The sequence below is a fragment of the Gossypium hirsutum genome, chromosome D13 (assembly GCF_007990345.1).
Source record: "Gossypium hirsutum isolate 1008001.06 chromosome D13, Gossypium_hirsutum_v2.1, whole genome shotgun sequence".
NCBI classification, from domain to species: Eukaryota; Viridiplantae; Streptophyta; class Magnoliopsida; order Malvales; family Malvaceae; genus Gossypium; species Gossypium hirsutum.
In genome coordinates this window covers 15987735-16051382 of record NC_053449.1, presented here as the reverse complement: position 1 = coordinate 16051382, position 63648 = coordinate 15987735, and the positions used below count along the sequence as shown (strand labels likewise).

Sequence of the window (63648 nt, the reverse complement as noted above, 5' to 3'; positions counted from 1 at the left end):
ATTGTGTCCAGAAGCCACCTTATGAAGATCGACAGCCTCCGTCTGATTAATGCATAGTGTGCACACACCGCTATCATGAAGATCTCCGGAAGATAATGATTTGCTTTCTTCTAAGAGGGCTTCTAAATGAGTGGCATGCTAAACAATTGGAAGGAACCAATAAGGGCAGTATCAGTTAAAAGAGAGGATAGCATGATCTAAGAATATGTATAGTATGACGATTGAGTTTAGTAGGACTAACTGTAGCATCATATGCTTGCCGGTTAAGTATCTGAGACAAGTCTACTTCACATCGAATAGAACGAATGATATTGGCAAGGGAGTTTATGCTATGTATTTCATTTTCCAGCTCCTCTAGAGCACCTTCAGATTGCTCTTGAGAAACCAAATCAACCTTATTAAGAATTACAACATCCTACAAGAGAGGACAAAACTTTTAGCGGATAAACACCGAGCACCTATGCAAGTAGCCAGTGAATATCAGATAATAAATGAAATAATGGTCTAGCCATTTGTAAAAAAAGGCTGAAAAGGTTGTTCCCTTAGGATGTAATATGTAAGTTGAGTGATCAGAAGTACCGCAAATGCTATTTGAAGAAATGCTTCAGGAAATGAGGAAGAGTCATGATGCCTGTTTAGCTGAAACCGCAGGTTTTTGGCATCTACAACCTATTCAAGCAGCAAAAAAGAAAGATGATGAAGAAATAGTGTTGGTTGTTTCGAGTCATCTTTCTCCAGCACAGAAAAATGTATATCAATAACTTAAGCTTCACAATGTCTAACTATACATAAGCAAAACATTGATGCGTATATAGGCAACATGAATGAAAAATACATACAGACAAATACCTCAAAGTAAAACACAACAAATACTACTCAGTTTCTATTAAATTACTTTCATAATGTACTAAAACACGCCTGCTATTCAGTTCAATATGCTAAGCTAAGACAACTATAGGAACATGAAAACCCGTTATTCAGTTCAATACACTAAATTACCGAAAACTATAGGAGCATGAAAACCGGTTGTTCAGTTTGATATCATGTCATTCTCAAGAAGTAATCCACATTCAGCAAATTATACAAATACTTTCCATATAACCACATAAGCATATTGATTAAAGAGAACGATGACAGCAAATTGAACACAAAAACCCCATAAAGAAAAAGGACAACAAGGAGTCTAAATGCCACACACACAATCTATCCGAAGTCGTTGAATTCATATTCGAGACCGTAAATGTACTTAGTCGCTTACAGTAACTATAGAATCAAGCTTGACTGAAGATTCCAGTTGATCATCCAGCCAAAGAACGGATGCCAGAGGAGCAGGGTTTGCTAACCCTGTGGTCTCTAACAGTATATGATCAAGTCTATCAACAAAAAGAACAACATATTCACTGGTCATCACATCAAAAATAACCCAAACACTGTTGATAATCAAGTTTAGTGTTGAAAAAGTTGAACAAAAAAGAAGGGTGAAATGGGGTAGTCTCACTTTTTCTTCATTTGAACAAGTTGTTCCAGTGCTTGAACCAAACTATGTTTAACAGTGCAACAAACACACCCATTAGCTAGCTCAACCCATTCTTCAACAAGGGCACCACTTTCTCCTTCGTTTATCATAGCCCTTTCAACTCCAATCTCTTCACCAAACTCATTCAAAATCACAGCAATCCTTTTCCCATGTTGGGCATTCAATATATAATTAACAAGCTAAAAAAATTAAAAAAAAAACACTTTCATCAGCTATAAGAAAGATAATCAAAACAAAAAAGTGTTTTGATGAGTTGATTTGATTACAGTGGATTTGCCAGCACCGAGGTAGCCAGTGATGACTGTTACCCCAACTGAAACGTAGTCGTTTTGAGGTTTCTCTTGATCAGATTGGGAAGGTTCCTCCACCGTTTGGTCAATTCGAATAGCAAGAGGTGGCTCTTCTTGGTCGTCAGCCATTATTTTTCCTCCTTCCTTTTTGCGTCTCAAAGACAAACTTGGGGGTTTATGGGATTTTGGAGAAATATGGGTCCTCAATCCTTCTCTTATACTCATAGGCCTACATGCTTGATTTTGATTTGGAGTCCGCTTTCAATGCTTTGGAACTTGGGTGAGTCAACCCAGTGCTGGTTTTGGGCTTTTACCTAATTTTTGTCCAACCCTAAAAAAATAGTTTTCGATGTTATATCTGTTGATGCAAAGATTGTCAGAATGTATCGATAACATCATGAGGTATTGTTCCTTTTACAAGTAAAGATCGTTTCCATAGCTTTGTTCACTGAGAAAGGACATAGATCGTGGGTATGTGATACTTGTTATATATAATTATGATGTGAGATTATATTTTTTTCTTATAAAACACTAGACCTCTCCTTAAATAAGGATGTGGATTGTGTTTCTATTAAGCTTTCATAAATATCATCAATTGTTGATATCTTTTTGGTGATGGGACGAGCTTGAATGTAACTTTTTAAGATAAATATTTTAAAATTTAAAAATTTAGAGTTCATTCAAGATTAATATGAATCAAAAAGTGTCGAACATTATGCTTCTTGATGCTGTCTCATACTTAAATGAGGAATGCAAGCTAAGCGTGTATGGAGAGGAAATAGTCTATACCTTATTTTTGGGTTGCCCAAGAGAATGCTTTGAGATTGTTTATTGGTGGACAATCTGGCCATGTTGGCGTGCTAGTTTGCCCAGCAACCAAATTATTGAGTTGCAACCTTTAGTGTCCTTTCTGACAAGATTATTGATCCTAACAAGCTACTTGTCGTCTCAAGTAATTAGCTTTCATATCTTTAATTTCTGTGTGTATAGTCTTTTGTGTTCACATGTTTTTAAAGAAATAAAATTCAAATATCACATCAATAAGCCGAAGTGATTTTTGCTCAAAATTAGGAGTGGAGGCCTGGCTGAAAGGACAAAATCACAAAGCCCTATCCAATCGCACTTTGTGGCTGGTACTTTGGGCAGGTAAAACAAGAAAACACCAACAGGGTCGGGGATTCCCATTGCCATTGGTAATACAAACAAAACATACCAGAGAGGAAAAGCATCCTTAGAACAAGAAAAAAGCAATATACTTGCATATATATAGATAAAAAAACTAATATTATATAAAAGCAAATAGAAAATCAATACAAAAATATCCTCTAGTTGAAGAGAAATTTATGTTAGAAGAAAAAAAAAAACCATGCATACGAGGAAAGACATTGCTTTAGCAATAACAATAGTTGTTGTTGGAATTCAAGCAGGCTTGTCTGAGATCAATAGAGCCGGTTTTCCAAAGGGCTTTGTTTTTGGAACTGCTTCTGCTGCATTCCAGGTTTTGGTCTTTTAATTTCTTTTCTTAAATTATTCTTTTCAAGCAAACTCTGTATGTGATTTGGGTATTGTTTGTTTTATCTAATTTTGAATTTTACATAGCAATAAATAAATAAATAATACCCACAGCTCCTAGTTTTCCTGGAAAATAAATAGTATCAACTGTTCCTTTAGTGGTTCATACAAAAAAGGGATAAGAACTTGGGATTCAATTGTCAAGACTTTGGAGAGCAGGGTTTTGTTGAGGTGGGATAAAGTTAAAAACTTTGGAGGGCCAGTGCTAAAAAGAGTATTACAATAACTTAAATTGTTCATTTAATAAATGAGCTAAAAAGGTTAAACTGAATTAGTTATATCTAAAAGGGGCTAAAAGAGAAATTAGACCATTTAACCGAATAGCCTTGAAATTTTGACAATGAAATAAGAAACCTTGGAAATAACCAAGTCAATGATTTCTTCTTTGGAAGGATTAAAGATACTAAAATGGCCTCTATGTACCCTTTTTCTTAATGGAAAGAATTTATGATACTACTAGCGTAAACTCAATTTGTTTGCTGTTGAAATGAATGCTTGAATCACATGCCATATTAATTAAAACAAGTTAAACAATTCTGATAATTACAACTCAACTTTTTTAAATACTATATTTTTTTCCAGTATGAGGGAGCAGTGAAGGAAGATGGAAGGGGACCAACTATTTGGGATACATTTTCAGGTATATGTACCTTAGCCATATTCATATGCAGATATAATGTATGATCCTGCAAATATATGAAAAAGTTAAAACATAGAATATATCCGTGCTGAATTATATTCCTGTACGTATTCAAGATTCACTTGAGCTCTGATTTTTAGTGAAATGGAACGTTTATTCCATGATCGCAGGGATAATAATTGATGGAAGTAATGCTGATGTTGCTGTAGATCAGTACCACCGCTATGTTGTAAGCCTACAACAAAACCAGCATCGGCAATTTGCTCATATCAAATGATTTGATTCATTTTCCTACAATATATGAACAGCATGTGATTTTGTTTCCATGAAAACAGGAAGATATACAACTGATGAAAGACATGGGGATGGATGCTTACAGGTTTTCAATAGCTTGGTCTAGGATATTCCCTTGTGAGCTTCCCAATTTCACTTGCTCTTAAAGCTTTTATCTTGTAAGAGAATAAAAAAAAATGGTGAAAAAAATGTGTAACAATTTGTCTTTTTCTTAAAATTGGAACAGATGGTACAGGAGAAATCAATCAAGCTGGTGTTGATCATTACAATAATCTCATCAATGCTCTACTTGCTAAAGGTATTGTTTACCTATGCCTTCAAAAAAAGAATTTGATATATGCGTTTATATGTATAGAAGCATTTTTTATTGTGTTGTGATGCAGGAATTGAACCATACGTGACCCTTTACCATTGGGATCTCCCTCAAGCATTGGAGGACAAGTACATTGGATGGCTCGATCGCCGAATTATGTAAAGAATGATCATTGAAAATCGTCTGTATATTCGTGTTCTTAATCTTTAGGCGTAATAGACATGGGTTTATACATTTGCAGAAAGGATTTTGCTTTGTATGCCGAGACATGCTTTGAGAAATTTGGTGACAGGGTGAAAAACTGGATCATATTTAACGAACCTCATACGTTCACTGTGCAAGGCTATTATTCAGGATACGAAGCACCAGGGCGATGCTCGTCGCTGCTGTGCAAGGTTGGAAACTCTACAACTGAGCCTTACATAGTTGCCCACAATGTTCTCCTCTCTTATGCAACAGTTGCAGATAGTTACAGGAGAAACTACAAGGTAAGAAATTTGGGTTACTTTCAGATTGGTTTTTGTCTAATCTGAACATGAAACAGCTGGTCGGTTCACTTTGAACCGTGTCTATGCAGACAACATCGGTAGTTTCACATTACCTACAGGATAAGGTACCATTTTAAGATCAATTGTCTGTATGCAGGAGAAACAAAATGGATCAATTGGGATATCATTGGATGTTAAGTGGTATGAACCGGTGACAAATGCAACAGAGAACATTGAAGCAACTCAAAGGGCCCAAGATTTTCAGCTTGGCTGGTTTCTTGACCCATTGATCTTCGGAGATTATCCAAGCTCAATGAGAAGCCGAGTAGGAAACCGTCTGCCAACTTTTACGGAATCCGAGTCTGCTCTTCTTAAGGGATCATTGGATTTTGTTGGCATCAATCATTACACTACATATTATGCAAGCGAAAATGCAACTAATTCGATTTTCGATTTGCTTAATGATTGTGTCTCAGATGCCAATGCCTTTGCTATACGTAAGTAAACTGCACCCCTTATATACAAATTCTCGTTTCCGAACTGGAATTGTATTGCATAGCTAATTACAAGAGTGAAGATATCATAAGCCATTTAACTGAAGATGCTGCTCTGTTCTTAATGCATGCAGCTTTCCAGGATGGGAAGCCTATAGGAGATAAGGTATACAAGTCGAATTTTGGTCTATCATTTCGGGAACAACTGATTATGACACATATTCTTCATACTTGTTAATCTATCTGGTTCATTCAATCAAGCAGAAAATCCGATATCGTTTCCGCATTGCAGGCAAATTCTATATGGTTATACATTGTACCTTATGGCATGAGAAGTGTAATGAAATACATCAAGGAGAAGTATGGAAACCCTTTAGTCATTATCACAGAAAATGGTAAATATCTATAGTAATTAGTTCAGTTCTTCAATGACTCCTTTTTATTCAGCCATTACCATGAAGAGCTAAATTGTCATTTTGTGATTTTATTACAGGAATGGATGATCCAAATAACTTACTAACCCCAATTAAAGATGCTCTCAAGGATGAGAAAAGAATCAAGTATCACACTGATTACTTAACTAACTTGCTTGCTGCTATCGAGTACGTTCACTACGCCCCTTCGTTAACCATATGTTACTCGAAATTTTCATTTTTTTTAAGTATCGGAATACCGACACCTATGTTTGATGTAGTAAACTAATATAATGGTGCAGGGAAGATGGTTGCAATGTTAAAGGGTATTTTGTATGGTCTCTTCTGGATAATTGGGAATGGGTCGCTGGATTCACTTCGAGATTTGGTCTATATTTTGTGGACTATAATGATAATCTCAAGAGATACCCCAAGAACTCTGTTAAATGGTTCAAGAACTTCCTTTCATCTGCTCGATCATAAAAAATAATATATGATTCACACGATTTGGACATGGATGCATAATATTATCCTTTTAAATATACGGGTTTTTTAATTGTGCAAAACAAATGCTCATGTATTCAATACTCGGCTCAAATCTAGTATTCTATCACATACCTGCAATTGGTCTACAATCACACAGTTGCAACCGGTTGACATGATGTTAATGCATCAACTACAACCTGGACATAAGAGCGTCGTACTCAACGACATTGTTGGAGGTGGGGAATTCAAAAGTTAAGCCATATTGCCTACTCCTTCCATGTGGATCAACCAAAATTATGCTTGCCCCTGAAATGCTCTTTAAGGATGAGCGGCCCACAAGTGGAATGCTCAGGATCAACGGTATGAGATGGACTATTAGGAAGTTGATTGAGCAGTAAAAGAGCATTCTGCAACAAAATCTGCTAACTTTGCATTTTTATTCTCTTTCTTGGCAAATAATCTAAACCAAACTCATTGGGCTTAATGCTCCATCTAAACATTCCGCCTAAGGAATCAACCTAACTTAATACTTCTTTCAAAGGCTAATCAGACAATACTGATAGGGTTACACCATTACAGCTACACTCGTTAAAGAAAAACTTACAAAAATTGTTCAAAGACCATACCTTGCCAAACTTAATTTCCTTGGTTCTTAGGTCACAACATTGATCCCGAGCAAAGGATCCATCAAAGAAAGGTGCAGAAAGCCTTGCAGTCGAGGGAATGATCCACCTCAAAGGGAAACGAAAATCTCTTAACTTATCCTCAATCAGGATATATTTATAGGAGAAAAATAAAGTTTTTTTTTTTGAAAAATTGGTACACTTTAAGGTCATCGCTATCACACGATTAAAATTGACTCACCTTAAAACAATCCTTAAAAGTAAAGGTAAATAAATTCCTAACATTATTGGAAGAGGTTCCTCTTAACGTTTCTTACAGTGCAAGAAATACAAAATAGATGCCAAGATACCTTAGACAACTATCCGGGGCAACATGGTACAATTAGAGTCTTTGTAAACCAAGGATGAAGGGGTAGATAAAAATCTGCTTCAAACATGTGCAACGAGAGAGAAAAAAAAAACTCATTCCATCGACAATCACTTCACTTATGCACTACACTTCCAATCGAACCAAGAAGTCATACCTATAATGACATGGTCGCAAACATCGGAAGGCTAACATAGTTGTAATCTCCAAGGATCCCTAGTGAGCCTTGTCAACAAATTGACTCAAGCTAAGTAACTTAAAGCTGCCTTTTGTCTAGTGACAATTATTATACCGTTACCTTAGCACCCCTTACCAAACGACCCAAAGACTATATGAGCTTGCAGGCTTGTGACCTCGTTAGGAGAATGCCTCTCCTACACATCTGACACAATAGATGGGTCTATACAATTCAAAGAATATATATGAGGAAGAGTTCTTGATATTACTCATCAATCATTAATTCATCACCTCCCAATTTGACAAGTGTCTCTTCCAATACCTTCAAATCAATTCAAACAATGCTTTCAACAAACATCTGTCACTCTACTCCTTGCATTTATGGAGTAGGAGACTCAATGGCTGGGACTCATGCCCAGCCAACCTTTTTCTAGAAATACACCTTATCAACACCAAGGCACGAGAGAAGAACAAACTACCCACGTAGTGCCTACACTTTGTTAAAATATAACCTCTACACCTCTAAAATCTTGTTCCAGTAGCTCTACACATCATCAACAATGTGAACTACTCTCACTCTAACAGCTTTTTATACTTTTCATGATGTGAACTACCGTCATTGTATCATCTAGTGTCACGGGGCTAGATCTTTCGTCTCGCAATCCGTGCGGCCTTAAGCGATCCGTTCGTCTAAACTTGCCTAAGTCATCCTTAACTCAAGTGAGGATTCCTTAAGAACTCCTCCAAGGCACCAATTAAAGAGTGGAAGCGATTTAAGCCAAAAGAAGCTAAGCCAAAGAATAACAGAAAGCCACAGAAAAGAATGCACACAAGGTGTTTGAGTAAATGCTCTCAGAACTCTATTACTCTTAAGAATTCAAAATACAATGGAATGAGTACAAATGAGGGGAGGCTCTCTATTTATAGTTGAGCTCCCCCAAAACCGACGGTCAAGATACATTTACATCGACGGATGAGATTTAACCATATCCCTTAATTTTAGGGATTTACAAGATAAGCCTTATCAAATCTAATCTAATCTTTACAAGATATGATCCCCTCTATCTTCTAGATTGGTTACCATATTAGCCCATTTCTCCCTTATCGGGCCAACCAGGCTTCAATCTGACAGGCTTCTCCAATAGCTCTTTGAATCGGGCCAATTCTCCTGAGCCAAATGATCCCCATCTGAGCAATAGACCTCCATTGGATGCATTTGGTGCGATGGTCACGGGCTTTAAACTGCGGCCCGTGACACTAGCACCAGTTACAACAATTTCCTTTTTTTTTAATTTTGCTTTTTTCCTTGACAACCCAACCCATATTTTTTTTCATGTTTCCATTTTCTCATCTTTCCTTATAAGTAATACTAAACCCAATTCGTCCCATTATTACATTATTATTAGCCTTGGGATTCCAGGCTGGGTTCTCCCAGAATATTAGCAGAGCCAGTACCTTAGAGGGCTTCATTTTGGGGGCATCCTCTTCTGCTTTCCAGGCTATTTTTTTTGTTTCTCTGAGTTAATCACATTGGTTTATTATTTTATTATTATTATTGAAAATTAATCACAGCCTCTAACTATCAAAATAGTTACTTTTATTTCTCTCATGATATATTTTAGTCACTTATATTATTGTGTTGTAACATTTTAGTTACTAAGCCGTTAATTTTCGTTAAGGATGTAACGGTAAGTTGACGTGATAACACGTTCAATCATTATTTCAAGCGAAATTTTTTGGTTAAATTCTATAATTGGTCTCTATATATTTTTTTATTTTGAGCAATTTAATTTTTTTATATTCTTTTAACTTTTTTTTTCATTCTCTTCTATTTCTCCCTCTACTTTCCTCCTTTCTTCATTTATTTTAACGTAATTTTTCTATATTTTTTATTTGTTAAAGTTAGTCCCCAAGCTCGCTTTACTCAAAAAAGATAAATTGTTCAAAAAAGATAAAAGTATAATGACTAATTTTAATAAATAAAAAACATAGAAAAACTACGTTAAAAGAAATAGGAAAGGGAGGAAAATGATGGAGAAGCAGAAAAAAATGAAAAAAAAGTTAAAAGAATTTTCTCAAAACAAAAAAAATATGGGGACCGATTGTATAAATTAATCTAAAATTTTTGTTTGAAATAATGATTTAATGTGTTACATCAGCTTACTGTTGCACCGTTGATGGTAATTAACGGCTTAGTGATTAAAATGTTACAATGCAATAACATAAATGACTAAAATATAAACTAAAATAAATAAAAGTGACTATTTTAATAGTTTATGAGAGGAAAATAATACTCTTCAACCGTCTTCCCTTGACTTTGCTTTAAAATCTTCTTAAAGAAAAAAAAAAGACATTGAAAAAATTTATAATATTATTATATTAAAATAAATTTGTTTCAACTGTTTAATTTGCTAAAAAATCGGTTTTTCAATATTTATATCCAATATATATTTGAAATAGATATAACATTTTTAAAATAATTAAAACATGTATTGTTTTGTAAATTTAGAATTAAGTTTTTGTATTTTTATTTTTAGGAATTTAGTCTTTTTACTTTTTATATTTTAAAATTCAAGTCTATTTCATAACGGTTAATATACCACACTAACAATTTTTTAAAAAAAAATAATAGTATTAACAACTAGACATAAATTTTGAAATTTAAAAAGTAAGAAAATTAAATTCATGGAAATAAAAGTACAAGATTAAATTCTAAATTTGCGGAGGGCACAAAAAATTGCAACATACTTTAATCTTTTAAAATAAATTAAAAAATTGTGTACACATATTTGACAAGAAAAATAATTGTATGAAATAATGACGCTATCATTGTATCTCTTTTTTAAATAGTTTAATGACACGTCATAAAAATAAAAATCCTAAAGTTGAATATGAATATTAAACTATTGAGAAAATAATATCCTATTATACCAATTTAAATGATATAATTAAAATTTCACCTTTTTTCCCCAAAGTCAATCTTCAATAAGGAGGAGCTGGAAAAAGAAATTAAATATGTGCAGGTGGGCCAATTCATGTATGACCTTAAAAGTCATTATTATGATTTTGAGTAAATTCTTTTCTTATATAAAAAGGAATAAAATAGCAGCAAATTATGATTCTTCTTTGCAATTATAAACTTTGATGGACATTAGAAAATGTTTGCTGTTTTAATAATTTATGTCTCAACATGACAGATGGTCATCCAAATCAAAGTACTGTGCATATGAAAAGTCTTAACTTAGTGTTGAAAATATGATTTTTTTTTGTTTATTAATTTTGTTTTATTTTTCCAGTATGAAGGAGCAGTGAGAGAGGATGGAAGGGGACCGACTATTTGGGATGCATTCCTACATACTTCTGGTATTGGTTTTTTTAGTGTAATTTGTCATACCATGATTCTTGAATAATGCAGTATATGTATGTATGTATGCATCCATGCATGTATATAGGATCATTAAGCATTTAACCTTATGTTATGTTACAGGGAATATAGCATATGATAGCAATGCTGATGTTGCTGTGGATCAGTACCACCGCTATACTGGAAGTGATGATCATCACAACTGTTCATATTCCGATATTCGATTTCTTCATCGGATACTTCTTTTTTCGATGGTTTTTCACATCCCTAAAACACGAATGACACGAGATTGATTTCGTTGCCCTGAAAACAGGAAGATATGCAACTGTTGAAAGAAATGGGGTGGATGCTTATAGGATTTCAATAGCTTGGTCTAGGATATTCCCTAGTGAGCTTGCCAATTTCACTTGCACTCATAGCTTTTATCATGTAAGAGATAAAAAAAAAGTGGTGAAAATTTTGCAACAATTTGTGTTTTCTTTTCTTGGAACAGTTGGTGCAGGAGAAATCAATCAGGCAGGTGTTGATCATTACAATAATCTCATCAATGCTATAATTATATAGAAGCATTTTTTATTGTGTGTTATGACGCAGGAATTAAACCATACGTGACCCTTTTCCATTAGGATCTCCCTCAAGCATTGGAGGACAAGTACGGTGGATGGCTCGACGGCCACATTAGGTAAAGTACCTTCTTACACATGAATTGATCGTTGCAGATCATCTATATATTCATGTTCTGAATCTTTAGGAGTAATGAACATGACTGTATACATTTTCAGGAAGGACTTTGCTTTGTTCACTGAGACATGTTTTGAGAAATTTGGTGATAGGGTGAAGCACTGGATCACATTTAGCGAACCTCATACGTTCGCCATACAAGGCTATTATAAAGGAAACCATGCACCGGGGCACCGCTCGTCGGTATTGAGCAAGGTTGGAGACCCAACAACTAAGCCCTACATAGTTGCCCAATATGCCATCCTGTCTCACGCAACAGCCGCAGATATTTATAGGAGAAACTACAAGGTAAGAAATTCGGGTTACTTTCAGGTTAGTTTTTGTCTAATGCAAACATGAAACAGCTGTTCGGTTTGCTTCAGACCGTGTCTATGCAGACAACATTGGTAACTTCACATATCATCTACAAAATAAACTAACATCAAAGGAAATTGTCTGTATGCAGGATAAACAAAATGGATTAATTGGGATACCACTGGATGCTAAGTGGTATGAACCACAGACAATGCAACAGAAAACACTGAAGCAGCTCAAAGAGCCTAAGATTTTTGTTGAGATTAGTTCCCATGCAAAGGTGGCCATGCAGGAAGAAATGGCAACAGGCAATCGAGCCATGGTGTGCAGCAGCTGAAGCTTGAAGTTGCTAATTTACTTGCTGCATTTAGTTCTTTTTTAATCCTTTTGTAATTTAGTTCATATTGAACTAAGTAGGTAAATGTTTTGATGTAATTTTGATGTTGATTGATTGAAAAATCAGCATAGCAATATGTGGAAGATAATTTTGTAAGTTTCAAGGCAGATTAGTTGAGTTAGGTAGTTGATTAGGTGATTACTTGTTTGTTTTACATGTTAGCTGATATATGTAATGGCTTAATGTCTTATTCTCAAGGTTAATGAAAATTTTCAATTGTTTTTCCATTCAAATTCTCTCTTTTCTTTTCTGTTTTCCATTCGCAAGCTTTATTTTCTGTTTCTTTCTTCAATTGTTTCTTCTGCAAGCCTCGAGGCTTGCTATCCAAGCAAAGCAAATCAACTTGCTGCTGCCTTTAAACACCAACAATTGGTATCTAGAGCCCTTGTCTTAGTGGACCTGCTGTATCAAACCAAGGAACCTGAATGGCTTATTCAGGATTTTCACCAGCAGCTCCACCAGTCTTCAATGGAGAAGGCTTCCACATATGACTGGTCAAGATGAAGACTTACTTGCAGGCCTTTGATCTGTGGGAAGTTGTCAACACAAATGCTGAGCCAGCACCACTGAGGGCCAATCCCACAGTAGCTCAGATCAGACGACATGCGGATGAGAGGACCAAAAGGCACAAAGCTATGTCCTGCATTCAGAACTGTGTATCAGATGTCATCTTCACCAGGATTATGGCCTGTGAGACTCCAAAATAGGCCTGGGATAAGCTGAAGGAGGAGTTTCAAGGCACAAAAAGAACATGACAACAACAGCTGTTGAATTTGAGAAGGGATTTCGAGAATCTGAAGATGAGGGAAGAAGAAACAGTGAAACAGTATGCATATAGAATCATGGCAGTGGTTAACAGCATAGGGCTCCTAGGTGAGCACTTTGATGAGGCAAGAATTGCGGAGAAAGTCCTCTCCACTCTGCCTGAGAGATATGAGGCCAAGATATCCTCTCTAGAGGACTCAAGAGATCTAGCTAGCATCTCTTTAACTGAGCTAATCAACACTTTCTATGCTTAAGAACAAAGGAGAGCTAGCAGGGCTGAGGACCACCAGGAAGGTGCATTTCAAGCCAGAGCCAGAGAAGCCTCGAGCACCAATGCTCATAGAGGCAAAAAGCCCTGAAAAATAGGCCTAAGCCTGATGCTGCAAGAAGCAGTGACCAGCCCTGCAGACATTGCAAGAGGCCAGGTCATCCAGAAGACAAATGCTGGTTCAGACCAAATGCTATATGCCAGCATTGCAAAAAGAAGGGTCATGTTGAAAAGGTTTGTAAAAACAAAACCAAACCAAGGCAGAGCTAATTTCAACAACTAAAGGCTGAAGCTCGAGTGGCTGAAGATAGTAGTGACCAAGAGGAGCAGGTCTTTGCTGTGTCCTGCTCAGCTGTTGAGAAGAAATGTTCAAAAGGCTGGCTATTGGACAGTGGCTGCACTAACCACATGTCACCAGATGCATCCTTGATCAAAACCTTGGACAGAAGCTGCAAAACCAAGGTCAAGGTTGGAAATGGTCAGTTTATAAAGGCTGAAGGAAAAGGAGCTGTGCTGATATGCACTCCTACAGGCAACAAAGTCATCTCGAATGTGCTATTGGTGCCTAAGATTGACAGAAACCTTCCCAACATAGCTCAACTACTCGAGAAAGGCTATTCAGTTGTGTTCAAAGACAAACAGTGCCAGATTGCTGATCCAAGTGGATCAAGCCTTATGACAGTCACAATGACTGACAAATGCTTTGAGGTTCATTGGTCAAATGACTCAAAGTCAGCATACACAGCCTCTACAGATGATTCTAAGCTCTAGCATCAAAGGCTTGGACATGCCAACTTCAGGTCGATAGCTCGAATGGCCAGAGAGGGCTTGGCTGAGAACTTCACCAACTTAGTGGAGCATGATGATGTGTGTGAAGTGTGCGAGATGGAAAAACAGGCAAGAATGCCATTTCCCACAAACTCAGCATGGAGAGCCACTGAAAGACTGCAGCTGGTGTACTCTGATGTATGTGGACCTATGAGAACTGAATCACTTAGCAAAAACAGGTATTTTATCCTCTTCATTGATGATTTTACAAGGTTTTGCTGGATTTTCTTCTTGAAACACAAGTCTGAGGTAGCTCAAGTGTTTGTGAAGTTTAAAATTGCTGTTGAGACAGAAACAGGTTGCAAGCTGAAATCGATAAGGACAGACAATGGGATTGAGTACACTTCAGCTCAGTTCCAAGCCATTTGCAATGATGCTGGCATCAAACACCAGCTAACAAATGTGTACACACCTCAGCAAAATGGGGTATCTGAAAGGAAGAACAGAAGCCTGATGGATATGGCCAGATGCTTACTGTTTAAGAAGAAACTGCCCAAAACCATGTGGGCTGGGGCAGTAAACACTTCTGTCTACCTTCAAAATAGGCTTCCTACCAAAGCTCTTGCTTCCAAGACACCTTTCGAGGCTTGGTTTGGATTCAAGCCTTCCTTGGCACATCTGAAGGCGTTTGGTTGTTTGTGCTATGCACAAATACCAGCAGTAAAGAGGGACAAGCTTTCAAAGAGAGCTCAGCCTGGCATTCTAGTCAGCTATAGCTCAGTCAAGAAGGGCTACAGGGTTCTGGATCCTTTGACACGCAAAATTCAAGTAAGCAGAGATGTTATCTTTGATGAAAAGGCATGCTGGAATTGGGAGAAGAATGAACCAGAAGCTATTTCAGAAGACCTGGTGCCTAATCAAGCTGAACTCGAGCAGCTTAGTCTTGAAATAGACATCGATAATGTGCCTGTGAGAGGCACAAGGTCCCTAGATGAAATTTATGAAAGAGCACAGGTTGCTATAGCAGAACCTACCAGTTTTGAAGAGACTGAGGCAGATGAAGGCTGGAAACAGGCTATGGTTGATGAAATCAACATGATTCAGAAGAATCAGACATGGGAATTAGTTGATAAGTCTGCTGGAAAGAAGACCATTGGAGTGAAATAGGTCTATCGAGCAAAAAAAAATTGATGGCAGTCTTAACAAGCTAAAAGTCAGGCTTGTTGTCAAAGGATTTAGTCAGAAATATGGCCTGGACTACCTGGAGACTTTTGCACCAGTAGCCAGGCTTGACACAGTCAGAATGATAGTTGCCTTGGGTGCTCAAAATTAGTGGACCATTTATCAGTTGGATGTGAAGTCTGCATTTCTCAATGGCTTCCTAGAAGAAGAAATCTACATTGAGTAGCCTCCAGGTTTTATAATGCCAGGCAAAGAACACATGGTGTACAGGCTGAAAAAGGCCTTGTATGGCTTGAAGCAGTCCCCTCAAGCCTGGTATGCTCGAATTGACTCTTACCTGATCAGTTTGGAATTCGAGAGAAGTGTCAGTGAACCAACACTGTATATGAAGAAAAATCAAGCTGAAACTCAGCTTATCCTCTCACTTTATGTTGATGATCTATTGGTTACTGGAGGAGACAAGAATATGCTGCATGACGTCAAGAGAAAAATGATGAAAATGTTTGAGATGTTTGATCTAGGCAGAATGAATTACTTCCTAGGAATGGAAGTGAAACAAACTGCAAATAGAATCTTTCTCAGCCAGAGTTCCTTTGCTATGAAGGTCTTAAACAAGTTCTCTATGAAGAACTGCAAGCCAACAAGCACACCAATGGCTGTTGGAATAAAGCTATTGAGGCAGGAAAGTGGTGAACCAGTTTGTGAGACTATGTACAAAAGTCTCATTGGTATTCTACTGTATTTGACTGCAACAAGGCCCGATATCATGTTTGCAGTTAGTGTGCTATCCAGATACATGAATTGTTGCAATAATCAGCACTTTTAAGCAGCTAAAAGAGTGTTGAGATACATCAAAGGCACCATTGATCATGGTGTGTTGTTCAAAAGGGCTGAAAACATGAAGTTAACAGGATATGTCGATAGTGACTAGGCTGGATCATGTGATGACATGATGAGCACATCTGGATATGCATTTAGCCTTGGCTCAGGCATGTTTTGCTGGAGTTCTAAGAAGCAGAGCCTAGTTGCACAATCAACAGCAGAAGCTGAATATGTTGCTGCTACATCTGCTGTAAATCAAGCCATATGGCTTAGAAAAATCCTGGCTGATTTAAACCAAAATCAAGAAAGAGCAACAGAGATTTACTATGACAACAAATCTGCTGTTGCAATTGCAAAGAATCCCATCTTCCATGGCAGAACGAAGCATTTTAATATCAAGTTACATGTTATAAGAGAGATGGAGCAAGCTCATGAAATCGAGCTGGTTCATTGCAATTTAGAAGAGCAAATTGCTGATATCTTCACAAAGGCACTTAATATGTCAAAGTTAATTAAATTGAAAAGAGAATTAGGTGTTACTAGCATGGAAACTAAGGAGGAGTGTTGAGATTAGTTCCCATGCAAAGGTGGCCATGCAGGAAGAAATGGCAGCAGGCAATCGAGCCATGGTGTGCAGCAGCTGAAGCTTGAAGTTGCTGATTTACTTGCTGCATTTAGTTCTTTTTTAATCCTTTTGTAATTTAGTTCATATTGAACTACGTAGGTAAATGTTTTGATGTAATTTTGATGTTGATTGATTGAAAAATCAGCATAGCAATATGTGGAAGATAATTTTGTAAGTTTCAAGGCAGATTAGTTGAGTTAGGTAGTTGATTAGGTGATTACTTGTTTGTTTTACATGTTAGCTGATATATGTAATGGCTTAATGCCTTATTCTCAAGGTTAATGAAAAATTTCAATTGTTTTTAATTCAAATTCTCTCTTTTCTTTTCTGTTTTCCATTCGCAAGCTTTATTTTCTGTTTCTTTCTTCAATTGTTTCTTCTGCATCTAAGCAAAGCAAATCAACTTGCTGCTGCCCTTAAACACCAACAATTTTCAGCTTGGCTGGTTTCTTGACCCATTGTTCTTTGGAGATTATCCGAGCTCAATGAGAACCAATGTAGGAGATTTTGTTGGTATCAATCATTTTACTACATCTTATGCAAGGGGATATGCAACTAATTCGGATTTCGATTACCTTAATGACTGTATATCAGATGCCAATGCCTTTGCTATACGTAAGTAAACTGCGTCCCTTAAGAACACATTAACATTTCCGAACTGTAGTTGTATTGCATAGTTAATTACAAGAATGAAGATATCATAAGCCATTTAACTGAATGCATGCAGCTTTCAAAGATGGGAAGCAAATAGGAGGAAGGGTATACAAGTCGAACTTTCGTCTATCATTTCGGGAGCAACCGATTACGATATTATTCTTCATACTTGTTAATCTATTTGGTTCATTCGATCCGATATGGTTTCTGCATTGCAGGCAAATTCTGAATGGTTATACATCATACCTTATGGCATAAGAAGTGTAATGAAATACATCAAGGAGAAGTATGAAAACCCTCTAATCATTCTCACAGCAAATGGCATATACACAGGGTGTTATTAGTTCTTCAATAATCCATTTTTATTCAGCCATTACCATACCATGAAGAGCTAAATTGCTATTCTTTTGTGATTTTATTATAGGAGTGGATGATACAAATAACATAACCCCAATTGAAGATGCTCTCAAGGATTGGTTAAGAACCAAGTATCACACTGAGTACTTAACTAACCTCCTTGCCGCTATCTAGTACGTTAACTATGCCCTTTACGTGTACCATATGTTACCCGGAGTTTTCATTTTTTTTGAAGTACCTGTATCCTGACACCTATATTTGATGTGGGTTACTAACATTATGATGCAGTGAAGATGGTTGCAATGTTAAAAGGGTATTTTGTATGGTCTATGCTGGATAACTGGGAATGAACTGCTGGATTCTCTTCGAGATTTGGTCAATATTTTGTGGACCGTACTGAAAAACTCACCAGATACCTTAACAACTCAGTTACATATTTCAACAGCTTCCTAGAATCTCCTTAATCATAAAAAATAATATATGTCCACTAGCTCTCCCTTGTCCTTAGCGGTCAGGTGTGCTTTTCCCATAAGCCACAATGAGGTTCAAGAGATGAGCTGTGGTAAACAGAAAAAATAATACATGTCCGACACGATTCCAAACTCGAATATATAATATGATCCTTTAAATATATTTCATGTGAATGATGTTTACTTTTTCGTGTAATGATATGGATTATGAGAAAGTGATGACAAAAATAAATTACATGCCAAGTTGATAATTACAAGAATAATATTATATCTTTGGATGTTTTCGGCTTAAAAAAACAATGAAAATGCCATTAAAAAATTGTTTAGATTTGCATATAGCATAATGACCAGGCTTTATATGAGGTTGATAAACTTGTTCTTTTGCATGTTTTACGTTACTTTAAAGTTTAAGCAAGCTTTGCTTATAAGATGATTAGAAGCAAAACAATAACGATAAGAGAAAAAACAGAAAGGTACGTTTTACGTTAATAATTTCGAAATAATATATAATATATATAGATAGATAAATACACCTATATTTATTTATGTAGTATATACTAAAAGCTTTCGTTTTCATGCTGACATAGCAATTTGTATGAACTGTGGAATCGACAAATAAACAACGTGGAAGGAACACGATGGCTTCTTGACCTTACTTTGATTGATTGTGATTTCGAAGATGATTTTGTTATTCTTCTCCTCAACTCGTACCTGTGAGTAGAATAGATGATTTTGACGTCTGTTGACTCCTTCCACACTTCCTGCCTTGGCTAATGTAGCATAGGCCTTTCGTGACGATTCCCTAAATAATTCTTTCTTAGATATAGGGTAAGCATCCGTTTTTGAAAATTTTATTTTTCAGTGGAATACATCTCTACGGACGAATATTCTCTATCAGAAAATAGTAATAACTTTATATTATCTGAATCTCTATGTCTGTACATCATGCTAGAATGTCCGCTGTAATAGTTTGTCACGTCACACTATAAGATTAGATAATCTCTTCTATCAATAACTCAATAATGATTTTTTTTATATGTATAGATTTTTATAGCTTCGCATATATAACACAACAATGAGGTTTATTATCAAAAACTTACTTCCATCGTTAATACTTTATTTATGATAAACAAATTCATCAATGTCTTTTAGTTAAAGACAAAACTCAAAGTAGCATCAATCCAATTAAGCGTAGCTTAATATCTTTCATTAAAAACATAATTCAAATGAAGCAAAGCTTTTATAAGTAGAATTACTGATGCTTTAAAGACAAAGAAGCATAATGTTTATCAATTAGATAAAAAAATTAAAGACAATAGGGCGTTATATGCAAACCACATTTAAGAAAGAAAACCTTATACATAACCCTTATTCCAATTATCAAATACTAATTAAAAAAATTAGTATCGGTATAAGTCCTCTTGTATCGGTATAACTCTTAGGGTTTCATTTGGTATCGGTAAAATCCATCGAAGTATCTATAGAAGTGTAGGGGATGCTAAACTTTGGCTGCTGACTTGAATTGTTTCGGTAGAAGTCCTAAAGGTATCGTTAGCACTTTGGTTGTATCGGTAGATAGGACCAGGTTATCGATAAAAGTCCCAAGCCAAAACTACCTTGCTTACTGGAGTGCGTTCTACTTGTCGAAACCATTTTTATTTTGAAAAACTAGGTCGACTTGGATTTTGAAAAAAATGAAAATGGGAGTCGCCACCGATCCTTTTTATTTAGGTGTGATCGAGTAACCTCAAAAAGTGGTTATTTTTAATAAGCGATTTGACTTTATTAAAACAACGATTTTAGTCCACGAAATTTAGAAAAACGAGTTCGGGAGTCGGTTACATATGAGGAAGGATTAGCACCCTCGTAACGCCCAAAAATTGGTACCTAGTTAATTAATTAATGTCTTAATATCGAAAATTGAAAACTTTGAAGAGATTTAAAATACGATCTTTTGTTTTTTTTTAAAACTTATATAAAACAAGTTACTCGATAAGACCCTCTCATTTTGAAAAGAGAAAATGTCACACCCAATGAGTTAGGACATGATATTTCACTTCCTCAAAAACGAGCTTGTCCAAAAAAACTCGTGCAATAAAATTTAAAAGGATATTCAATTGTTTAAGTCAGATGAAGAAATCGCAGCCCAATACGTTAGGGCACAATTTCTCAAAATTTTAAACATTGAATATTACCTTTATTATATTTAGAAAAAAAATTCTCATCTCGAGAAAACAGCATTTCATATCCAATGCGTTAGGACACAACGTATTAAATTCTCGATAATGAGCTTTTTATTTATGTTTTGATTAAAGAGCATTCTCGATTATTCAGATTCAACGAAAGAGTTGGAACCCAATACGTTAGGGCTCAATCCTCTCGAAGATTCCAAATACAGAGTATTGCCTTTATTTTTCAAAATTTTCTCTTTATACGAATTTGGGTAAAAATTATATAATGGAGTAACAATTGTGATAAATGTAAATATAAATAGCATGGTCAAGAACAAAAAAAAAATAATGAAAAGATAAATAAAAAACAAATCAATCATGTATACACAATATCAAGTAAATAAACAAATAAAACCGAAGCATTTAAAGAATATAATAATGATAATAATGGTCATGTGAATAAATAAATAAATAAACATCAAGTAAAGCAATAATAATAACAAAGAAAATAGATAAAAATTATAAAATATAAAAATATATATATGTACATATAAGAAAAATATATATGTGTGTGAATTATAAAAAAATAATATATATAAATATACATATTTTAATATGTAAAATATATATATAAGTATGTATATAAAATTATGAAACATAGAAAATATATAAAAGTATGTGTATATATATATTTATAAAAATTAAAAAATGTGTATGTATATGTATATATTATAAAACGTATGTATGTATACATGCATTTATATAACGAAATTTGAAATTTAAAGGCATAAAAAAGTAAATAATAATGATACAAGATTAATGATGCCACATAATAGTGTTAATAATATTAAAATAATTAATTTAATAAAAAAACTAAAATAACAAATAGAGGATTAAATAGCATCAATAATCAAAGACCAATGAATTTAAAATAAAAAATATATATAAGGCAAAATAAAATGTGAACAAATTTGAAAATAATGAATTTGAAAATGAATAATAAGGGAAAAAGAGATTTGAAATCAACAATATACAAATCAATAAATAAATTATACACAAATCAACAAAATAAGAACAAGCAAAAGAAAATAAGAACGCAAGAGAGAGAGAAATTTGAGTGAATACTCTTAATAATTATTATTACTCCCAACTCCAGTCTGTTACAATGAAGGGAGAGGCCTCTATTTATAGTTGAACCTCCCAAAATCCAACGGTACAGATCAATTACAGCAACGGCTAAGATTAAAGGGTATCTACAAATTAAATCTCTAAGATTACGAAATTATATCTTCTAAGATTGCATATTATATCTAAGATTGCATATCCTTGAAGAATATGTTTCCATAAGCTTGTAGATGGACCTTCAACCTTTTCAAGTAATGGGCCATTCTGATTGGGCCAAATGATATAATTTTGTACTGGACTTAGACTTTATTTTATTATTTTGGGTTTATTATTTTTTATGAGTCCGGGCTAAATTGGCCTATTACACTACTGATAGAAGTCTACGTTGTATCGGTAGAACCCAGAGTTGTATCAGTGGAACTCATAGTTCTACCGGTAGAATTCTGTAACTTTTTCAAGGTCTTTTCATCTTGAGTTTTACCGATACTTGTCCACCTAAGTATCGGTAGAAGTCTTTCAGACTTCAAAAACTCGTTAAAAATGAAGTTAATTCAAGACTTTTTTAAAAGTTTATTTTGTCTAACACTTTGAAAATAATTTTAAGGACTTATAAACATTTTTTGCTAATTTAAGTAGGGAATTTTTAATATACTTTTTGTTATATCAAAATACTTAAAAAAACTAGAGCTAACAATCTCCCCCTTTTTGATACAACAAAAACATTTTGAAAAAATTTGCTAACTTCCCCATCTTAAACATTATTTTCAAAATAAGCTCTATTTTTGGAAAAAAAAAATTTAGACGTTATTTCATTTAAATTTTCAACTTAAAAATTTTGGCTTTAAGATTTAGTTGAAAATTATATTATGCAAATTTTACAATTTTCTCCCCTTTTTTGTAATATAAAATGCTTGAAAAACTAAAGGAGTAAGTGCACAATATTTAAACATTTGGAGACATAAGAATAAGAAATATAAACAAAAGAAAAATGAAGCATGTAAACAAGTAGATAGAATAAAAAAAATAGAAAAAGACATGAAAAAGGTACAAAAATAAATAGATAACATATGTAAAATCATATAATAAACAAACATCTACAAGAAAATCAAGTAAAAACATGCTTGAAGACAATCAAAAGGTGGAAAATACATTTACTAACATACTCAAATTTTGATCTATGATTTAAAATACTACCTAACTTAATTATATCACATATTAACAATATTTCAAGCATGCGAGAATAAAGAGAAACAAAGAATTTACAAGTTTAAAAGTATAATCAAGTAATGTACACAAAGTATGCATAAAACAACACAAGTGTCCAAGAATGTCAAAAAGATTATACAAGAAGCTTATGAAGGCATGCTCATTAGTCCTAACTCTCCCCTAATTTTCCAAAATCTCTCTTTATCTAAAGGCTTTGTAAAAATATCGGCTAGTTGATGCAAAGTATCTACAAACTTTAGAACTATGTCACCTCTTTGTATATGAACTCTAATGAAATAGTGTCTTATCTCTATGTGCTTTATTCTAGATTGTTGGATAGGATTTTTGGTTAAGCAAATAGCAGTAGTGTTATCACACCTTATAGGAATGTGATCCATATCAATACCGTAGTCAACTAATTGTTGCTTCATCCAAATAATTTGAGCACAACTACATATGACAACATATTCCTCTTCGGTTGTGGACAAAGATACACTATTTTGTTTCTTAAAAAACCAAGAAACAAGCATGTTTCCTAAGAATTGACATGTTCCAGAAGTGCTTTTTCTATCTAACTTGCATCCTCCAAATTCCACATCGGAGTAAGCATATAAACTAAATGATGAATCTTTGGGATACCAAAGTCCTAGATTTGGAGTGTCCTTAAGGTACCTAAAGATTCTCTTAATTTCTTGTAAATGTGACTCCTTAAGGGATGATTGAAATCTAGAACATAAACAAACACTAAACATTATATCTGATCTACTTGCTGTAAGATAAAAACAATGACCCTATAATAGATCTATAAAGTTTAGTGTCAACACATTTACCTCATTAATCTTTATCAAGCTTTGTCGAAGTGCTTATTGGTGTTGATTGAGGCTTCAAGTCTTCCATTTTAAACTTTTTGAGCATTTTCTTAATGTATTTGGCTTGATTAATGAAGATGCCATTTTTAGTTTGCTTGATTTGGTGCCCCAAAAAGAAGTTGGGCTCACCTATCATGCTCATCTCAAATTCACCTTGCATAATCTTAGAAAATTCTTGATAAAGAAGTTCATTAGTAGCACCAAATATAATATCATCAACATAAATTTGTACTAAAATGTCTTTGTCTTTAGTTTTTATGAACAAGTTGGTGTCTACTTTGCCTCTTCTAAAACCATTTTCAATTAAAAATTTGGAAAGCCTTTCATACCAAGCTTTAAAAGCTTGCTTCAAACCATATAGAGCTTTGGACAATTTGAAAACATGATTTTGAAAATTTGGATTTTCAAAACTAGGAGGTTCTTCAACATAAATTTCTTCATTTATGAAACTATTTAAAATTGCACTTTTGACATCCATTTGAAAAGTTTGAAATTGTTTGAACATGCAAAACCTAATAACATCCTAATGGCTTCTAACCTAGCTGCCGATGCATAAGTTTCATCATAGTCTATACCTTACTCTTGGCTATATCCTTTTGTACCTAATCTAGCATTGTTTCTAACAATGTTACCATTTTCATCAAGTTTAGTTCTAAAGACCTATTTAGTTCTTATAGTTGGATGATCACTAGGTCTATCAACTAAATTCCATACTTGATTTCTTTCAAATTGATTTAATTTTCTTTTGCATATCCATTATCTAAAACTCATCATTTAAAGCGTCATCAATGTTTTTAGGTTCTATGCAAGAAATGAAAACAACATGATTACAAGTATTTCTAATTGAAAATCTAGTTTTTACCACTTTAGATGGATCACCAATGATGTGTCCATCCTTAACATATGAAAGCTCTCTTGGGTGACTAGATTCTCTTTCAACGTGAGTTGGTTCTTAGAGTTCATCAATTTTTAGTTATTGAACCAACTGACTTACGCTTTGATATTCATGTGATGCTTGGTTTTGGTTAACTTGATATATTTTTACATCATCAAAATCAATAGATTCCTTTCTAGAAGGAGAGTTAGATTCATCAAAAATAACATGTATAGATTCTTCTACAATAAGGGTTCTCTTGTTAAAAATTCTATAAGCTTTAGAATTTGTGGAATATCCAAGAAAAATACCTTCATCACTTTTGGCATCAAATTTTCCTAAATTTTCTTTTCCATTATTCAAACAAAACATTTGCAACCAAAAGGATGAAAGTTACTTATGTTAGGTTTTCTTCCTTTAAAAAATTCCTAAGGAGTTTTTCTTCAAAATAGGCTTAACCATAGCTCTATTTATAATATATCAAGAAGTGTTTATGGCTTCCGACCAAAAATATCTTGGCAAATTATTTTCACATAACATGGTTCTAGCCATTTCCTCTGAGGTCCTATTTTTCCTCTCAACAACTCCATTTTGTTGAGGGGTTCTAGGTGCCGAAAAATTGTGACTAATACCATGTTCATTGCAAAAATTATCAAAGCCAAAGTTTTCAAATTCTTTTCCATGACCACTTCTTATATTTGAAATTGAATATCTCACTTGGTTTTGAATCATTTTACAAAAAGTAATAATTTTTTTCTAAATCTTCATCTTTTGAAAACAAAAAAAAATCCATGTATATCTAGAATAGTCATAAACAATAACAAATCCATATTGTTTACCTCCTAAGCTCATAGTTCTAGTGGGTCCAGAAAGGTCAATATGAATAAGTTAGACTACTCTAGATGTAGAAACAATATTTTTAGATTTAAAAAATGTTTTCCAATGTTTACCTTTAGCACATGCATCACATACTTTATCAAAGTCAATAGGAAAGTTAGGCATGCCAACAACAAGTTTATTTTTAATAAGCTTTGAAATAATACTCATGCTTGCATGTCCTAATCTTTTATGCCATAGCCAACATGCATTTTCATTATGAGTCATAAAGCAAAAATTAGAGGAAGATATGTCATCAAGATTCACCATAAAAATATTAGCTACCCTATGTCCTATAAAAGGAATCCCTATTATTTACAATATCTAGAACTTTGCACCCATTAGACTCAAATATTGCTTTGAACCCCTTGTCACAAATTTGACTAATGCTAAGGAGATTATGCTTAAGACCATTGAATTAAAGCACATTTTTAATGAGAGTGGAAGAATTTATACCTATAGAACCAATGCCTTCAATAAGTCCCTTGGAGTTATCACCAAATGTGACTTCTCCTCCATTTTTTGGAATTAGTTCCATGAAATGGATTTTGTCAATGGTCATGTGTCTAAAGCATCCACTATCAAGGTACTATGAGTTCTTCTTAGAGTTGCTTGCCTTGAAGTAATGCTCTTTCCTTCTACAAACATAAAGTTAAACTTTGGATTTTGGTACCCAAACTTTCTTGGGTTCATTAGCATTAGTCTTAACAATTTTTATCCCCTCAAGAATCCACTTATTTAAAGTAGCCTCATTTTGAGATGTGTTTAATTCTTGTGGAATCCACACACTCTTAGTGAGTTTGCTTCTAGATGTGAGCTTCCTTAAAGAACATACTTGTCTATCATACCCCTTTTTATGACAATATGTGCATGAGAGTGAGGCCTCATAAATATAGCTTGGCTTTTCAAAGAAATATTTAAATTTTCTTTCTCTTTGTAAATTTACAAAACCTAAGCCACTATTGCAAAGAAGGCTATTTGATATTCAAGCATATTATTTAGTTTTTGTTGCCCTATATGAAACATAAAAAATGAATTATGCAAGTTCTTATTCTTTAAAATCAAATCATCAATTTAAGCTTGCATATCATTAATTTTTTTTCTATTTCCTCTTTAGCTATGATTAGACACTTATTTTCCTCTTTTAATTTTGAAATCATTTTCTTATATTTGGAGTTCATAGTCTTAAAATCTATACCTAATTCGTCAAAGGCATCTTCTAATTCTTCAAATGTATATTCATTTAATTCACTAGAACTTAGGATTATTTTTGGTTCTTCAATAGCTAGAAGGTATAGGTTGACAACTTCATTGTCCTCATCAATATCGGATGAATTGCTATCGCTCCAAGTTGCCATCATGGTTTTCTTTATTTTGTTTTAATGCCCCTTTTTTCTTCAATTATGGGCAATCAAATTTAATGTGACCTGACTTTTTGCACTCATAGCAAACGATTTGGTCCATTTCCTTCTTGTTTGGTTCATCATTGATGATGTCTCTTCTTGGGAATCTTTTGTCTTTGTTTAACTTCATTAATTTTTTGAATTTCTTTGCAAACATTGTCACCTCTTCCTCATTATCATTATTACTAGAGTCTTTATCCTTCTCAAAAGTTGTTAATTTGAAGGCAACTCTCACTTTCTTTGGAGCTTTTTTGATTTTTTTATACATTGTGGTTGATCTTCATTTCATATGTTAATAAGGAACCGATGAGCTCATCGGAAGAGTGAATTGAGATCCTTTAATTCTTTTATTATCGTCACTTTAGCTTCCCAAGACGTTGGGAGACTATTCAACATCTTCTTCACCATCTCCTTGTTGGGATAGATCTTCCCAAGGGCTTTGAGACCATTGATGATGTGGGCGAAGCGATTGGACATCTCATTGATTCCTTCTTCTAGTTTTGCCTTAAACAACTTATAATCAATGGTGATAAGGCTTATCTTGGAATCCTTAACTCTACTTGTCCCTTCATGGGTGACTTCAAGCTTGCATCATATTTCTTTTGCATTATTACACAAGAAGACTCTATTATACTCATTTGGACCAAGAGCACAAAATATAGTGTGCATAGCTTTTGCATTTAATTTCACCTTCTTGATATCATTATCATCTCATTCACTCTCTTTCTTTGGGACAAAAACATCTTCGACCCTCTTTATTGGAAGGGATGGCCTATTTGTAATTATCCTTCAAACTTTATAGTCGTTAGCTTGGATGAATAACTTTATTCTTGTTCTCTAATATGAGTAGTTGATGCCATTGAATAAATGAGGCCTCATGGTGGAATGCCCTTCTCCTAATATGGTGGAATTTTTCTCCAATGCCATGAAGTAAATTTCTTGACTTATAGCTTCCATTTTGATATCTTGAGGATCTTCTCTCTTGGTGGTAAAATCGTCTCTAGAGTTCTAGTTTCGATACCAATTGTTAAGATCGAAATACACCAAGAGAGGGGTAAATTCTTGTTCTCCAATATAAGTAGTTAGTGCCATTGAATAAATGAGGCCTCATGGTGGAATGCCCTTCTCCTAATATGGTGGAATTTTGCTCCAATGCCATGAAGCAAATTTCTTAACTTATGGCTTCCATCTTGATATCTTGAATATCTTCTCTCTTGGTGGTAAAATTGTCTCTAGAGTTCTAGCTCCGATACCAATTGTTAAGATCGAAATACACCAAGAGTGTAACAACCTATTTTTCAGTGGTGTCAAAAATAATGGTTCGAGACCACCAAATCTAGCGAGAAAGCTTGTAAATTTTATTATTTAATATTTATGAGTCAAATTTGGTTTTAAAAATATTTTTGAATTAATAATTTATATCTTATAATGAATTATTAGATTTGAGTGATAAAACCCTAGTTCAAGTGGTTTTAGAAAATGAGGATCGGGACCTCGTTTCTATAAACTGAGCCGTAAATATTTTTATAAATATTTAAAAAATGTCAATAAGGTGGTATTAAATTTTTGTTGAAAAATTTTAACGTTTCGATAGTTAATTATTAAAAAAGACTAAATTGAAAAATGTGCAAAACTTGCTAATTATAATATTTAAGAGATTAAATGGCTTGATTAAGAAAAGAGGAAGGAATTAAGACGCAAATATACCTAAAATAAAATGATGAGGCGGCATAAGCATCGAAAATAATAAAATAAAAGGATTTAATGACAAAATGGTAAATTGTTTGAAATTAAAACAAACAAATTGAATTTTAATGTTTCTATGCAATTCATCTTCTACCTTCTGCTTAAACCGACATGGAGGGGGAGCTTTAAGCTGGTTTTCATATTTTTGTTGCAGATTTAGCCCTGTTTTCAATAATTTTTATGTTTTTGATATCGTTACAACTAGGTTTAACTAACACGTACCTTCGATTTTGAAACTGTTAAAGATTTTGAATGTTGCCATTGATGAATCAATATTATTTTAGATATTAAATGATGAATTTGATATATTGGTTGATATTTAAAAGTATTTTGTTAAGTAATTTTGATGAATTTCTCGATTAAGGACTAAATTGTTGAAATAGTAAAAACACAAGGGTTTGTTGTGAAATTATTGTAAAAATGGACTATATTAAATTCCATGAACATTTGGATAGCTTGGATTTGTGTTAAAAATGGTTAATTTGCATGTTTTGAGTTCAGGTACTAAATTGAATAAAAGTTCACCTTTAGGGGCAAATTTATAAAGATGTCAAAAATGACTAAATTGCATGAAATGAATGGTTTTATCATATTAATTAATATATTGAATGAAATTGTTAATTTAGATCGAGATTGGGTGGAAAATCAAGAAAAATGAAAAATTACCAAAATGCCCTTGAACTTTAGTATTGCTACAATTTAGCTAGGTAAGTTCGTATGAACTGTATTCTGTATAATTTTGATTAAAGTAAATATTAATTGGTGATTGGTAATATATATATGTTCTGTTGTTGAAAATGAATTATTGTTGGAAAAATTATTATTGAAATTAATGTTCAGTTTGGATTGAACGCGAGATTTGAGTATATTCATGATTTGGCGAATTGACGACATTGGAGGAAAATGACGGCATATTACCCAAGTAAACCGAGGTTCAGTATTTGTTGCGAACTCTCATATTTTACTTTCCGTTTAGCTCTTATGAGCTTCTATTTAACTCATATGAGTTTTCATTCAGCTCTTTTAAGCTTCTGTTTAACTCTTATGAGTTTTTGTTCAGCTTTTATGAGCTTCTGTTTAACTCATATGGGTTTTCGTTCAGCTTTTACGAGCTTCTGTTCAACCCTTATGGGTTTCTATTTAGCTCTCATGAGCTTCTGTTCAGCTTTCGAGCTTCTGTTAACGATGTACTCAAATCTATAAGTCGTTCTTCGAAAGGTAAAATATCGGGAGTTGTCTTGAATGATATATGTATATGAAGAAATGACAAGAGAATGATATGTATTATAATATGTATATATATATCAATATATTAATATGTTGATACATGTAAATTATGTAAGTTGAGACAAATAATAACCTCAAGTGTAACATGTTGAGATAGTAAGGTTATCGATGTTGAAATTATATGAAATATGTTCAAGTACGCTAACAAGTGTTGTTGTTTGATGCTTAGACAAGTGCCAAGTTATTGGTTGAATGATAATATGTTTAATTATAAGATGTATTGAAATGGTAAGTGCTCAAATGAAAATATGCTTATGTTCATGAAAGAGTGGTAAGTTTAATGTTATGTGGTTTCTTATGAAATGACTTATTATATGATTAATTCAAAAAAGGCTATGTTTAAATGCATTAGCTTGTGGCTATGGTTGAATGATATGTTTATGATTGATATGTTATGCATATGGAATGAGTGTAGAAAGTAAAGAAATGCAAATGAAAAGAAAGAAATTCGGAAGAGTTAAAGGTTGTTTAAAATCCTACTATGTTAGGGATAATATGTACAAGTGATACTGTGAATTTATTCACCTTGTGAGTTATTGAATATAACTTCAAGAGTATTGTGGTATCAATAATGGATTATTCTTGATATGTATAAATTTCATATTTGAAATGAATTGATATGATTAAAGTTTATATGAACTTACTAAGCATTCATTACTTATGTAGTTGTTTTCCTTTACTTTCCAAATTATCGGAAGCTTGATCGGGTTGGAAGCTTGTCGGAGATATATCACACTATCCATCGGTTCTATCAGTACTTTCGGATGTTTTAATTTTGGTTATAATGGCATGTATAGGTATTTTGGTTAATGTTGGCCAATGTGTGTTTTGTTAAAATTAGTCACTTATTTAGCTTGTATGTTGGCACATTTTGGTTTGGTGCATATTTGTCTTATATGATTGATGTGTGATTTGCTTTATGATTGTATGTTAAAAGGTAAAATGTTAGTTAAAAGTGCATTTATATATATGTGTTTTGGGATGTGATGAATTGATCAGGAATCAATACATTAATATATATGGTATAAATATATTTAAATATATTAGTATTTAAAATACATTTTGGCATCATATGGTATGTTTTGCTAGGTAAGCGACTTGGTTTTGAAATAATGCAAATTAGCTTGGTAAACCTTGGGTACAATTATGCATATACGTTAGTTGTACATATGAATATATTGAATACATTAACACACATGTTATAATATGTCATCTGAGGTGCCTAAAGGAATATTGGTTGTATGTTAAGATATTATATATATAAGACTTGATCTTTTATTTGTTTTGGATGCCATAATATGGCTTGTTTGTATGTGTGATGATAACTATAGGTACATGCCTTGTTGGGTGAGAAAAATGACTTATAAAATAGTTTATTTTCATCCACATGGACAGAGACACGGGCATGTGCCTCAGTCGTGTGTGACACACAACCAGGTGTCCCCTATATCTTTTAAAGAGTACAAGTCAGTATATTCGCATGGCCTGGCACACAGGCGTGTGGTTTGGCCGTGTGACCCAAGTTAGAGTGTTCATAATTTTGGACACGGGCTAGGACACGACCATGTGTCCCTATTTCGAATTCTCACACGACCTAGCCACACGGACATGTGTCCCCTGCACCTTTGAAAAATTTTGATCTTTTCTTAAAAAATTTTTAAATTTCCGATATAGTTCTAATTTGTTTCTAATGCTTAATTTGGGCATCGATGGCTCATATAAGGGACAATATGTATGATTTTAATTGGTTTTTGACTTGAATGCAACATGATATGAAATGTTTGCATTCTGTTTATTTGATTTGCAAACTCGGGTAATGCTTCATAGCCCTGTTTCGGCAACGGATTTGGGTTAGGGGTGTTATAAAGAGGGGTGAATTGGTGTATTTAAATGTTTTCGAGAAACGGAAAAAACAAAACGACTCAAGTATTTATAGTGGTTCGGCCTCAATTATCTACATCCACTACCTTAGCTTTCCTCAACTAAGGATTTCCCAAATCCACTAAATTTGAACCTTTAAGGATAAGATTTAACCTTACAAATCTCTATCTTTTTAATGGTAAGATAAAACCACTTTCCCTTAAGGTTTTTTACCCAAAACCTTAAGTAACACTTCACAAATGAGAGAAAAATAATGATGAATAAGATGATACCTCTAAAAGGTAGATAATCAATAATTAAGCACTCTCACACAAAGTTAGAACACTTGAAAGAATGATAGAAAACTTAACCTACAAGTGTGTACAAGAAATATTTTGTAAAAGATTGAGAAAGGTTGGAAAATTGAGTTCTTGGAAATTATGCACTTGTTTCTTGTCTTTGTTAACTTCAATGGGGGAGCCTTGACCTTATATTTAAGTCCTCTAACAACCTTGTGGACGTTTGTAGCCATTATAAACAAAATGGAGTCGTTGCAGCTATAAAAGTCAGCATTAAATGCAGTTTGCAACTTCGTTGTATCGGTAGAAGGAAACTTGTATCGGTAGAAGTCTTTCCAAAATATGACTGTTAGGCTCGTTCTATCGACATAAGTCCTCTTGTATCGGTATAGCACTAAGGGTTTTATTTGGTATCGGTAGAATCCATCAAAGTATCGATAAAAGTGTAGGGGATGTTGAACTTTGGCTACTAACTTGACTTGTTTTGATAGAAGTCCTAAAGGTATCAGTAGCACTTTGGTTGTACCAGTAGATCGGACCAGGGTATCGATAGAAGTACCAGGCCAAAATTACCTTGCTTACTGGAGTACATTCTACCGATAGAATTCCAAGTTGTATCAATAGAACTCCCAGTTCTACCGATAGAATTCTGTAGCTTTTTCAAGGTCTTTTCATCTTGAGTTTTACCGATACTTGTCCACCTAAGTATCGCAAGAAGTCCTTCAAACTTCAAAAACTCGTTAAAAAATGAAGTTAATTCAAGGCCTTTTTAGAAGTTTATTTTGTCCAACACTTTGAAAATAATTTGAAGGACTTATTAACAATTTTTTCAAATTTAAGTAGGAGATTTTTAATATACTTTTTTATATCAAAATACTTGTAAAACTAGAGCTAACAACAATTTTACAAATTAAAAAGAATAAAATAAAATAAAATCAAAGAGAATAGGATTCAGAGAAAAATTTAGAACGAAATTATTGAGAGAATTGAAAATTGAGAGAATAGATCTGAATGGAAAAGAATGAAGTTTAGAGGGGTTTATATAGGAAAAAATATGGTTGTTGGGGAATGTAGCCATTGGAATTGTGACCATTGGGTGGTAGGGGGGAATGTTAATGTTGCATCAAAACGCATCCAATAGGACATGTTTTCATTGACCTATTCTCATAAATATAAAAAAAAGTATGAATTAATAAATGAAAAAAAAGGACATATATATGAATTAGTCCTAAATGAATGCTTTGATATGATAAAAAATATCTAGATAATACTTTAAACTTATTTTATAAATATAATAATTTTTTATTTTTTTAACTAAGTTGATGTTTGATCTAAAATACGAGTATTTGGTACAGTGACAATGTACTTAAACTCTAAAAATAATGTTATAAATTTATCATGTATTTCATTTTTTTATATTTCTTTTCCTAAAAATATTTTTACTATATTTTATATACACTTATCATCAATTCGATGTTTCTGGTGAAATTTTTAAATTCTACCAAATATTATCCATAATCCAAATGTCAAATATAAATCGAATAGAAAAGTCAAAGACATGTTTTTTTTTCCTTTTTGAAGTACAAAGACAAGTTTTTTTGGGTTGAAATGATGTCAAAAACATGTTAACTAAGCATCTTTTAGATTTTTTTTATTTAACGATAAGGTTCCAGACATATCTTGCAAAAAAATATGTGAAATCATTAAAATTAATAGTGGGGAACATGCATATGGTCTGCTGTGACTTTGCATGTTTTACGATTTAGTCCTTTTGTTAATTAACTAGTTAATTAATTTAAATACTCTCATTTTCATGGCCTGTCGTACTATGTTATCTAGTGAGTAGTTGTTTAAACTCTTTATTTTCATGTTTGTAGTTAGAATTCGCTCAATTATTGATTCTTGCGGGTTCGATCCTTAGAGTACTCCTATACCCCGTTGTACAAATTATATTACAACTAACCTGTTATACTTGCAAACACCGCATGTAATTATTTGGATTTGATTGTTGTTTTAATACTGATTCTCGCCTACCAATGGCGGTCGAGGCGGTCACACATACAAGAATCTCACATCTCGCAAGTTCCCATGAATGTCAACCGGTGCACTCACATTTAAATTGTGTATGTCTCCAAAACCTGATCTTCGACCTGAGTATATAAACATAAAAAAAAAATATAAAATTAATAATGTTAACAACATAATAATTTAATAATATTTTCTTACCATTTGTAAATGAACGTCGGAGATGTGCTTGTTATCCAAACGAATAAGTTGATTTGTCATTTTACAAATTAAAAAGGAATAAAATAAAATCGAAGAGAATAGGATTGAGAGAAAGATTTAGAACGAAATTATTGAGAGAATTGAGAATTGAAAGAATAGATTTGAATGGAAAAGAATGAAGTTTAGAAAGATTGATATAAGAAAAAAATATGGTTGTTGGGGGATGTAGTCGTTAGAATTGTGAGCATTTGGGGATGTTACCGTTGCCAGAAAACACATCTTATAGGGCATGTTTTTACTGACCTATTCTCATAAATATATATAAAAAAAAAGGACCTAAACTCATAATTAAAAAAAATGCATATATATAAATTAGTCCTAAACGAATGCTTTTAACTTATTTCTTAACTAAGTTGATGTGTGATCCAAAAGATAACTATTTGGTATAGTGACGGTGTAGTTAAACTCCAAAAATAATATTATAAATTTGTTATGTGTTTCATTTTGTTGTATATATATCTATTATACTTTATATACACTTATCATCAACTCAATATTTCTCATAAAGTGTTTAAATTCTACTAAATATTATCCATAATATAAATAGAACAAAAGAGATAGGTGTTTTTTGGGGGTTTTTTTTTAAAAAAAAATTTAAAGATAAGGTTCCAGGCATATCTAGCGAAAAAGATGTAAAATCATTAAAATGAAAAGTGGGGGGACATGCATAATTGCATATATGGTCTGCCAAACTATAAAACCAAACAAACACCCAATTGCACGTATTTATAGACAAAACCAAAACTAAAGCAAAAACTGCAAAAAAAAAAGAAACGAGAGTATAACCCTCCAAAAGAACTTGCCCACTAACCCCATTGCAACAAATAACGTGTGAACTTTAAGACTTTGAACTTTGGCTCATTAGCTGCGTCCCGCCCACCACCACCACCACCATTACCATTACCATCATCTTAATTATTCCATTTCTTAACAACCCCTTTCCTTATTTTCTGTTCACATTTCCTTTTATCACTTGTCTTTCCTTTATAAATAATCATTAACCCAAACCCAAATCTTTCTCCATCTCTCTCTCTCTCTCTCTCCCATATCAATTCTCTGTAATAGTTGAATTAAAGGCATGGTGCTAAAGGGCATTGCTTTACCCATTATTACCTTGTTACTAGCTTTGGGAATCCAGGCTGGGTTTTCTCAGAATATTAGCAAAGCCAGCTTTCCAAAGGGCTTCATTTTTGGGACTGCCTCTTCTGCTTTCCAGGTTGGTTTTTTTTTTTCAGTAAACTATCCATGAAAGTTTCAGTCTTTCAATTTCTCTTCTTTTGTATATTATTATTATTATTATTATTATTTTGGAATAAATCACAGCCTTCGATAATAAGGAATTGAAAATGATGAAACTTGAATATTCAACTTTGATGAAGATTCGATGTTTTTTATTAGTATTTTATATATTAAATGGAAAAGGGGTTTGTGAGGTTGATAATGGTTACTCGTGAATACTAAGTTGAAGGATGAGAGTAAAAGGATTTAACAGAGATCAGAATTACAATTTTTTTCATTTACCAGCTTCACCCCTGCATCCTTCTATGTTTATAATATTATTACTTAACTGTCTTTTCTTTTCTTTTTTTGGAATAAATATTACACGGATCAATTAATTAATAATATTTATATATAATTAGAAGGATAAAATTAAATTAGAGAGTTTAAATTTCCCATTTCAATCTAATCTAATAGAGAGTTTTTAGATTTTTCTAAGAAGCCACTTTTTTTTTTCTTTTCTACTATTCTTTTGGTCTACTTTATTTAATTTTGGATTCTAGCCATTCATTTTTTTTCTTTTTATTTAATTTAAATTTCCCTCTCTCTCTCTCTCTCTCTCTTGTCCTCTTTAGAAATTATAATTAACTGTAGTGCAAACCCAAAAAAGAATGGCGTAGAAAAGACATTTTAAAATTTTATAATGGAAGTATATTGGCATAATGACTTCACCCTCTCACTTTATATCATTTATTTAAAATATATATAAAAATTCGGAAATTTCAATATATATATATAAATTATTAAAACAGCATAAATTTTATTTAACAATACAAATTATAATAACATTCTATACGAATATCACGCCAACAAAAATAATAAATTAAAATAATGTTTTTTTGCAAAGTTGGTCAAAATTATGTCAAATATATTTGTTTCTGACTTTTTTTTATATTTAGTACATATTTGAAATAGATATGAAACTATATATGTATTTTTAAATATATGAAGAAAATTAAGTGTAGACATATATGGAAAATATTCATTTCTGATTTAAATAATATAATTTAAAACTGCACTTTTTTCCCTAAAAAGTGGAATCTCAAATAATAAGAAGCGGGAAAAAGAAATTAAATACGTGGAGGTGGCAAATTCATGTGTCACTTCAAAAGTCATGATTTTGACTTTGAGTAAATTCTTTTCTTATATGAAAAGGAAAAAAATAATAATAGCAGCAAATCATGATTTTTCTTTTGTAATTATAAACTTCAATGGAAAATGACAAACCAAATAGGAGAATTTTCCAGGAAAAGTGAAGACAAAACGACCAAGTATTTGCTGTTCTAAATTAATTTATGTCTCAACACGACAGTTTGTCATCCAAATCAAGGTTCTTCTGTTGTGCGTATGAAATGTCTTAACCTAGTGTTGAAAATATTTTTTTTTCCAGTATGAAGGAGCAGTGAAGGAGGATGGAAGGGGACCAACTATTTGGGACACATTCTCGCATACTTTTGGTAATGTCTTTTCTTAGTGTAATTTGCCATGCCATGATTCTTGTACAATGCAGTGTACGTACGTATGTATGTAAACAAGCATGTATTTATGTGTACAGGATCATTAAGCGTTTCACCTTATGTTATGTTACAGGGAAGATACTTGATGGTAGCAATGCGGATGTTGCTGTGGATCAGTACCACCGTTATCCTGTAAGTGATGATCTTCGTAACTGATCATATTCCGATCTTCGTTTTCTTCATTGGATTCTCCTTTTTCCGATGATTTTCCGTGTTCCTAAAACACGAATGGCACGAGATTAATTTTTTTTGTCTGGAAAACAGGAAGATATACAACTGATGAAAGACATGGGGATGGATGCTTACAGGTTTTCAATAGCCTGGTCTCGGATATTCCCTAGTAAGTTCTACATTGCTGACACTATCATTTACCATCATCATTTCTTCAATTTAATAAAATGAAATGTGAGAAATATTTCTAACATTTTGGCCTGAAACAGATGGTACGGGCGAAATAAACCAGGCCGGTGTTGATCATTACAACAATTTCATTAATGCTTTGCTCGCGGCAGGTATTCGGAATTCTGGTTTACCGTCACATGGTTCAACTGTAGATCAAAATGTTGTTTAAGCATGAACTGCAGTGCATGATATCTATGGCTGCATTTCGTTATCATATATAGAGACAATTTGAAATGCATGTTTCATATGCAGGAATCCAACCATATGTGACCCTTTACCACTGGGATCTTCCTCAAGCATTGGAGGACAAATACAATGGATGGCTCGATCCTCAAATTATGTAAAATACAATTCTCATTGTCATATTGTTATCTAAATGATTACGGAGTAGCGATGAATATCGTTGTGACTTTGTTCATTTGCAGAAAGGACTTTGCGATGTATGCTGAGACATGCTTCAAGTTATTTGGTGACAGGGTGAAATACTGGATGACTTTTAATGAACCTGATACATTTACGGTACAGGGTTATGATGTAGGTCTTCAAGCTCCGGGACGCTGCTCCATAGTTCTTCATCTGTTCTGCAAGGCCGGAAACTCTGGAACCGAGCCTTACATAGTTGCCCATAATGTTCTCCTTTCTCATGCAACTGCTGTGGATATTTACAGGAAAAAGTACAAGGTAAAATTCAGGATACTATCGGATTACTTTTGTCAAAATCGGAAAGAAACTAGGCAGAGTTGATAAAATTTGGACTTTAGATTTGGTTCACATAAGAGTATGTGCTGTGCAGGCAAAGCAACATGGATCTGTTGGGGTATCGTTTAATGTTATTTGGTTTGAACCAGAGACTAATTCAACTGAAGACATTGAAGCAGCTCAAAAAGCCCAAGATTTTCAGCTTGGCTGGTAACTCCAAGTCCGCAATCATCTTGAATTTCTTTCATCCTTTCACATAGAATTAGAACTGGGGTTCGATTTTGTTTCACTCGTAAAATGAACTGATTGTATATGCTGTCATACTATCTTCTCATAGCAATCAAGTTATCTTTTACTAGGGTGATGTAATGCTTTATTTCTGCAGGTTTTTGGACCCATTGATGTTCGGAGATTATCCAAGTTCGATGCTAACCCAAGTAGGAAGCTGGTTGCCGAGGTTTACTAAAGCTGAGTCTGCTCTTCTTAAGGGATCTTTGGATTTTGTTGGCGTTAATCACTACACTACCTTTTATGCAAGAGAAAACAAAACTAATCTGATTGGTAGTATACTAAATGACACTGTTTCGGACTCCGGTGCCTTTACATTACGTAAGTAGACATCTTCTTTGTGATCTTGTTTCTAGTTCATCCTTAAGGATTAATCGTTTATTGTGTTGATACACTAGTGACTAACCGAGGATGCTCCTTTGTTCTAAATGCATGCAGCTTTCAAGCATGGGAAACCCATAGGAGACAAGGTACTGAAGCCGATCTCTGTCCATTGTTCCATTTTCCAGTTCGTGTAATCGTGCACATGCTAAGTAGATAGATAACCGGATGACGTATTTGCCAACCATTGTTCTTATTGTTCAACTTTCATGCCTAATTAACCATGTTTTTTTCTTGGTCAAATTGCAGGCAAATTCTATATGGTTATACATAGTACCCCGTGGTATGAGAAGCCTAATGAATTACGTCAAGGAAAAATACGGAAACCCTCCGGTCATTGTTACAGAAAATGGTTAAAGTTCTTCCATATCTGTTAAGCTATAGAAAGTTCCACTCTTGGATGGCCTTTAAACAAGATCTAAACATTTCATTGTTGGTTTATTGTTATTACAGGTATGGATGACCCGAATAGCCAATTCATATCCATTAAAAATGCTCTCAAGGATGAGAAAAGAATCAAATACCTCAATGACTACTTAACTAACCTGCTCGCTGCTATCAAGTATATAACATTCCCTTATCACCCATCTATTTTCTAGCGTTACATGCATAAATATATATATATGTTGTGATCATGTCATGAGGTGTAATGAATACCAAACTTTTGATGAATAATTGCAGGGAAGATGGTTGCAATGTTAAAGGGTACTTTGTGTGGTCGCTACTCGACAACTGGGAGTGGGGAGCCGGGTACTCCTCGAGATTCGGTCTATATTTCATCGACTATAAAGACAATCTCAAGAGATACCCCAAGGACTCTGTCAAATGGTTCAAGAACTTCCTAGGGTCTGCTTAAGAATGGTGTAAATGAATTGCAGATGTCGGTCTCTGAGACTGTTGCAAATTGCAACACTTAGAACAGTTGTATGGTAGTTATTCTTTAATAAAGAACATATTGATTGTTGTCAAAGATGTAAGAAAACCGAAAGATGAATCGGAGTGTTTAGGAAGGCTTGATTATAATCTTCATAGTTTTTCATTCTATTACACTTGTTAATGAACATGCAATTTTAATTGCTTTAACTTTAAAACTGTTTGCCTTCATAAACACCACCGAATTTCCAATCAGCCGGCGCAACATCATCAGACTGCACCATCTTACCGTCACTCGTAGTTACTTGAAAAGACAAGCTTTGGCCGATAAGATTAGCCGAAGTTTGCCAATTCTGGCCCCAATTCCGCGACATTTGAATCCAACTCGTACTTGAACCCTTGATCTTAACGTCTACAACGTCACCAGCGCCTGCCACATTGTACACTAATATCAGTATCCAGTACTGGTTTCCGTTGATTTTGAACTTAACACCACCTGATTTTACACAAGGAACACGTCTATACAGGACAGGAACAATGCCAGCTCTATAAACAGCAATCTTGCGAAACATCGGTTGGGATAGATCAAAGTGTTGCAATGGTGGATTGCACCAGTTTCCTTCAGGTTTGCTGTAGTTCGGAGGGCAAAAGTTCGTAGCAGTTACAATGATGGTGTCGTTTAGACACCATTGTACCGAGTCATAGCACCGGATTTCAAAACAGGCTCCGCAGGTCAGACCGTTATTGAAGAGAGCTGTACTTAAGGCAGTTGTTTCAAGGCCATAACCTTGTTTTATAAGATCACCATAACCGCAAGCTCCCACTGTCAGACAATTCAAGAAATCAGAAACATACATACATACATACATACATACATACATACATACATACATACATAAAAAAAATGGCTTGAAACTTACTCATTGTTTCAGTCCCATTCATGTCACCATAAAAAGTTGCATGGGCTGCATTCCAATATGCAGGTGGTGATTGGGAACCTGTGAGCCTAAAGATCAAACATAAACTCAAGAACTTAACCATAAAAAAGAACCCCCAAGTCCTATTTGCAGCCATGTTATGTACCTCTCCAGCTTTGTATTAGTGATATTTTGGCTAACAAAAGATGAAACTAAGTGCTAAATATGAGAGTAAAATAGAGAGGAAGGGAAGGGAATCTGAAGCTTTTGGTAAAAATAAATGATAATAATAACTACAACAATGAAAGTTATCAAAGTGTAAGCCATGCAAGTGCTTAAATCAGCATCTAATTAATTTTTAACTAGTATGAGTTAATGATTATTAAGGTTTTGGATTTGGTTTATGATTAATGTTGAAATGTCAAGAAATTAATTTTATATATTATAAATTTTATGGAATAGGTGAATACTCTGTATTTAAAATATAGATGTTAGTTTAAAAATAATATCCAATAAATAATAAAATACATGGTTTGAAATTAATTAATAATAATTCTTACTAAATGTACTATAATTGTTTATCATGATTTTGTCATCAATCCGAGTTAAGTTCAAGTTAATTTGTGACATCAACTCAATCAACAACATTATCTATATGAGAAATCCTATTACATGCGAATACATGTGGAAAATACAAATTTAAAACATAGATATGTGTTTAAAAATAACATACAATAATAATGAAATGTAAAGTTTGAAATTAATAATAATAACAACACAAATGCAATAGGTACAAATTAAAATAAAAAATAGTTTAACTTGTGAGTAAAAGAAAATTGAAATAGGTAAATATATCATCATATTAAGAATATTAAATGCACTTCAATAACAACCATGGTATTGTCATTTTTCTATTGCACGTCAAAAAGAGATCAAATTACTGAAACAAAAATTCAGTATTAAAATTTTATTTTTAAAAATTAAATATCGAGTTGACATACAATAAATAATAAAATGGATTGTTTGAAAATAATTAATAATGACACATGAAATATGTACGATAATAAAAATATAAAAAATTAAATTAAATTGTGATCAAAACAAAATTTAAACTCATAAATGCATCAGATTAAGAATATTAAATGAGGACAACTGTTTGTCACAGATTGTCATTAATATTAAGTTGATGTTGAGTTAACTTGTGACACCAACTCAATCAACAATATTATTAATATATACTATTAATTGCAGTAATAAATTGTGCATTTTTTATTGTTTTGTAAAAAATGTCAGAAACGTTGTCTACGATGGAGTTCACGGTGCGTGCTAATTTCTCATGTTCGAATAGTGGTGTCAGTCGAGCAACTAAGAAGGTTCGTACCAGATCGGATCTGTCACTGGAATCGAAAGATTTGACAGTGGATGGGAATGAGAAAAAGATTCAAGGCTCTGAATTACCCAAGGCGTCGTACAAATCTACGCTAATGGTAGCCTCACCGAATCCTTGGCAGAATATGTTTATGGAAGAAGACTTTCCATTTATAGATGGTGACGTTATGGAAGTGATCGAGGGAGTCCCGCCGATAACATTTTCAGATCGTGTCTAAAAGTATATTGAGCATAGGATGGCTAAAACAATCATAGTAAAACGTTTAGGGAAGAAGATTGGCTTTAATGCCTTATTGAATAAGGTTTCTCACTTGTGGAACCCAAAAAGTATGATATAGTTTATGGATCTAGAGAATGACTTCTTCTTGGTTCGTTTCCATGATGAGGACGACTATAATAAGGTGTCAGTTGGGGGACGTGGGTAATCTTTGGTAATTACCTATCCGTTCGACCGTGGTCATCAAATTTTTCAACAACCCAGAATGAGATCGCCTTTCAGGTAGTGTGGATTCATTTGTCGGGTTTGCCAGAGGGGTTTTATTCGAGTTATCTGCTTAAAGAGATTGGTCAAGCAGTTGGGATGGTGGTGAAACTTGACATCCATACAGGTTATACTCGTCGGGGACGATTTGCACGGCTTGTAATTTGTGTCAATTTGAGGAAGACTTTGGTGTCGAAGGTGAGGATTAATGGGCAGTTGCAACACGTGGAGTATGAGTCTCTACTAGATGTTTGTTTCAGGTGCGGGCACTATGACCATAGAGCAGATCTGTGAATTGGGGTTGAGGCACCGTTGCCAGACGGAGAAACAGTAATGGTCGGATATGTTCCAAAGAAATTTGGGATCTAACGGTAGGTGGAGGAATAACCCTTTGGTCCCTCGATGTTAGTGGAGCGGTTGCAGAAGGGGAAGGGTTGCTTATCCGGAGCAGCTAGAAAGGATGATTTCAACGGTGGTTATTATGGTTCTTGGTTTGCGACTCTTAGAGGAGACGAGGTCAAGATTCACAAAATGATTAACGGAAAGAAAGATGGTGCGACATATGGAGGGGATAAGGGAGAAAGTTTCGAAGTGATTAATAAGGGGAAACTGTTGAACATTTGGAAAATGAGATGAACCAGGAGACGATGATAGGAGGAATTGGAAATTTGGCGGTTAAAAAACCTGAAGGATTATCTAAAGATTTTAATTTGAAAGGGAAATGAGCTATGATTTGATCTGGGCTGAAAAAAGGTTTTAAGGTCTTGAAGCCTACTAATGGGAAATTGGGTCTTTAAGGCCACAAAAGATCATATGGCTTTTGATAATAGCTCTAAGATGAGACCAAAAATAGATGTGGGCCATAGGGAAGAATTATTTGTTCATTCCTTCAATGTTTCTACTAATTTGGACAAAGACAAACATAAGGTAGTGCGTGTGGTGGAGAAGCGAATTTCTGAGGTGGTTAAAGGAAAGGAGAATGGGACTTTTACTTTCGAGAAATTAAGCAGGACCCCTCAATGAGTGTATCGAATATTAGACATGTTGGGAATGGACAACATGATAAACCATCGGATATTGTTACTAGTAGGCATCCGAATGACACGGTGGATTTGGATGCGACAATGGAGGGGATTGGTTCGTGGTCTAGAGCAGGTTCCCAATGGTGCTTATATGGTGGACGATGACTCGAGTGGGGAAGAAATTATGGATTCTGATAGTGACTATAGTGATAAGGTTAGTTGCTAAAATAGTTTATCGTTTCTGGGCTTTGTCTTTTATATTTATTTATTTATGGTCATAAAGATATTTTGTTGGAATTATCAAGGGGTTGGGCATCCCAAGTTCCATAATAGTGTGAATGAGTACATAAAGGATTTTTCTCTTTAGTTGATCTATTTGTTTGAAACCTGGGTTAATGGTGCTAAGGCAGACGGTCTTATTAAAAAAATTGGTTATCCTAATTCTTTTCGGGTTGAGGCTAATGAATTTGCTAGTGGAATTTGGTTATGCTGGAATAGGGATATTTTAGTGGATATCTTGGAAATTCATTGTTAGGTGATTCATCTGAGGATTCATAGTAAGTAAGGTTCTAATAGCTTTATTTGTTCAACTGTTTATGCTAGTCTTCAATCAACAGCTAGAAGGAAGCTATAGAAGTTGTTAGATCCTTTGGCAGATTCTTTAGTTGGTCCTTAGATTCTGGTTGGAGATTTTAATTCGATTATTGATAGTTCAAAGAAGGCGGGTGGTGCTTCTGTTCAAAGAATTTGGTGCAAATGGTTCTGCGATTTTTGTTTAGAAATGAATTGCGAGACTTGGGAGCTAGTGGAGCCCAATTTACTTGGTGTCGAGGCGACTTATCTTAAAGATTGGACAAACATATTTTTAATTCATGTTAGGATTCTTTTGCACCTAACTATTTTGTTAGGGACCTTCATAGATTGAAATCGGGTCATAGGCCAATTTTAATTTCGCTTTATCCAAAAGTGAGAAATGGTGAAATACCATTTCGTTGTCTTGTGAGTTGGATACTTTATGTAGATTTTAGATACCTAGTTAGTGATAACTGGAACAATAAGATGACGGTTAATGAAAATTTGGAGCATATCTAGGATGTTCAAAAGTGCAATAAACGTGTTTATGGTAACATTTTTGTGCGTAAAAAGAGGTTGATTTCAGAGTTGAAAAGGGTGAAAAGAGTATGAAGCGGAAAAATTCTCCAAGACTTTTCTCTCATGAACTTGAGCTTTAACAGGAAATAAAATAAGTGTTAAAACATAAGGAGTTATTGTGGTTTCAAAAATCTAGATCAGTTTGGCTCAAGAATGGTGATAGGGAATATGAGTTAGTTTCATAGTCGTACATTGACTAAGCAAATAAGGAATAAGGTAGAGGGTCTTATCATTGAGAGTGGTGAATGGTGCTTTGATGGTGAGAAGTTGAAGCAACATGATGTAATTTTTTTCAAAGAGCTGTATGTTCTCATGCCGTGGTAAATTTCCTTCATTGCAGTCTAATGAGAGGGGGAGTTTACTCTTAATGGTTTTTGACAATGAGGTTCGCAGGCGGTCGTTGGTATGGCTCCACTAAAAATGCTCAGGGTGGATGGTTTTCAGGTGAAGTTTTTCCAATCTTAATGGGATATTGTTGGGCCTTCGGAATGTTCTTTAGTCAAGCAGATGTTGAGGGTCAGCTATTAGATCCTAATCTAAATAAAACCTTGCTGATACTACTGCCTAAGGTCCAAAGTCTGGAGAGGATTCATCAGTTTAGATCGATAATTTTATGTTTTACAAGATTATTACAAAGACTATAGTTAATAGGTTGAGACCATTGATGGTTAAGCTAACTTGTCAGAACTAAGTAAGTTTTATCTCAAGCAGGAATATCACTGATAATATAGTTGTGGCACAAGAAGTTGTGCATTCTTTGAAGAGTCTTAAATGTATTGATATGGGATGGTGCTAAAGATCGATTTAGAGAATACTTACGATAGAATCAGATAGGATTTTCTGAAGGACACATTAACTGAATTTGGGTTTCCTCTACATTTAGTTGACGTGATTTTAGTCTGTGTCTCATCATCGACTCTTCAAGTTCTTTGGAATGGTGCTGTTACAAAATCATTTTAGCCTACATGGGGAATTAGGCAGGGAGATCCTCTATCCCTTATAATTTTGTATTGTGTATGGAAAGATTCGAGCATCTTATTGGAGAGGTGGTTGAACAAGGCTCTTGGAAGCCATTGTTTCTTTCACAGAGAGGTCTAGCATTATCTTACTTGTTCTTTGCTAATAACTTAAAGCTATTTTGTGAATCTATTAGGGGTCAAGTGAATATTGTGAATGGTATTTTAAACACTTTCTATAATTTTTTTTCTTGTAAAAAAGTGAATAGAGGTAAATCACAGGTGTTTTTCTTTTTTTCGTAATACACTAAATAACCTTGTAGATACTATTTGTATTGAGATGGGTTTTAACTGGGTGGAAGATCTTGGTAACTATCTTGGGTTACTGTTGTTGCACAATAGAGTTACAATGAGCACTTTTGATTTCTTTGTGAACAAAGTACAGAAAAATTTACAAAGCGAGGAAATTGTTCCTGGCTGGTTGTATAACTCTATCAAGGTCAATTCTCTTAGCTATTCTAAATTATTTTATGTGTACGACATATCCCTTTTTCTATGTGTAAGGAGATTGAAAAGATTGCCCGTAACTTCATTTGAGGAGCTAGTTCATGGTTAAAAAAACTTGCATTGTTATTTTGGGGTGAATGTTGTCATCCGCTGGATTCTGGAGGACTAGGTCTGAGAAATTGTAAATATCATAACAAAGTTTTCTTGTTGAAGCTTTGCTTTCAATTGCTTTCGAATACAAATTCTTTGTGGGTTAGAGTGATAAGGAGTAAATACAATGTACAAGGCTAACTTCCACGCTCTATTTCCAGGAGTAAATGTTCTTTCATTTGGAAGTCTTTAATGAAGTTCTTGCTAGAAATCATTGCTAATGTCTACTAGTTTGTTGGAGATGGTCGTTTAACGAACTTTTAGAATGATATGTGGCTTAGGCAAGTAGGTTCTTTCCGTGACTTCTATATAAGTCCTAGGCAGTCGAATGACACTTTGCGAGTTTGCGACATGGTATCTGAGAATGAGAGTTTGGACATGATTCGTCTTAGTGGTGTTATACCGAGACATATTATTTTGCAAATTTCAGTCACAATGCCTCCGTCACCTAAAGCAGGTTATGATTGCATAGCTTAGAAGTGGATGAAGAGATATGTGTTTTCTTCTACTGAAACTTATAGGAATTTGGTTCATATTGAAGACATTGTTTCTTCTGCTGTTTGGAGTTTGATTTGGAAAGCAAGGGCAACTTAGAGGGTGAGAGTGTTCTTATGGATTTTGTGGAAGAATATATTGTTGACGAATTTTCAAAGAGTGCAAAGACATATGACTAACGATGGTGATTATCCTCGATGTAATAATGTTCTGGAAACGAAGATCCATACAGTTCAGGATTACACTTTCTCTAGAGTTGTTTAGCTTGTTGTGATTTCGAGGGGAGTCTCTGATATTTTTTTCTCTCTGTAGTTCAATGAGTGGTTTTGATGGATTTTACAGAATAAATGGAGTTGTGGTAACACTGATATTGATTAGCAAATTTTATTCTCAATTTTATGTTGGTTTCTTCGGAAAAACATAAATTCTTTTGTTTTTTTCTAGTAGTAATAGTTGTGTTCAAGCCATTGTGGATACATGTTATACATGGGTGAGGAGTTGTACAGAGACGAATGTGAATTGGATCATCCTAGATCCATGCGTTCTTTATTGAATTGGTCTTATCCGAGAAAGGATCGGATAAAGCTTAATACAAATAGGGCAATGTTAAATAATGGATTTTGTAACAGCCCGGTTTAGACCCTAGTTGGACAGTGGTTTTGGGACCACGAATCTGAGTCAAAAAATATTTTAAAATTACTTTTGGTGTTTACAATATGTTAATTAATATGTGTGAAAATTTTGTGTGAAAATTTTATCGTTTGTGTGCTGAATTTGATAAAAGGACTTAATCGCGTAAAATTGAAAAGTAGCTTGCTATAAGTTAAAGTGCTTATTTGCTTTAGTTAATTAAAGGTGAGGTCTTTATGTTGTGATTTGACCATTGAATAATTGAGTGGACAAAGATGGACAACCATTAAGTGTTTTATTTATGTTTTATTAATGGACATTTTGGTAATTAAATAAATAATGGTTAATTAAATAAACAAAACAAAAAAAATAGCCATGCATTCTCATCTTTTTTGCCGAAAGTTGAAGGAAAAAGAAATCATGGTTGCTTAAATATTTCAGCACCTTTAAATCTTGATTTAGGTATGTTTTTTGCTCGGTTTTTTTATTATTTTTATGTTTTTGAGATCGTTGCTTCATATTCTAGCTAGCCTATGCCCTAATTTTTAGAATTTATGATTAATTTGTGATTTGCCATTGATGATAGCTTGATGTTTTTGTTGTTTGATGATGAAAAATAAATAATTGTTGATAAATTAATATGTTTAATTAAATTATTTTTGATAAAAATGTGTATTATGGATTAAATTGTGAAATTTGTAAATTGAAGGGTCAAATTGTGAAATAAATTGAATAAATGGGCTGCTCAATGCCCAAATTATGTATTTTTGGATAAAATTGAATGAATATGTTATTAAACAAGCCAAATTTGAATTGAATTAGATCAAGAAAAGAGGAGATCGAATTTGGATCGGGGAAAAATCAAAAATTTTCGAATAGTCGTCTGGTTTGTGCGTGTCCGTATGAGATAAGTTCATAAGTGAATAAATGTCGTTAAATTTAAATGTATATGTATTAAATATGTCGAATTAAATTACTATGTTTATATGTATTCATGCCGAATTGATATAAGCATAGGAGAATTAAATACGAGCTTGAATCGATCAAATTACGACGTTCGAAAGTCCCGTATGAACCATAGGAATAGTTAGGATACATATGTCATGACATAGGATTCCGATATGTGATTTCGTGTAAGACAACATCTAGGACGTTGGCGTCAATTTGAGATTTATGTGTAAGACCATGTCTGGGACATCGGCATCGTATACGATTTCGTGTAAGACCCTTTCTGGGACAGTGTCATCGATATTTGATTACTTGTAAGACCACGTCTGGGACATTGGCATTGTAAGAGCTGTCGAGCTATCCGAGTATCCTTATTGATTCCGAACGGTTCAACGAGCAATATCGAGAAATGAATGACTATGTGAAAGTATATCTGATTCAGGTACGTAAGAAGTGTATACGATATTCAAGAATGAAAGGTGAGTATGTTTCAAATGACAATATGTGAAATACATGACAATGAATGAAATGAATGTATATAAATGAACGTGGTGATACATATGCTCGTTATATGAAATTGTAATGAAATAAGCTTAATTATATTCAAGAGTTCGAATGCCATGAAATTGTGGTCCTATGTTTCGAACATGGGATTTATGAAACATGAAACATGGTTTGAGCTATGTCAGTTTGGTTTGAAAGATGATTAGATAAATGTTATTGAAAAGGTAAAATTATTAAATATGTTATGTATATGTGAAAGAGTTAAATAAGCATGTTTTGATTTGTTGGTTATGTGTTTTGTATGACCGAATGTGATACATATTTGAATGAGAAATATATATGGTTTGAACAGTGGAATTATGAAGCATGTGTAATATGACTTTGATGTATGGTAGTTAATTTAAATTTTGAATTGATAAATGAGATTGAAATGGTTGAATTTGAAAGCATGGTTTATATGTTCATTGATAAATAAGATAAGTGAAGTTACTTAATGTGGTCGTAAGAATTTACGAGTATGATGAATGTATTTGTGGTTGAGATTTGCTAAATTCGGCCTAGTCAAATTGAATTATAATATCATTGATATGATTTATTTGCTTATGGCTTACTAAGCTTTCAAAGCTTACTCTGTGTATTTTTCCTATGTTTATAGAGTTTCAGAGACTTGCTCGGGTTGGAAGTCATAGGAAACCTCATCACACTATCGGGTTATCGCTTCGATAAATATAAGCTTTGAGTTTTTGGTTATGTGGCATGTATAGGCTAGTTTTGAGATGTTTGGTTTTGAAATTTGTATATATGTACATAGCCATGTGAAAATGGCTTGATCATGATACTAATGTTGGTATACATATTCGGTCATGTTATAAGCTTAATTTGGAGGTATGTTTCATGTTAAATATATTTGTGATGTTGGTTATATGATTCGGCAATGAGAAATGTTAATGATGATGTATAATCGGCCATGAAAGTAGCTCATTTTGGATGTATAATTTGTCTTGTGTAAAGGTTTGAAAGTGGTAAATGATGTGCTTTTGACATAATGCATATGCTCACATAAGTTAAGTTATGTATGTGTGATAGCTTGCATATTGATTGTTAAAGTACAGTTTGTGATAGTTAAAATATTAACATATATTGTAATTTATTTGATGGTCATTTAGGTATGGTTATAAATGGTACAATTAGCTTTGATTCGAGTTGTGAAATTGGTAGTTATTATTTTGGTAAAATGTGCATAATTTGGTAAAACCAAATTTTATACTTGACCATTATGTGAATTTGTTAATGTCGTATATATGTTAATGTTTAATAAATCATGTGGTTTGGCTTGACTTAGTAAAATGTGAAGAAGTGCATAATTATAAAGAGTGCTTTTGGAAAGTATTTAATGAAATAGATTTATATGAATAGATGTTTTAATATATGATCGGTATATGAAATGAATTATACTTGATTATAAGTTAAGTATTCATTTGCTATGATTCATTGGTTATAATGTTTGAATATTAATTTGGGTAGAGTATGAATTATAGTATCGAAGCATGTTACCCCCATCCTCTACACATCATCTCCATCCATCCCATCACACCCTGTGAGGTTAAAAACACCCACCCAACCCTATACACCATAATAAGCGAAAGGTCACCGTACAAATCACTTCCTCCACATATACAATTCTCACCCTAAACACAGATACAGAATACGGATACAGAAATAACAGATTTAACATGCTTAACATGCTCGTATACAAATAACATACATACTTAAACAGTACAGTCAGACATACATATCAATTTTTTACTCAAATAGACTATCAAAATATCAGATCACATGAAAAAAGTTTTGATTAGCCCTTACCAACCTTACGGTAGGCCCATAGTCAATCGAAAGGACCTATGCGACCCTAGGAAAAATTTTAAAATTTTAGGCTCACATGCTCATGTGGCTTGCCCGTGTGGGCCCACAGGCCTAATTTGGCCTAACCCATGTGGCCTACATGGCCACACTCACACCATCACATGATCAGGCACACGCCTGTGTGGCGTCGACAGTGTCCTTTTTTCAGCTTTTGTCGAACCTCAATTTTTCGTGTTTAAGGTACACACTTGGTTCGATTTTGATGCGAAACCACTCCCAAGAACACCAGAACCTAAAAATCGACATTACAAGATCTTAAAAATCTATCGTACTCCTCAATTAAATCGAACTAACAAAATCGAAAATAGTAAAGTTCAAGTGTTCCACACTTACCCAATTCCTCAAGTGATTCCGACTACAATTCTGCAAAAGATGAGTTTCGTTCCTCACGATTAATTGCTACCAAAAATCCCAGAAACAACATCAACGAAAAGAATAAGAAGTTAAGAACACTTGAAAATTATCCTAACGATACCCTCTACACTTACCAAGTCGCACGCCAACACTGAAGAACCAGAATACTGAAATTGAATAACAAAATTGCAACAAAAAACGGAGAGCGAGGAAATAGGAATTTGTCAATTGACAGGAAATATGTAGAGAAAGGGAAAACTAATGTTAGAATTTTCTTGGGAAGAAAGAGAAAAGAGAAAAACAAAAAAATTGAAAATTGAAAAAAATCCATATCGCAAAAAATTTATCACCCACATTCACGCAAGGATTTAAACACTAGACCTTTAGTAAACTAACTTCTTACCACTCAAACCAATAAGTTCATTCTGATATAAGTTTATAAACAACATAATATAATCCCACCCAATAGGGATAAGGCTTGGATAAAAAATAACAAAATTTGCCAAGAGTAAGACTTGAACCAAAGATCTCATACACACAACAAGAACACTTAACCACTAAACCATATACATATTTATATCAAATTTCATAAAAGCAGACTTAAATTATTCAGGGCGTTACAACAGTTATCATTTGGTTAGGACTAAAATTTTTAATTTCTAAAAGTACAGGGACTAAAAATGACAAAATTAAAGTACAAGTACTAAATCCACAACTTAAGTAAAGTACAAGATCTAATAGCAGAATTTGACTTAAAAATTATATAAAAGTATGAAAAGCATTTTCTAACCAAGTTGACACTTGATTAACCTATCTCACCAACTCAGTCAGTAGGTTTATTAATAATATAGATAGATACACAAATTTAGTGTGAGAAAATATTTTATGTTAAAAGTTATTTTTTTTAAGCTTACTAAAAAATTATTGTTAGTGTAATGGTAAAGAATTTATTTATAGCTCTATTATATATGGATTCAATTCTTAGACATGCAAATATTTTATTCTTTTATTTAAAATTTACATAAAAGTACAAAAAGATAAAAATATCATCAAAAAAATAATAGTAGTTATTTAATAAAAGGATATATTAGTTAATTTTTAACCGTGTTGACACTCGATTAACCCATTACTCCAATTTAATTAGCATTTTTATTAATAATATAAATACTATGAGAAGTGGCATAAGAATTTGGTTTTCTATTTAGTTTTAGATTACTCCAATGCTTAACAAGTTGCATCAGTATTTGATTCACACTTCAATTTAATTTATAATTATTTTTTGCACATATTTATTGTATGTATTAATTAAAAATTAAAAATTTTATTTTATTTTTATATAAATTTTATTAATAAAATTATAAATAAATTTCAACAGAACATTTTAGAACTAAAAATATTAAAATTAATAAATGATATATAAGTTTAAAACCCTATTTTTTTATAATTTAAAATATTATCTTTTATATGTGTAAGTTGATTTTATGAATCAATTAAATTACATTAAAGTATTGTTTATAACTTTTGTAAAAAAGAAAATTGTCACTAATAATATTATTACAAAATTAAAACATAACAATATATAAGTTTAATTTAAAAAAAGATATTTATTTTTTTAATTGATACACAGGATCAATTCTTGAAAATTAATCATTTTTTAATTTTTTTTTAGAATAATCAATATTCCTTATTGATATTGACATATTTAATAATATTATTTAATAAAATTAATACATTTTTAATTAATTAATAAAATTAATAAAATTAATAAATGATATTATTGAACTAAATGTAAAACATGCACTTGAATGTGATATATAAAAGATATTGATAATTTATATTATATTAAACAAAGATAATCTTATGCCAAGACTTGTTTGAAATAGTGATTAGAATTCATATCTAACACTTAGATGACACGAGTTCAAATTCTGTTATCCCTTAATTTCTCTCCCAATATTGTAAAGTATAATGACTTATGGTCCTCTAATTTTTATTTTTAAAAAGTTATTTTGACCATTCATTTAATTATTATTTTTGTCTCTTTTAGTCATTGAACTTACGTGGAAAAGTGAACACTTATTCACTTTGCTGACGTGGCAACCCATGTATGACATATCAATAATTAATTAATCTTTAAAATTAAAAATATATATTTTATTATTTTTAATAATTTTTAGTTTTTAAAAAAATAATTTTTATATATTTTTAGAATTTTTTTAAATTTAAAAAATTAATTAATTGTTGATGTGGCATACATATGGCTTGCCACGTGGATATCATGTCAACAAAGTGAACAAATGTTAGTTTTTCATTCATTTTAGGGTGATTTGACAAACAACACAAGTTTAAGAGCTAAAAGAGAAAAAAATTGAATGAATGGCTAAAATAACTTGTTTTTGTAAAATTAGAGAGTTAAATAAGTCATTATGCAATACTATAATGATAAAAAAAAAGAGATGATCAATAGAGAATTTTTTTTAAGGGACTAAATATTAAATTATATTTTTTTTTAGCCGAAGCACGAGCCCTTGTTTACGCCCTTCTCTTTGCACCTAGAGATAATTTTATTTTATTATATTTTGTTATATAAATCTTACATAATGATAACATATTAAGTAGTAATTAGTTTTTTGGTAATAATTAGTTAAGTAAATTACATTAATGGTCACTTAATTATATATATTTTTATTTTAAACACCAAAAGATAAAAATTTATAATTTAGACACCGAGATTACATGCCCATTAAAATTATTAATGGGTGGAATTTTTAATTAAATTAATAAAATTATTTTAAAAATTACATCTAATACCTTTGGTTTTTTTGTTTTATAAAGAGATAAGTAATTGAATGGAGTGAAGAGCTTATCTATACATTTGATAGAGTATGGAATATATATACAGATTACAAATGTGATCCTGACTTATCTAGTAAAGCTTAACAACCTATTTAAATAAGTAACAACCTATTTGAATAAATAACAAAATATTAACAGAGTTATCTAAAGTAGAATACTCAATCAAAGAGGCCTAAGAAATAGTATTGTTAGCTTTGTTACGCCCCTTCAAGTTGGTGGTTGGCTCGACAAGTGACAACTTGGTAAACAATCGATCAAAGGTTTTGCATGAAAGCGATTTACTAAGTAAGTTAGCCACTTGATCAGCAGAGTGAAGATACTGAACTATAATCCGTTTGTTCTCAACTGGGTCACGGACAAAATGAAAATCGATGGCAATATGCTTCATCCGACTATGGAAAACTGGATTTTTGCACAAATAAGTAGCACTGATATTATCTGTATGTATAACTGGTAGTGTCGAGAGAGTATACCGTAGCTCACATAGCAGATCAGTGAGCCAATCAGTCTCGTCAACAGTAGCAGCCACAGTACGGTATTCAACCTCTGTGGAGGAATGAGATACAGCTCGTTGTTTCTTGGACGACCAGGAGATAGGTGTACTGCCCAAGTAAGTAATGTACTCTGTTGTGGATGTACGATCAACTGAATCACCAGCCCAATCTGCATTGAAGTAGACAAAAAGACATGGATTGTTCTCTTTGATTATTCGCAATCCATAGTTTGATGTCCGATTGAGGTACCGAAGCAATCGTTTAAGGGCCCTCCAATGTGATGCTCCAGGACAGTGCATAAACTGAGCCAATTTGTTTACAGAAAAGGCTATATCTAGTCGTGTGAAGGCAAGATATTGAAGTTTACCCACAAGCTTGCGATATCCCGTGCCATCAACTATCGAATCAGAAGAGAAAGTAACAAGCATTGTGTCAAAGCTCATTGGAGTCAAGACGCCCTTAGAGTCCTGCATATTGGCCTTATGCAGTAAATCTGTAACATATTTTTGCTGAGATAAATACAAACCTCCCTGATATGGGGCTACCTCAATCCCAAGAAAGTAATGTAATGTACCAAGATCCTTGATTGAAAAATGTTGTGTCAATCTAGAAATGAATTTGTCAACAATTGTAGTGCCAAGGCCCGTTATAATGATGTCATCAACATAGATTAACAGATATACCGTGCAACCAGATTGTTGATAAATAAAAAGTGACGTATCTGACCTTGAACGCTGAAATCCAACACTAACCAGATAACGAGTGAGTTCTGTGTACCACGCCCGTGGTGCCTGTTTCAATCCATAAATTGTTTTCTTTAATTTGCAGACATAAGATGGATTCGAGGAATGCACGAAACCAGGAGGTTGTCTCATGTATACTTCTTCATCAAGAGTAGCCTGTAAGAAAGCATTGTTACCATCAAGCTGACGAATCGGCCATGAATTTTGAGTGGCAATGGTGAGCACAAGCCGCACGATAGCCGGTTTGACTACAGGGCTGAATGTTACTTTATAGTCTAGGCCTTCTCGTTGGGTGAAGCCTTTTACAACCAAACGTACTTTGTACCTGTCAATCGTACCATTTGGCTTATATTTAATCCGAAATAACCATTTACAACCAACCATATTCTGAGAGGGATCATATGGAACCAATTCCCATGTCTGATTTTTAATTAATGCGTCATGTTCGGCTAGCATTGCTTTGTGCCAATGGGGTTGTTTCAAGGCTTGTTTGTAATTTGTAGGCAATATGTGTTCGGTTTTGGTGGTGGTACAAGCTGCGAACAGTTTTGGCTTTGTTATATTATTTTTGGATCTAGTCATCATGGGGTGCATGTTGGTGGTGGGTTGCGTGTTGGCTGTGGGTTCAGGTTGGCTTGCATTGTTTGCGGGATCAGCCGAAGGTGTAGGTGTGCTGGTTTCAGCTAGAGTGGGAGGTGATGGGAGAAAAGTGGGGAAGGTGGTGGTTTCGGTTGAATTGGGTTCAACGTTGGGCATAGGGGCAGTAGGAGATGCAAGAGTACCTGAGCACAGACGCGACCCTTGATGTTGGTCGATGGAGATGGGAGACAGTAGCCGAAAATAATCACCTGCATGCACACTAAAATCTGTATTTTGATTGAGATTATTAGCCTTTTGTTGTTGATCAATTGATTCCCAATATGCAAGTTTGAAATTCAATTTGAAACGGTCACACATAGTTTGAAATGGAAAATCATTTTCATAAAACACAACATCTTGGGATAGATAAATTTTAGAGGACACCGGATCAAAACATTGGTAACTATAGTATTTGGATGAAAAACCAAGATATACACACAGATTGGATTTTGTGACTAGTTTATGTTTTGCATAGGGTCGGAGCTATGGATAACATAAGTAGCCAAAGGTTTTGAGGTTGTCTAGTTTTGGTTTAACCTTGAATAGTATTTCAAGAGGAGTTCTATTTTCTAGTGTTGGTGTCGGCATTTTATTGATAAGAAAAATAGCATGTTGACAAGCAAAGGTCCAAAATGTACTAGGTAGACAGGCTTGGTGCATTAGGGTCTTTGCGGTTTCAATGACATGTCGGTGGCGTCTTTCAACAAGGGCTACTCGTTGTGGTATGTACGGAGGGGAAATTAGATGGTGAATGCCATGAGTGTGTACATACGGTATTAGCCTAAGATACTCTTTACCACCATCGGTATATAAGGAATAAATTTTAGTGTCAAATTGTCGTTCTAAAAGAGGATGAAGTGTTTTAAAAATGTTTTAAACTTCATCTTTTGTTTTTAAAGTGTATAACCACATGTAGTGGGAGTATTGATCAACAAAAAGAACATAATATCACTTTTGATCAATTGAGATGACTGGGGAAGGACCCTATAAATCAGTAAAAAGTGTTTGAAGCGGTTTGATGCTGAGCAATGTATTTTCAGAAAATAGCAACCTGTGCATTTTATTCGAAGCACATGAATTACAAACGGATGAAATTTTTGAAGTAGAAAACGAAATTGAAAACTTATTTAAAATTTGAAGTAAAGTTCGACGATTGGGATGTCCCAACCGTTGATGCCATAGGTCTAAATTTTGCACCGCCACATTGCATTTAGGAGTGGGCAGACACAGATGATTTCAAGGCCACTCGTACAAACCATCTCTATTGGGTCCTTACATTAGAGGCACTCTCGTACTCAGATCCTTCACAACAAAAGAGAAAGGAAATAATTCAATTGATGTATTGTTATCAAGGTAAAATTGTGAGACAGAGATAAGATTATAGGCAATATTAGGAGAGCATAGGGTATTGGATAGTTGAAATTGTTGATTTGAAGTATCTAAATGTTGCTAGTATGTGAGATTGGAATGGTATTACCATTGCCCATGGTGATCTCAGTCGGTCCGTGGTAGTCATGTGCATGGACCAAGTTTTCGAAATCCGATGTCATGTGGTGACTTGCTCCGAAGTCAACCACCCATGTTTGTTCAGATTGAGTAGTGTAGCCAGCATAATTAGCACGAGCTTGATGATGATTATGAGATTGTGACCGACACACCTTGGGCGTGTGACCGATACGTTCACACAATTGGCAACGAGTTTTGTCATATAAGGAGGTGGTCGAGTTGCGCTGTTGACGCCATGGAGCATTGTTTTTGGATGTAGAGCGCCAATTTTGATTTCTTGTGGTGGATGGCCTTTGATTGGAATTATTTTAGGCCACAGCGGCAACAACGGTTGGTGGTTTCTTTCTCTCTTCATTTTGAAGGAAGAGTTTATGATCAAGAAGCTTCTCATACAATTCCTCATATGAGATCGGAGTTGATTGAGAGCGAACGGCAGTAGAGATGGTAGTATATTCTAGCCCAAGCCCTTGTAGGATGCGAACCGTGAGTTGAACATCAGTCAAAGGTTCACCTGTAGTGGCAAGTTCATCGGCAATGGTTCTAATATCATGGAGATAATCAGCAATAGAACGGGTGTCCTTTGTGAGTCGGGCAAGATTATCTTGCAGAGTAGTAAGTCGGGTTTGTGATTTGTTTGCGAAAGCAGTTTGAAGGGCAAGCCAGGCTTTGTGGGCTGTTGGGGCATTGGCCACAGTTGAGGCAAGTGTTGGATTTAACCGAGGCTAAGAGAGCATTTTAAACAAGCTGGTCTTGTTGAAACCATTTTTGATACGCTAGATTGATGACATTGTGGTTGTCGGTTGTGATCGTTGGTGGTGGGGCGGATAAAGAGCCATCAAGGTGGCCAAATATGTTGTGGTCGTGCATCAACATGGAGACTTGAGCTTTCCATGTGGAGTAATTTTGGCTACTGATTAATTTGATCGGCAGCTGGGATGCAGGATTGAATTGGATAACTGTATTGGCTGAGGGAGTAGTGTTGTCGGAGTTAACAACCGTGACTGCCATTGTTTCAAAGTAGGAGAGAGTGGGAAAGAAGAAAGAGGAAAAAAATTTTAACTCGTGTGAGTTTGAGAGGCTCTGATTACCATAAAAAGATAAGTAATTGAATGGAGTGAAAAGCTTATCTATACATTTGATAGAGTATGGAATATATATATAGATTACAAATGTGATCCTGACTTCTCTAGTAAAGCTTAACAACCTATTTAAATAAGTAACAACCTATTTGAATAAATAACAAAATATTAACAGATTTATCTAAAGTAGAATACTCAGTCAAAGAGGCCTAAGAAATAGTATTGTTAGCTTTGTTATTTTACCATCACCATCTTTCATCATCTCTTCTACGTTAGTTGAAACCACCACTATCGCCTCTATCGTCATCTTCTTCTCTGACACCAGATCTCTTACAACCGCTCTTATATATGCTTCTCCAATCACTTATCCACCTTCAACCGCCACTCTTCCATCTTCACCTTGAATCTTCTCCATCTTCCTCTCTTTCTACTTCTCTCATGCTCATGTTGGAACTGTACAATGAAAAGGAAAGAAGAAAAAGGACAACTCTGTTGCCTGGAACTAGACAAGATCCTCCTATATGACAACCATACTTTTTTTTTGTATCTAACCTTTTATATGATACGACTCATCCCTCATTGTACCAGTGTCGTACGTGTGTCTGACACACGAATACTCGGACACGCTTGAATACATATAGGATACACCAGAATACGTCAAAAAAAGAGGTCAGACACGGTCCTGACACGAGTGTCTAAAAACAGACACGTGAGAGACGCAAGAAAAGTAGATGGTAGCTGGCGGACGGCGACTGAAATTTTGGCTTTCAAAAGTAGCAGATAAAGAGTCAACGGCAGGAAAAAGATGATGTAAAGAAGAAATGTAAAGTTTAGGTTTCCTATTAATGAAACGTTGGATTTTCATCGAAGCTGGGGAAAAAAGAAGAGGTGTTGCTAGGTTTTTTGGTGTGTGGTTATTTTTATTTATTGCTCTGACTATTGGTTTACTATTTTCGCCATTTTGATTTATCGTCTTTATTTTATTTTTGTTTGTCCCTCGGCTTTTAGTGTTGGTTAATAGGTTGTGGGGCCCAAAACTTGGGGGGCTTTGAAACAATAATGACACCTTTTTATTCTTCATACTTTGAATGAAAATCTTAATCATTTTTTTAAAAAATAACTTATTTGAGAAGATTTCAAGTTTTGTACTTGCTTTTATGTATTTGACGCAAGTATTTTAACATAAAAAATATATATAAATATTAAAAATATTTTTTTATTACTGTATCCATATTCTCATTTTTTTAAAAATTATCATGTCACCGTTTTTATATTATGCTATACCCGTATTGCATGTCGGTGTCCATACTTCGTAGTTTCTCAATAATCAACAGATAGCTTCGTGAGCTTATCAGCCAAATAATTGCCAAGATGTATATGTTCACTACACCAAAACAGGTCTTTAGCAGCGTTTTTTTAGGCCTTTAGTGGCACTTTTTAACGCCACTAAAGGTATTTGTGGTGCTTCTACAAGCGCCGCAAAAAAGGCCGTTAACGAAAACGTCACAAACATTTGCAGAGTTTACAAACAAAAACGCCGCTAAAGACCGTGTTCTTTAGCGGCGCTTTTATACAAAAAGGCCACTATTTTTGGGATTTTTTTATATTAAATTTTTCATTTTTAGAGCCCTCGTGTAGTAACAAATCAAAAGCAACCAGATCTAAACCAGCCAAAAGCAATAAATTTATATAATATTTCAAATTAAACGAATAAAATAATATTAATATCAATAAATAAAAGTGAATTCATATTATTTTTGTAAAAATGTTAAATGTTAAAATGATAAAAATATTTATGCAATACACTATGACGGCGGAAGTTGTGACTGAAACATATTCATCATAGTCTGAAGCTGCTGCTGGAGTTCGTCGTACTTTTTGCTCTGCTTTGCTTCTCTCGCTGCAGCCTCTGTTTCCCTCGCTGCGCAGCTGCTGCTTCCCTCGCTGCCGCCTCTGCTTTAAGTTGTAGCTGGAGTTCTTCATATTTCCTTTGAACTTCAACTGTGGTCGCTTGCATTTGAGCCATCTGGTCTTTTAACCTCTGAACTGCAGCTTGAGTCTGACTCCCTGAAGCCATGTATTGCTGCGAGCTGGATCCAAAATATTGCGTTGGGCTAACAAAAGATCCTTGAAATCGAACCCGACCATACCTTTCAGGACCCAAAACTTCAGTAATATTCCGGTTATCAATGTCTTCAAGATGAACAGAACTATCACTAGAAGCAATCGCTTCGTACTCTGCCTTTTTATCCTTTAGTTTTTCCTAATAAATAAATCACATAGTTAGGAACACAATATATATTAAAAAAACATATGCAACATAACAATAGTCGCATTACAACAATGAATTAAACCACTAGAAAATAAACACTATAAATAACTAAAACAAATCAAATCGTATTAAGTAAACGTACCATTATTTCACCAGCTTCAGGAGTCATGGGAGATCCATCTTTCTTCCTATGTGTAATTTCAAAAAGTTGAAGGCGTCCAACTTTTTGACCGGACGACAGTTACTACAATATAGTAGTAAAAATATTATTTAATGGAAAGTTATACATATTTGACAATATTAAAAAATTAAAAATACCTCCGCCTCAGCTACACATGCAAAACTTTTCGACCCGGCCGTGTGAGTGAATTTTTGTTTCTGCCTGCTGCTTTTTCCAACTTGTTCACGATCTTACGTTATGAAATTTTTAGTACGTAAATAGTAAATACTATAAACCAAAATAATTACAAAAGAGTTTGGAAGTACGTCATATCTCGCCTTTCTTCGAATGCTAAAATCTAACCGCATCTTCCCATTGGTACCTCAACATACCCGACGGGACATTTTGCAATTTCTCATCGAGGGTTGTTTTTGTCTTATAATAATTTTTCTTCAAAGTACTTTTATTGTCTCTCTATCTTTTTCCCAATGCCTTCTTTACATAAGCATCCGAGACCTCTAAAGCAAACCTTGCCTACAAAAAACACAAGTTAATAAAGCAAATATAAATGAAACCATTTCCTAAGCATTACAGATGACATTAACATTTTGTTACCTTAATATTATCGAGGGCTTGGTTTTTGTTGCTATCGGGCATTTGATGCCATGACTCGTAGTTGATAGGTAACATATTCGCATTTCGTGCTAAAATGCCCATGTATCCTACTAAAAGTCGAGCTTCTGATCCAACAGGCTGACCAAAACTGTTTCGTCCAACTTTGACACGCTCGACTGGATCTAACTCGTATAACTCTCTAAGTAGCGTACGTCTTTGACCTTTGCGCGTCCCACCATTTTCAGCTACAAATGGTATATTATAATATAAGAATTTGAAAAACAAATTAATTATAAGTCAACACGCATGTAAATTAAATAATGAATTACTTTGAACTTCTGTAGGATCCTCAGGTGTAATCGGAACATTCGAAGATCCAATTGCTGTCTGTTGTTCAGTACTATTTGTTTCTGTCGAGTTTGGATCATTTTGAACAATGCTTCCCCTTAGAATTTTTCTTCTAGGCATTTTATCTGCAATACACATAAAATAGTTGAAAACTTAATAACTAATTACAACAATAACAGCACATATAAATAGTTGAAATATATAATAAGACCAAGATTTAAATTATGATATTACATATAATTAAACAATCGTAAAATCTTACTACATCATTATTTGTAAATATCTTCATCTGTATCCTGACAAGCCCATTGAAATTGTGCACTAGTACTAGGGATATTATCGTTTAAGTTTTGTTCTGGAAAGGGCAAAGTTTCTGATTTGTCGTCGATGTTATCTCTCCTTCCACTACTTTCTGCACTATATGTTTGCTGATTTGCATTTGCAGAGAAAAGATAAAAGAAAAGCTAAAATAGAAATGAAATAAAAACCCTGGATTCTAAAGTTGCATGCTTTTCTTTTTTATTTCTACAAGTTTAGCACTAAGGTCTTTTCATCATTTTTAAACTTTTTTTTCTTCAAACTATAAATATTATATATCAGTTTCATACTACCATTTCTTTATTTTATAACTAACCATTGATTTTCAAAGTCTAATTATAATTATATTTTAAAATTTGTATATGTATTTCAAAGATAGCGAAATTGTATTGTTTATGGAACCATATAGCAATATAAATGATTATACCCACAATGAAAACGAAAAAGAAAGAAGAATGATGAGTAATTTGACCATGTTTTGGTCAATACAGAACGGACAAGTTTCATCACCCACAAGATTCATTCTGTTGGGTAAAATCACTTTTTAGGAAAAGATATTACAGCAGCAAAATATGTTATCTAGATAGGGATGAGTGTTATGCGCTCAACAAAAATCTGTCAACTTGATTCATGTAGTATTTGAATGATAATACTTCATATCATATACTCGAATATATGTCAAATGCAGCTATTAGATACCTTTTAAAAAAATAGTGTCTCAATAACGAAACCAAAAAAAAATTGCCAGTATCTCCCAAATCAACTTATGTTAAAATGTTTGAAATTGGAAGGTGGGAAACTGAGCATGGACACAATTTTGACTCTTTTTTTTCCTGTTTGTTATTATAAAATTAACATGTATTACAAAAGAATAAATTGCCATAATTATGAACAGTTTTAAACTATTTTAAACTACAAACAGGAAATAAACAAATAATGAACAATTTCTCGATATTTTCTGTCCCAAATAGGATAGTGAAAAATTGTCTAAAACCCATCAACAATTTGCGCATTTAGTTATCAATGAAGGTGTAAAACGCAGTATGTGAGGTTGTAAGACACACGGAACGAGGTGCAAAACTATTTGAGTGCAGGAGAGAAAGAGGAAAACCTTACCGATCGATTTACCCTAGCGACGACAGAGGAGTGCGGCGGTACAAGACTGTGACGGTCGACGGTCAACGAGTGACAATAGATGGGTCAGTCTACGGCAATGTAGCAGAGATGGTTGCGGCGCAGCAGACTAGGGTTCTAGATTTGGGGGACTTTTGGGGAAAATTTGGAGGGAATTTTTAGGGAGAAAATAGCTTTTTCGGCTGAGTGTTGGGAGTAATTGGGATGAAATGCAG

The 63648-nt window shown here is 33.7% G+C and overlaps 4 protein-coding genes and 1 pseudogene across 5 annotated transcripts in view; 3 read left to right on the top strand and 2 right to left on the bottom strand.

Moving 5' to 3' along the window:
- Window positions 1–2334, bottom strand: part of LOC107918349 (COBW domain-containing protein 1) — a 3829-nt gene extending 1495 nt beyond the window's left edge. Inside the window, exons 1-6 of the mRNA XM_016847883.2 lie at window positions 1804–2334; window positions 1499–1716; window positions 1259–1373; window positions 580–669; window positions 242–415; window positions 19–138 (exon numbers count right to left, since the gene is read on the bottom strand). Coding sequence (XP_016703372.1) covers window positions 19–138; window positions 242–415; window positions 580–669; window positions 1259–1373; window positions 1499–1716; window positions 1804–2052 — 966 coding nt within the window. The 5' untranslated portion in view covers window positions 2053–2334. The remainder of the gene's footprint in view (window positions 1–18; window positions 139–241; window positions 416–579; window positions 670–1258; window positions 1374–1498; window positions 1717–1803) is intronic.
- A 607-nt stretch (window positions 2335–2941) lies between these two features.
- On the top strand, window positions 2942–6607 carry LOC107918844 (beta-glucosidase 40). 2 transcript variants are annotated; one of them, XM_016848427.2, is made up of 12 exons: window positions 2942–3325; window positions 3982–4039; window positions 4210–4268; window positions 4375–4450; window positions 4560–4631; window positions 4717–4804; window positions 4888–5134; window positions 5292–5631; window positions 5763–5794; window positions 5921–6023; window positions 6122–6230; window positions 6344–6607. In XM_016848427.2, exons 1-12 carry the CDS (start codon window positions 3194–3196, stop codon window positions 6522–6524), a joined length of 1497 nt encoding a protein of 498 aa, XP_016703916.1. In that variant the 5' UTR covers window positions 2942–3193; the 3' UTR covers window positions 6525–6607. The 2 variants fall into 2 exon arrangements, with proteins under 2 accessions (XP_016703916.1, XP_040964727.1); XM_041108793.1 differs by lacking the exon at window positions 6344–6607 and having other exon boundaries at window positions 2959–3325; window positions 5893–6023; window positions 6122–6235.
- A 1242-nt stretch (window positions 6608–7849) lies between these two features.
- Window positions 7850–18395, top strand: LOC121224938 (beta-glucosidase 40-like; annotated as a pseudogene).
- Window positions 18396–35109: 16714 nt separating this feature from the next.
- Window positions 35110–39991, top strand: LOC107918363 (beta-glucosidase 40). Its single transcript, XM_016847902.2, has 13 exons — window positions 35110–35619; window positions 37072–37138; window positions 37272–37330; window positions 37463–37538; window positions 37639–37710; window positions 37853–37940; window positions 38026–38281; window positions 38394–38509; window positions 38685–38908; window positions 39026–39057; window positions 39218–39320; window positions 39422–39530; window positions 39650–39991. Exons 1-13 carry the CDS (start codon window positions 35482–35484, stop codon window positions 39822–39824), a joined length of 1515 nt encoding a protein of 504 aa, XP_016703391.2. The 5' UTR covers window positions 35110–35481; the 3' UTR covers window positions 39825–39991.
- On the bottom strand, window positions 39838–41190 carry LOC107918364 (expansin-A8). Its single transcript, XM_016847903.2, has 2 exons — window positions 40762–41190; window positions 39838–40664 (listed from the first exon to the last, which is right to left on the bottom strand). The coding sequence occupies exons 1-2, from the start codon at window positions 40913–40915 to the stop codon at window positions 40054–40056; spliced, it is 765 nt and encodes a 254-aa protein (XP_016703392.2). The 5' UTR covers window positions 40916–41190; the 3' UTR covers window positions 39838–40053.
- Between the last annotated feature and the right edge of the window lie 22458 nt (window positions 41191–63648).

What these genes read in the sequence shown, in the direction of transcription:
- LOC107918364 (XM_016847903.2), bottom strand. Translation starts at nt 40,915, where the DNA reads ATGGCTGCAAATAGGACTTGGGGGTTCTTTTTTATGGTTAAGTTCTTG. An exon ending in GAATGGGACTGAAACAATGA is followed by an intron (nt 40,665 to 40,761) that starts GTAAGTTTCAAG and finishes ATTGTCTGACAG; the next exon opens with TGGGAGCTTGCGGTTATGGT.
- LOC107918363 (XM_016847902.2), top strand. Translation starts at nt 35,482, where the DNA reads ATGGTGCTAAAGGGCATTGCTTTACCCATTATTACCTTGTTACTAGCT. An exon ending in CTGGTCTCGGATATTCCCTA is followed by an intron (nt 37,539 to 37,638) that starts GTAAGTTCTACA and finishes GGCCTGAAACAG; the next exon opens with ATGGTACGGGCGAAATAAAC. An exon ending in TTTACAGGAAAAAGTACAAG is followed by an intron (nt 38,282 to 38,393) that starts GTAAAATTCAGG and finishes TGTGCTGTGCAG; the next exon opens with GCAAAGCAACATGGATCTGT.
- LOC107918844 (XM_016848427.2), top strand. Translation starts at nt 3,194, where the DNA reads ATGCATACGAGGAAAGACATTGCTTTAGCAATAACAATAGTTGTTGTT. An exon ending in ATCAGTACCACCGCTATGTT is followed by an intron (nt 4,269 to 4,374) that starts GTAAGCCTACAA and finishes CCATGAAAACAG; the next exon opens with GAAGATATACAACTGATGAA. An exon ending in TGGCTCGATCGCCGAATTAT is followed by an intron (nt 4,805 to 4,887) that starts GTAAAGAATGAT and finishes ATACATTTGCAG; the next exon opens with AAAGGATTTTGCTTTGTATG.